General features: G+C 37.6%; 1 protein-coding gene across 1 annotated transcript; it reads left to right on the top strand.

The window, feature by feature from the left end:
* The first annotated feature begins 33,526 nt into the window (after positions 1 to 33,526).
* LOC131031100 (probable arabinosyltransferase ARAD1) lies at positions 33,527 to 66,088 on the top strand. Its single transcript, XM_057962131.2, has 3 exons — positions 33,527 to 34,410; positions 64,803 to 65,056; positions 65,133 to 66,088. Exons 1-3 carry the CDS (start codon positions 33,756 to 33,758, stop codon positions 65,682 to 65,684), a joined length of 1,461 nt encoding a protein of 486 aa, XP_057818114.2. The 5' UTR covers positions 33,527 to 33,755; the 3' UTR covers positions 65,685 to 66,088.
* The last annotated feature ends 6,001 nt before the right edge of the window (positions 66,089 to 72,089 follow it).

Here is a 72,089-nt window from a genome sequence, read left to right as displayed (position 1 = left end):
CTCGTCGGGCAAGAATGTTGGATTGATTTTTCCTCCGCGGTTTATGATTTGATTAAAAACAGACTTTTGATAGTAGGCTCTTGTCTTCAAGGGTTCTTTGTCAAATTCGTTGGATTTGTTTTGGATATAACGTTTGACGTGATGAAGGAATACCCGATGAGATTTGAAGAGTTGACGATTGATGTATAAAAATTTGTTTCTCTTGATGAACTTGGAAAAACTAGGTTGTTGTTTCTTCAACGTGATGTTACAATAAAGGTTCTTTCTTCTCAGAATATGGGGATTAGTCATACATGAGTGATCAATGGTTTCCTTTGATTTGTTTGGATTCAGTTGATCTTGTTTGGAAAATTTTAAATCTTACTCTATCAAAGTGAAGGTTTAGATGCCCCTTCACGACAAAGCGTGTCAAATGATATGGATAAAAGCCTCTCGATATGGAGACTGGATTTGACAACTTGAAAATTTTAAACAAGTGTTTTTGAGATAAAATCTGTAAGATGGTAAAAGATTATGTTGATACTGATGATGAGGTTTCCGGATTATGATAAGATAGACATGTTTTATTGCGCGATCAGTTTAGGATTTTTACAACGTTTGTTTTGACACAAATTTAGCTCAAGAAATAGTTGTTAACGATTTGTTTTTGTCACTTTGCTTTGATGAAAAATGATGTTTGATGGAAAAGGCTTCTGAAAAATGTTTTCGAAAATTTTAAAATTCCTCACTGTTTTGCCCTTTGTTTATATGTTTTTGATCACGTGCTAAAACAAAGACTACATGCGCTACCAAAATTACTCTACGCACTAAAATAATGACCACATTTCTCTAGGCTGCCCCCAGACACGCGCTAAAGTTTTGACTATTCAAAATTGTTTTCTATCTATTTTGAAAAGGCTATGCGCTACCCTAGGCCTGTAATGCGCTAACTTGTGAACCTGATGCGCTAATGTTTAGCTTCCACGCGCTAGACTGTTTCTCTGATGCGCTAAATGTTTTCACACTATTTTGCTTTGGAATAAAACGCTATTGTTTGGAACTGACGCGCTAAATTGATGGTTGGATGCGCTAACAGAAGTACCTCACGCGCTAAGAAGTTGCTCTTATGCACTAAACTGCTTTGATTTTTCCTTTGTTTTGTTTTTTTGTAAATTTTGAATTTTTGTTGTGAATTTTTCAAGTTTGATGGATGATTTTCTGAAGTAGTAAATGCAAGCATGGCACAAAAATTACAACCATTTTGCCTAATCTAACAAAAAGTGCATGTTCTGCGAGGATGTGTTCAAATCCCCAATGTTTTAACAGGTTTGGATACGAATAATACACTTCAGAAAGACTCTTTAGTCAAGGGTCATAAATAACATCATAGCTCACTAGTCTCGATACTCCATCAGCTCAAACAGCCGTGTCACCCCCTAGAGGAGGGCGTCCGTTTTTTTGCCTTTTGCCAGAAATTAACCCAAAGTGAATTGCTTCACAGTTGAGTAGTTATCTTGGGAGATATATGGTGAGTAATCTTGGGGGCGGATTCTTCCCCACCCTTGCACTATGATGTTATAAATGTTTGGTTACTGACTCGGTTCAAAGCTTCTATTTCTATGGTTCGTAATCAGGTTTCCCATTCGGTCGTCAGTGATAAACTCCCTCAGGAGGCTTCCCAACCTTTAGAACAAAGGCTTTACGTATCTCAAGGATACTAGGGGAAGGCTAATCGCTGCGCGCAACCATTGAAAAGGACTTTCGTCACTTTCCACATTTGATTATAGTGGGTTGGAATTCTTGGCATCAAAGTCGTTCCCCACTTAGGTCGTTCCCTTCACACCAGCCATAAACGGCTTTAAGAGTTGATTTCAACTCCTCAGGAAGGCAAGCCTGCTAAAGGTTTTATGCTTGAAATACAGAAAGCTTTAAGAGTGGTTTGGATTTTTGATCACCCAGTTAAGGGGAGAGCATATTCCTTCCACTTTCGAGACAAGGCAATCAAGTTGTTCTTTTTAGCCTTTAAGATAATTATTTGCTAACTTCTATTTGGAGATGTTGTTCCAATAAGCATGATGTTCTTTTTAACCTTTCATAGCAAAGTGTGTATTTCCAAAAACTTTTGAAAAATAAACATGGTCAACAAAGTAAATCGTGATTTTGGTCAACAAAATTAAAGTTGATAGGGGAAAGTTTTCCCTCTTTGCTTTGCACAAAATGAAGATGAGGTTCTTTTACTTTGCAAAATGAAGTGAATCCTTTTAAACACCAAAGGATGGTGAGGTTCGTTTTAACCTTGCTAAAAATAAATTTGTTTGTTCTTTTTAGAGCTTCCAAAATGAAGTGTTTTTCCTAACTTGCAGGAAGGAAAGGTTTGTTTTGTTGTTTTTGAAAGAAAGTAAAGAAAACTAGACTAATTCCTTTCGTTCTTGCATAAAAATGTTAGAACCTGCACACAGTTAGTTAGCAGAAAAAATCAAATCATCATGGTGGGCTTCACAAGCCTAATTTTGAATTTTCGGTTACAAATTATTTACTGTCTGTGATGTGCTCTAGAACAAACTGTACACGCTACAATATAACCTCGATGCGCTACAAGAAAGTTTCAAAGCGCTACACTGTTTTTTGGATGCGCTACTCTGTGCGTCGAAAGCGTTGTTCTGGTTTTCTCTCGCGTCGAGACCTATAAGAAAAATAGTGATCCGATGCGCTAATATATGGACTGCACGCGCTAGATGATGGAGTCCACGCGCTAAACAGTGAACTGGATGCGCTAGGCTGTTAACCGGATGCGCTAAACAGTCAACTTAACGCGCTAATTCATTTTTCCCGCGTGCCTACAAAAGTGGTTAAATTTAAAAACCGATTTGATATATGGGGTTGGGCCCCATGGTGGGCACCAGAAATGTATAAGGGAAAAGCGAGTCGATAGAACTCAATATGTGAAAAATGTTCCAAAATACTTGTCCACACACACACACAGGACTTCTTGGTGCAAGTTATGGAGTAATGAAGTATAACTCAGCTTCCCAAGGTGGGTCCCATGGTTCTCTATCTTACACGGTCCCTCAAACCAATGTTTTTGCTCTCAGATCACTGAGCAAAATGGTTTAGGGATGGAAAATGCAAGAACGAGGGATGTTTTTTGTTGGTTTTAATATGAGATGCATCCTAAGCTATGCATGATTCTAGAAATGCAATAAACTAACTATAAGATGACAAGGTTAGTATAAATACTATCCTAACATGATATATTAGTCTATGATTGAGCTAAATGATAAAGTATTCTAAACATGCATATTTAGACTAATTCCTAGTTAAAGAGAGGCTAAAATGATGAGCATAAAAATGATATATGAAAGCTTGAATGTATTTGAGCATAAGTGTGATACTACAAACTTGGATTGATCTCTAAAAATGGAGGAATGAGAGCTCTATTTATAGCAAAAACAGGGCAATGGATGGTCAGGATTGAAAGAGTTGATCAAGGGTTGAGTTTGAAAGTTGGGGATCCATGTTTGCAATTTGCACCAATTAAATGGTGACAAGTGTCAACATAGGGTTGGGTTGAGAGAAGGGGTTGGAGGCATTAAATGCCTGAGAAGACCTTATGGTTATCTAAAGGGTAAGGGTCAAGTCTAAGTTAAGATTACCCATTGGATTAAGAGTTAATCCAAGGATAAACCCTTGTGCAAATGATTAAGAGATAATCATGGTCAAAGCATTAAAGGCTTGAAGAGACCCTTGGGTTGGATGAAGGTTAAGTTAGGCAAAAATTCTCTAACCATGTAAGAGGGTTGAATTAACCATTAATGGTTATGAAGAGAATTAAGTGGTTGAAGACTTGAAGCCTTTAATGGTTATCAAAGACTTTAAGGGTTTGAGAAGTGACTTCCTTTTGCTTAGGGATGTGACAAAGTTTAGAAGATGGGTTAAGCTAATTAGAAGCGATTAGAAGAGTCTAGAAGGGATTAGAAATAGGTTTTAGGAAGGCAAGTGGGAGATGTAGGATTTTGCAAGTGGATGGAGGGATAATATGATTTAATTGAACTAAAGTTAATTTAATTCAATTTGGTTGCAATTTGGGGAAATTAAATAAATTAGATTTATTCAATTTAGGATAACTATTTAATTAAATTTGAATTTAATTAAAAGTGGATAGGGGGGATTTAATTGGATAAAATGATTTATTCATTAAATGGGTATAGTGAATTTAATTGAGTAATTTTCTTAATTAAATAGAGGAATGTGGATAATTTAATTAAATAGAGAAATGAACATAAAATATTCATTTAGGAATATGGTCATTTTTATACATCTACAGCTTGAATTATGATCAAAGAATCCCCTTCCAAATGTATATTTGTAGCACCTGCATTTCTTGCTATCCCGATTTCTATTAGCGTTGCATATGCCCCAGCCTGGTTATTGGTTCCAGACTTGATTCTCATGGCACCATATTGAACAATCTCACTCCTCTCATTTCTAATGACAAAACCCACTCCAGAGGGTCCACGATTAGATTTAACTGCCCCATGAAAATTGACCTTATGCCAACTGTAGACGTATAAAAATGACCATATTCCTAAATGAATATTTAATGTTCATTTTATTCTCATTCCTCTATTTAATTAAGTAAATTATTCAATTTATTTAGTTAAATTCACTTAAGCCCTTTTTGCATCATTTAATTGAATAAATCATTTTATTTAATTAAAACCCTTCTCTCTACTTTTAATTAAATTCACATTTAATTAAATAGTTTACCCCAATTAAATAAATCTAATTTATTTAAATCTCCAGCTTGCAACCTAATTGAAATAAAGCAATTTATTTTAATTAATTCTATTTTCCTTCACCCACTTGCCTCCTAACCCTGTTCCTAATTTCTTCTAGAATCCATCTAATCCTAATCAATTAACCTAAACCCATCCATTATCTCCTTTCCCTAAATTTGAGGAGGTCACTTCTCAAATTTGGAGTAAAGTCTTCAAAAGGCATTAAAGCCTTTATCCATTCAACAAACTTGTTGAATGCCCCCAAATTTGGAAGGACTCTTACAAATTTGTCCCCAAAGTCTTCAAACCATTAATGGCTAACTAACCCTTAGTGGCATGGTTAGAGACTTTTTGCCTAACTTAACCTCCATCTAACCCAAGGGTCTCATCAAGCATTTATTGCTTTGACCATGGTTATTCCTTTAACCTTTGCACAAGAGTTTACCCCTTGGGTGAAAGCTTTATCCAATGGATAACCCTAACCTAACATTAACCCTTACCTCCTAGGGTAACCATGAGGTCTTCTCAAGCATTTAATGCTTCTTACATCTCCTCTCAACGAGCCTTATGTTGACAATTGTCACTATTTCATTGGTGAAAATTGAAAACATGGATTGACAACTTTCAAACTTGACCCTTGATTAACTCTTTCAATCCTGACCATCCATTGCCCTATTTTCACTATAAATAGAGCTCTCATTCCTCCATTTTAAGGATCCATGTAAGCTTTAGTATCTCATTTATGCTCAATTTTATTAACACATCTAGCTTCTCTTTGTTATAGGAATAAATCTAATAAGCATTTTAGACTATTTCCTTTATCATTAGCTTAATTCATAAACTAGTATATCATGTTAGGATAGTATTGCTACTAATCTTGTCATCTTATAATCTAGTTTATTGCATTTGTAGAAGCATACATAGATAGGATGCATTTTCATAACTAAATCAATCATAAGCATCCCTCGTTCTTGCGTTTGTCATCCCTAAGCCACTTTGCTCAGTGATCTGAGAGCAAAGGCATTGGCTCGAGGGACCTTGTGAGACAGAGAACCATGGAACCATCCTTGGGAAGTTGAGTCATTCTTCATGACTCCATAACTTGCACCAAGAAGTCATGTGGGTGTGTGGATAGGCCTCTTTGAACTTCATTTTTCACATTTTAAGTTTCATCACCCCGCTTTTCCTGCATACATTTCTGGCGCCCACCGTGGGGCACTACCCCATTAATCAAATCGGTTTTAAAAAATAAACACTTTTGTAGGTACGCGGAAAACAAGAATTAGCGCGTAGGGAACATCCCTTAGCGCATTTGGTGGATCTTATAGCGCATCTAGTGCACTGTTTGGCATGTGGGGTCTATTCTCTAGCACGTGCGGTCTTTACCTTAGCGCATCATCCCCACTAATAATTTCCTGTAGGTCTCGGCGCGGGAGAAAAATAGAGTAGCACATCTGAAACACAGTTCAACGCGTCGGACCTTTTCGATAGCACATCCAGATTACTTTGTAGCGCGTACAGTTTGTTCTTTAGTGCATCACAAACTAAAGCAAAAACCAGAAACTAAAACCGAATGTGAAAAATTTAGACTTGTTGAAGTCCACAGATTGTCTAACACTTTCACTTGTTATTTTGCAGGGTTCTAACAAATTTCTTGCAGATAGGAGCTCAATTTAGGACCATTAAGATAGTTTAAAGTTTTTACTAACTTAGTTAAGTTAGTTAAAATTTGAACTTCTTTTAATTCTTCTTAAAACTGAACTCGCTTTTATTTTGGGCTTTAAAAAGAACCACAAAACAAATTTTTCCTTGCTTTTCTAGGAGAATTTTTTTTTACATTTGGTTGTAAAAGGAACAAATTAATTTTGTTTTTCAAAGTTTTGCAAACAAATGGATTAAAAAGAACTTCACCATCCTTTGGTGTATAAAAGGATTCATCTTAGGTTTTAACAAAGTAAAGAATCACACCAAGTCTCAAAAGTCTTTTATTTTGCAACTAAAGAGGGAAAATATTCCCCTTTCGCTCAATTTCTTTTGTTGATGAAACATCGTGTTCATTTTGTTGACCAAGTTCTTATTTTCAGATTCGAAAATCATTTCCTTGAAAATTTAAAAAGAACACCATGTTTTCGTGGAGCAACATCTCCATCTAGGATTAACAAATCATTGCTTTGAAGGGCTAAAAAGAACCTATGTGTTTTGTCTCAAAAGTGGAAGGTATATGCTCTCCCCTTAATTGGGTGATAAAAAAGTCAAACTACTCTTAAAAGCTTTCTTTAATTCAAGCAATAAATCCTTTAGCAGGCCTGTCTTCCCGAGGGGTTGAAAAACTCTTAAAGCCATTTTTGGTCGGTGTGAAGGGAACGACCTAAGTGGGAAACAACTTTGAAGCCAAGTGTTCCAACCCACTCTAATCAAAAGTGAGAAGTGACAAAAGTCCTTTTCAACGGTTGCGCGCAACGATTAGCCTTCCCCCAATATCCTTGAGATACGTAAAGCCTTTGTTCTAAAGGTTGGGAAGCCTCCTGAGGGAGTTTATCACTGACGGCCGAATAGGAAGCTTGATTATGAACCTTAGCATAGAAACTTTGAGTCGAGTCAGTAACCAGATATTTGCAATATCATAGTGCAAGGGTGGGGAAGAATCTACCCCCAAGATTGCTCACCATATATCTCCCAAGATAACTACTCAACTGTGAAGCAATTCACTTAATTTTTGGCAAAAGGCAAAAAAACGGGTGCTCCCTAGGGGGTGACATGGCTGTTTGAGCTGATGGAGTATCGAGACTAGTGGGCTATGATATTACTTATGACCCTTGAATAAAGAGTCGAATTGAAATGCATGTTGTATCTAAACCTGTTGAAACATTGGGGATTTGAACACATCCTCGCAGAACATACACTTATTGTTTAGATTAAGAAAAATGGTTGTCTCTTTGGTGTCATGTTTTCATTCGTTATTTCAGAAAATCATCTATCAGTACTAAAAACTCAAGGCAAAATTTCAAAATTGCAGAAAAATAACCAAGTCAATATATTTCAGGGCAGTTTAGTGCGTAAGAGCAACTTCTTAGCGCATAGGAATCATCTTTTAGTGCATTAAACCTTCTCTTTAGCGCGTAAAGTCTTAACAATAGCGCTTCACCCGGATCTAAAAAAACAAGCAGCAACAGTTAGTGCATCTTGAAAATAGTTTAGTACGTAGAAGCATCAGCTTAGCGCGTAGAAATCAAACTTTAGCGCGTAGGGTTTAACTGTTAGCGCATAGGAGGCTCATATTAGCGCATGGCCTTTTAAACCAAAGCTGAACCAAAGTTGAACAAAATTAGCCAGTTAGCGTGTATCAAGGGGCAGCGTAGCGCGTAGAGTCTTTTCTCTAGCGCATAGAGAAGTTTTTATAGCGCATTGCGTCTCTGTTTCAGCGCATAGTCAAAACCAAAAAAACAGGGGGCAAAACAAAGGTCAATTTGGAAAATTTTGAGAACGATTTCGAAAACTTCCCTTCATCAACCTGAAATTCATCAATTAGAAAACCAAAAATAGAGCATCAAAAGCTATTTCTAAAAGCAAGTTTTCATCAAGCAAAGTTGCCTAAAATCTGAAACTAGTCACAAGATAAACATATCTATCCTATCAAAATTGGGAAACATCATCACAAGTGGGTCCTTTAAATCAAACAGATTTTTTTATCCCAAAAACACACTTGTTTAAAAACTCTGAGTTGTCAAATCGAGTTTCCATATCGGGAAAGCTCGTATTCCATATCATTTGACGCACTTTGTCGTGAGGGGGCATCTAAACCTTCACTTTGATAAAGTAAAACTTAAGTTTCCAAAACAAGCTAAACTAAATCCAAAACAAATCAAAGGAAACCATTGATCACTTGTGCATGACTAATCCTCATATTCTGAGAAGAGGGAATATTTATCATAACACTAAGTTGAAGAAACGACAACCAAGTTCTTCGAAACTTGCCAAAAGAAATAAATTTTTATACATCAATCGTCAACTCTTCAAATCTCATCGCACATTCCTTCGTCATATACGATTGTATCTTCAAAACAAAACAAACGAATTTGACAAGGAACCCTTGAGGAGTAGGGCATTCTATAAAAAATTAGCATTCAGTCAACACATAAATCAAGGAGGGAAGATCAATCTGGCCTTCTTTCCCGAAGAGTGCATCACTTATAACATACCCCAATTCAAACCACCAACCCCTGAACAAAACATAGAAGAAGAGTTCATTCTCTTTATCACAGAGAGCTTCTACTAGATGCCCGTCATTACTCGCTCTCAACGAAACAAATAAAGCCAAATACAATCAGAAACTAGCATGAATCGAAGATTATCAAATCCTTTCGAACGTCCAAATCTAGAGGACACCGAAATTTCTGAAGAACTTCTTCAAGAATGTCAAGAGAGCGCTTTGTTTCAAAAACTTGTGGAACGAGTCATGGAAAATGACAAGGAAAAATACCTACTCATGCTCACAAGCAAAGGGGTTAAAATTCCTGAAGACTTTGACACAAACTTTTTTAAAACAAGATCTCAACATTACGAATATCAAGAATGACAACGAGAGGAAGAGACAAATGATCCTGAGCAGGATATTCCTGAACAAAATCTACAAGAACAAAATATACCTGAGCAAAACATCCCCGAGCAAAACATACCATTCCATACCCCATTTCAACCTAGAATTAATGCAAGGGAAGAATTCTTCCCTCGACAAAATAATGCACCTTTGATTGCTCTTACTCAACAAATGCAAATGTTGCAAAGACAAATGCAAGACATGCAACAAGGTACAACGGTACAATACTCCTTAACTGAAATCTGTCCTGATCCGTTTGACAGAAGATTGAACATAGTACCATTTCCTCCAAACTCAAATGTTCCCAAGTTTGACAAATATGATGACAAAAGTGATCCCCGTGATCTTGTTCGAGAATTTTGCACAATGAGTCTTGAATTTGCTCGTGATGATACCTATTTGATGAGGTTATTCCCAAGAAGCTTGGGAGGACAAACAATGGAATGGTTATCCAAAATCACACCTCCCGTCAGATCATTCGATGAACTAGTCAACAAATTCATAACTCAATATTCCTATAACATTCAACATGCTATCACCATGTTAGACGTTTGTAATACCAAACAGAAAAACAATGAAACATTCATGGTCTTCCTTCAACAATGGCGGCATATGGTTTCGAGATATCCTCGTGATGTACCCGAAAAAGAAAAGATGGAAATTTTAATCGACAACTTGAATAGTGAGATGAGTTACAGACTCAAACTCCAATGCATACCATCTCTTGCTAAATTGATTGAGAATGGCATCCAAGTAGAAGAAGCATGTGTCAAAAAGAGAATGTTGAAATTTTTCAAAGAAGGAACAAGTTCATCCAATTACAAAAACCAAAACAACAACAACTTGGACAAATCTAGATTCTGGACCAAAAACAAAAACAATGGAAATGAAGGAGGAACTGAATCAAATGATCCAAAATCAAAACATCCCATGCTCGCATTATTAGGTAACCCTCAAGCTACAAAGAATCCCAAAGGTTCTAACCCAGGCACTAACGCTTATGCACCAAATACCAATCAATATCAACTCAACACAAACAACACCAACAATACCCAAAACAATAACACCAATAAAGGACCTAATCCAAACTCATGAGGTAACACAAACAACTTTCTGAAACGCATTTATACACCACTAAGACAATCATTGGAGTCAACATTTAGAGAACTCCTGGCAAACAAAATTATCTCTTTACCCGTGATCAACAACTTTGAACCACAAATCAAACCACCCTGGTGGAATGACTCACACTTTTTTTATTTTCATCACAATAAAGGTCATCAAACAAAAGATTGCATGAGGCTGAAAAACATTCTTCAAGACATGATCGATAGAGGTGATTTGACAGTCGATGGTCTCAAAACAAATGGTGACCACGGAGCTTTCAAAAATCTTCTTCCAAACTACAAGGATGGAGCTTCAACCTAAAACGATACACGTGGAGCTTGTATCAATCACATATACAATACCACCATCAATCACATATCAGCTGAAGACAATCAAGTCAATGTTATCACAATCAAAGACAGACGTGAACATGAATCCGTTAATGTAACAACCAGAGCTCAAAAATATGTCTTGAACGGACATATGTCAACAACAAACACCGTACCTAAAATTCAATATGATCTAGTCAGTCAACTATGCAAAACTCCTGCTCAAATATCTATACTTGAGTTGCTGAAACTTTCGCCAAAACACAAAGACATATTGGAGCAAGCCTTATTGGAAACAAATGTACCGCAAGATCTGGATGCCGACAAATTCCGAGCCATGGTGGCTCATATGATAGGACCTCATAACCTCACTTTTTCTAAGCATGATAATATCTCGTTGAGACATCCACATAATACTCCACTCCATATTGAAGTCATGGTCTATAAACATCAAGTTAAACGAGTATTAATAGATGGAGGAGCTGGACTTAATATTTGTACTTTAAAAATTATCTATGCATTAGGCTTCTCTAAGGAGTCTATTGATCCACGCAAAAAGATCACTATAAAGGCATATGATGATGAAGAAAGATCATCTAAAGGAACAGTGGTGTTGCCAATTCAAGTAGGACCCATATGAAAGGATACTATGTGTCAGGTCTTAGACATAGACCTCACATACAATATCCTATTGGGTCGACCTTGGATACATGAAATGCAAGCGGTACCCTCCACATATCACTAGTGTGTCAAATTTCCCTACAATGGGCATGAGGTTTCTATATCGGCTGATCATAATCTATTTCAGCATTGTAATGCTATGGGGGCAGCCCAAGACAAATTGGTTCCACATAACAAAGAGAAACAAAATTCATCAGCACAAGATCTTCAACAAGAAAAGTCTAAATCATTACCTAGAGATTTCAAGCAGAAAATGAAGATCAAAGAACAAGGCATGGGAGAATACTCTTTGGAACCCATGTGTTTGGCCAACTTACCAACATCACCTATATCTCATGGATTACCTACAACATCAAGACATCAAGCAACTCAGCCCATCACCAAGTTTGATGGCACATTCATTCAACTCGGCACTCTAGCACACGAATCTGAGGAAAAGGATATCCTTAGTTGGCTATACAAAGATGAGGAAGAAGACAGAGCAACTACTATGGAAGTAGCTATACCCACACACCTGTATGGAAAAGGCTACTTAATCATGCAACAAATGGGATACAATGGCAAAGGACTTATTGGTAAGCGTCAGGAAGGCGTCACAAAACCATTGGATCTTCCTTCACAATTCAATAAAGACAAAAAAGGATTGGGCTTTGAACTCACTCTACCACCAAAGAGGGCACCACGCAAATATCAAAAACCCCAGTGGAAAGCAAAGAAGAAATACAAAGAAGACTCCTGGCAGGAGGCACTGTTTGAGTCAATTGAGACAATACGTAAAGAACGTGAACATCAAGAACGAGAGCAATGTCAAAAGCATCCTATCAATCAAAAGAAGGAAGCATCTACTGCAGAAGCACATCATATTCAAGGACAAATATTAAACAAAGAAGAATCACCTCTGGACTACATCATTCCTCCTCGAGGAGAGACAGTTTATGAACAAATACAAAGAGTGGAAGTAGGATCTGACATAGAATCAGAGAAAACTATCAAACTTGTCTCAATTATCAAAGACTTGTTCTCACCCTACAACATACCAGTTCACAACACTACTAGAGTTTGGGATAATACCTCTAAGACTGATTCCAATGAATATGAATGGGGTAGCTATTCTAATATTACTGAAGATATTTGTACAAATGACAGTAATACACCCATCTCTCAAGAAGAACGTGACACAGAATCTAGACCACTTGAATTTGGTCCACAAAATATCTATGATGCCAAGGAAAAAGAGCAGCAACATTATGCGCAAGTCTATACGGAAGATGATACCATCGAAGACCTCGACAAAATCCTTAACTTCTTTAACATCCTGGCCAATCACGATGATACTTCCATCCTAACACTTACAACAGTCGAACTTGATCCACCTAACGATTCCTTACCACTTGTCTTTCCTGACCTCATAGACTGGGATGAACCTGAAACTCATGATATACCAATTTTCCCAAATGACGAATCCATTATCCATTACTTATGTATCGTTAACCCAGAGACAAACTCTACCAGTGAACAAAGTAATGATGTTTGCAATCAGGGGAGTGCGAAGTCTCTCAGTCACAAAAATGAGCAAACTAAAAGATCTACTGCTGAAAACCAGTCAATGGCAGCAATAGATCACACAAAAGTAAAAATAAAGGATGCATCTAAGGGTGTGAAAACCTTTTTAAGGCACCTAAGGATGGGAGACTTGACACTCTTCCTAAATATTATCATGAGCGATCACCTATATTGATTGAGCCCACTCAATCAATCAACATTGGTACTACAGAAGCAACAAAAACTATACACCTTGCAGAATCTCTTACGGAAGCAGAAAGATCAGAATTTATCAATTTTTTTAAAGAAAAGCAAATCAACTTTGCTTGGTCATATGCAGATATGCCCGGGATTGATCCACAATTAATCATGCATCACTTGTCCATTGCTCCAGGAGCTAAGCCAGTCAAGCAAAAATTGCGAAAGATGAATCCACATGTGGAACTCATGGTTAAAGCTGAATTGAATAAACTATTAGATGTCGGATTTATTCGACCTATCGACTATGCTGAATGGATTTCCAACATTGTACCAGTATCAAAACTAGATGGCAGTATCAGAATCTGCACTGATTTCAGAGATGTCAACAAAGTCTGTCCAAAGGATGACTTTCCTTTGCCCAGTATCGACATAATTGTAGACCTCACAGCAGGCCATGCAATGCTATCACTAATGGATGGTTTTTCAGGTTATAATCAAATCAAGATAGCCCCAGAGGATCAAGATAGAACAATGTTTACCTGTCCATGGGAAACGTACTGTTGGAATGTCATGCCTTTTGGCTTAAAGAATGCAGGAGCAACTTATCAATGAGCAATGACACCAATCTTTCATGACATGATCCATACCTTCATGGAAGACTGTGTAGATGATTTACTAGCTAAATCCTTCACTAGCGTAGAACATCTAAGCATCTTAGAAAATATTTTTGATAGATTGGAAAAATTCCAAGTCAGGCTCAACCCTAAGAAGTGTGTCTTCGGGGTTACATCGGGCAAATTACTAGGCTACATAGTTTCAGCTAAAGGTATTGAAGTGGATCCATCAAAGGTACAAGCCATTATGGAGATGCCACCACCCAAGAACATCAGCTAGCTTAGATCTCTACAAGGATGACTCCAATCAATCAGGCGATTCATCGCTCAACTAGCAGATAAAAGTCTCCCATTCAATCGTTTGCTACATAAAAATGCATCGTTCAGATGGGAAGCCAAATGTGCAGAATCCTTCTATCAAATCAAGCAGTATCTAATGAACCCACCAGTTCTAGTACCACCAATAGTAGGGAAGCCACTCATTCTCTACATTTCAATAACAAACATCTCACTGGGGGCATTGTTAGCACAAGAAGATCAACAGGGCAAAGAGCAAGCTATCTATTATATCAGCAGGACATTAAACGGATATGAACTCAACTATACATTCATTGAGAAAGCTTGTCTAACAATGGTATTTGTCCATCAAAAATTCTGACACTACATGCTAGCTCACACAATTATGCTGGTTGCAAAAATTGATCCTCTCAAATATTTACTCAGTAAAGAAGCTCTTACAGGCAGATCGGCTAAGTGGGTCATGATCCTCAGTGAATTTGATATCCACTACACAGAACGACGAGCTATCAAAGGACAAGCAATTGCAGATCAACTGGCAGAAGCACCACTACCTGGAAAGCAAACTATGGAGATCGAATTTCTAGACAGAGACATTCTTTCTATCTCCACCAAAAAATGGACCTTATATTTTGATGGATCCTACATGCAACATGGCTCAGGTGCTGCCATTTTGTTCATCACTCCTGAAGGACACACTATACCAAGATCATATAGGCTTATGTTTCCATGCACCAATAACATTGTTGAATATGAGGCATTGGTTATAGGCATCAAAATGGCCGTAGAATGGAGGATCATAGAACTAAAAGTCTACGGAGATTTACAACTAGTCATCAATCAAATCAACAATGACTATTAGACAAAGGATGACAAGTTGCTACCCTACAAGCGAATGGTGGATGATTTCAAGCAATATTTTGTACACATCACCTTCGAGCAAATACCAAGGTTGGATGAGTAGCTGATGCCATGGCTACTATCGCTTCACTACTGGAAATTCCAGAGCAACAAAATTGTTACGAATTTCTGGTAGAGCAACTGTTCTCCCCTGCCTATGACCATTCGGAATCCCATGTTATCTATGCCTTGACTAGTTTCGACTCTCCATTATATGGGCCCATCTATGACTATCTTAAAAATAATATCCTACCCATTGACGTGTCCCGAAACCAGAAACGCAACTTTATCCGACAAGCCGCCTGTTATACTCTTACTACTGATACTTTGTACCGTCGAGGTCTAGATGGTACTATTCTTCGTTGTCTTGATCATAATAAATCTGACTCCGCTTTACATGAGCTTCACGAAGGTATCTATGGCACACATTCAAGTGGTACTACTCTTTCTAAAAAGCTTCTAAGAATGGGATATTATTGGCCAACAATGGAAAAAGACTCTTATCACTTTGCAAAGAAGTGTCCTAAATGCCAAATCCATGGTAATCTTATACATGCACTAGCGTAGGAACTGCAACCATTCACAACATCCTGGCCCTTCTGTCAGTGGGGACTAGACTTGGCCGGCAAAATTCATCCTTCATCTTCAAATGGACACAAGTTTATAATAACTGCAATGGAATACTTTACCAAATGGATAGAAGCAGTCCCCATGACCATAGTGACTGGGAAACAAATTGCTTCTTTTATCTTTAATTATCTAATCTGTAGATATGACATTCCAAGCTCCATCATCACAGATAATGGACGGCCTTTCAAAAACCAAGATGTACGAGAACTATGTGGAAAATTCAAAATCCAACATCATTTTTCTACACCTTACTACCCACAGGGGAATGGTTAGGCAGAAGCATCCAACAAAACAATATTGAAAATTCTAAAGAAAACAATGAATGATGTAGGCAAAGATTGGCATATACAACTCAATCCAACACTTTGGGCCTACAGAACTAGCATCCGCACACCTACAGGGGCTACACCCTATTCATTGGTATATGGATCAGAAGCAATTTTACCCTTGGAGGTAGAAATTCCATCTCTCAGAGTCTCTTTGAAAGGCTTAATCCTGGATGAAGAGTATTGAGTTAACCGACTGCAAGAGCTCGAGCTTCTAGATGAAAGACGTCAATGTGCCTACACTCATCTCAAAGCATATCAACAATGTATGTGCAGGAGCTACAACCACAAGGTCATTCCCATAATTTTTAAAATTGGTGACCTAGTACTCAAGGAAAATCCTAGGAATTAGCAGGATCGGGAAAAGAAAGGGAAATTTGAACCTAATTGGTTAGGTCCCGATGTCATCATATCAGCCTATGGATCAGGTGCCTATCAGCTAACAACTTCAGAAGGAGATGTGCTCGACGAACCAACTAACAACATTCATCTGAAGAAATACTACACTTGAGTAATCTAATGCACGAAAAAGTCAAAAAATCAAAAAAGTCAAAAAAAAATCAAGAAAAAGGTAAATAAAAAGGTACAATAAAAGCAAATGGTGAAAACCTGGCAACAGGCGCTATTGTGAGAGGACAACTCCTCTATCTATATCCATACCATTATCTCCATAGTAAAGTACTATCGGCCATCACCCGACATTTTTATCGCAATATCCATCCAGGCCATACTTAGCGTAGTCACTATCCTGGTTTATCCGCATATCCTTTCACCGCATCTCACCATGGTTTGGTAATCACTGTACATATCCACATAGAGAAGTACACTTGACTAGGGGCAGTAATCAAAACTTGCAACACGTTCGAAACGTCAAAACTTGTTGCAAACTCAAAACTTTATATCCAACAAACAACACTCGCACAATCGCAAAGCAAAACTTTGATCGCTTAACCAGATTCACAAATATGATGGATGATTTTCTGAAATATCAAATGTTGCATCTTGCATAAAGTTTTGACTATTTTTGCACTTGAACTTTTTAAATTGTTGGATCCTCTAAATTTTCTCAACAATGCTTCAAAGCTAGAGAACGTCATGGGAGACTCCAATATTTTCTTAGTTTTTTTGTTTATGAGGTGATGATTTGTACTGTGTCGATACTTGTCTTGCGACGTGATTCACAACATATCACTGAAGACATGACTCCACATCACGCATACAAATGATTTAATCTTGTATGTTTTTACGCAATCCACACTCAGGTCGTCCTGGTTAAATTATACCTTGACGCTTGTGCTATCTTGCAAAATCAAAAATCATGTAAATTTTTCTCAGGTCATTATGGTTCAATTATACCATTATGCTTGTATCAATTTTTAACATATCCCAAAATCAATGCTCAATGATGATACATACAAAGAAAGCAAACAACATATGGTTATACAGGGATGACGAATGCAGAATGAGGATGCTCAAAATCAATTAGCTGCATATCATTTTACAATTAGTTGCATATCATATCATACATCTCATTTTCAAGATACATCTCACAACATATGATATGATACATCTCATTTTCAAGATACATCTCACAACACATCATATCATACATCTCATTTTCAAGATACATCTCACAACATATCATATCATACATCTCATTTTCAAGATACATCTCACAGCATATCATATCATACATCTCATTTTCAAGATACATCCCACAACATATCATATCATACATCTCATTTTCAAGATACATCTCAAACATCCTACATTATCACATCATATTCATCACATATCACATCACATACATCTATCTAAGCATTGCATCATCATGGACTAAAGCATATAGAAAGCATAATCCATAACACATCACATGAGAATCAAAGAAAATGATGTCATATATATATCTCAAAGAATGATCAATATACAAAATATGTCATGTTTGTGCCAATACAACCAAATGATCAAAATACAATAGAGACAACGTCTCTCAGGTATGACTATCTCCTGAAGGCGACGGTCTCGCTGTAGATGTCCCAGCACCTGGATCTCCAGGTGGATCTTGTCTAGGAGGCCCTGTCACACCTCTGCTCTCCGTCCTCGACCCAGTCTCTCGAGATCGACTAGATCTCGACTGTGTAAAACTTTGCACTCGGCGTTCCCTGGGCACCGCATCCTCATAATGTTTCTTGTAGTACTCCGCCTCCTTGTCTCTCAAAGCCAGCTCTCTCAAGGTGTCTCTCATCAGACCACCTACTGCAGCTCTCTACAAACTTGCTGCGAGCTCCTCTGCTCGACCCCGCTGCTCTATCTCAGTATCACGCTCTATGGTCAGCTGAGTAATATGACGCTGATGCGCTAGCAACTATGTCTGCAAGTGCTGCACTAACAACTACAACGATCTAATATGCGCATCCTCCGCATACGTCGGAATCCGCATCTGCAAGGGTACCTGTGAAGGGGTACCCCCCTGTCCCTCTAACTGTCCTCGGTACAGGTGGAGGTAAAACATCTGACCTCCTCCTCTAGGCCAGTCGTCACACGTCATCATACCCTCTCACTGTCGCTATCACCTCCCCAACCCTCTCCTCACCCCCAACTCTGATAGCCAAACCTTCTCTCCCTCTATCCATCACAGCTCGCCGTGCAGCTCTCTCTGCCCGTATCCCCTATCACCGCCATCTCCTCCCCCGATCCAATCTCCCTCTATCTCCTCGCCGACCTCGGCCACCTCCTCTGCCATCTTCGCCATCATCTCCTCCTCCATCACCACCCCCCTCATCTACCTCGTCATCGTCATCAAAAGCCAGAATCATCTTAGTTGGATCCGATATCCTAGCCACCGCACGCGCTATAAAGAGTGCTGCAAACTCGTCAGTCATCCCTACATCTACTATCTTAGGGGCATAATCCCAAATCTGGTCAGCTGCATGAAAGAACTTCTCCACTACCGCCCCACTATCAATCGTCGGTCCCCAATCCGGAATATCCTGTCTCCATCGAGCATAAAAACATGCTCCTTGTGGAATCCCCTGTTGTCGACCATACTGCCGCAGCACCCGACTATGCAGAAACCTCTCAATAACAAAGGGTGTCTGTCCTATCAAATATCTAGTCATGTAGACATAGGGCATCTCCATTCCATCCTCGACCCGTACCTCACAACCTCTATATGGTCGCCAAACGACCGTATCAATATCATCCAGCACTCTCCTCCAGTGCTCTAGTTTGTCCAGCTTACGCTGGACAACTATCCCTTTGTATCCATATGCATAGGCACACCCAACAGGCCTATCTTTGTCTGCCAATGGCCTAGCTGCGGGAATATGCTCCTATGCCCATACCTATAGCAGTGTCACTCCAGCTGATAAATTGCCATAGCCTAGGTATACCACCTAGTGTAAATCCCTATATATGTGGGCCAGCATAGCCAACCCCCATGCAAATTGGCGACCTTGCGTCACCATATCCTCCAGAACCAATCCCCACCCCACTGCTAGTCCCTTCGACCTACGGTCGGGACATAAGAAACCACCTATGAAGCCTACCAAAACTCATGGTAGAGGCACGTAATCCAAATCCAAAAACTCCTGCCAGGGGATCTCATACCCGCACACAGTATCATCCTGAAAGATCCGCTAAAGTGCCTCAGTCCCACCCTCCTCGGTCTGCTCATAGGGAAGCAATGCACCTACCACAGGAATCCGTAGAATCCGGTAGCAATCCTCACGCGTCACTATAATCTCGCCTGTCGCTAAATGGAAGGTGTTCGTGTCACTGTGCCACCTCTCCGCCAATGCAGTCAATAAACCCCGGTTCACGATAAATCGAGGCATATCTAACAACGAGGTCAGGTCACACCTCTTAATAATATCTCTATATGCCTATGTCAATCATGGTATCCAGGACCATGGTCTTGGAAATCGCTCACGCGACTGCACCACTCCAAGACGCTCCTGTCAAAAAGCGAAACAAGTCCAATATCAGTTTCCTCCTCACAACATAGATACCAAAATCAAATTTATATCAAAACTTGAAACTTTGAAAATCTAATCAAGTTCCACATCATATCAATCCATTTTCATATCTATTCATATTAGCTTGTAACACAACTCAAGTTTCACATCCATATCAACTTGTAAAACAACTCAAGTTCCACAAACAAATCAACTTGTAACACAACTCAAGTTTCACATCCATATCAACTTGTAAAACAACTCAAGTTTCACAATCAATACAGCTTGTAAAACAACTCAAGCTCCACATTCATATAAAAAACCACATCATATCAAATTTGCATCAAATCTATATCAACTTGAAAAATCGCAAATCAAATCAAGTTATATCAGAACTCATATTGGACAAACTTATCAAAACAATGACAGCGGACATGCAGATTGACAATTTGCACCTATCCCGACAAAACTGGCAAAAACTTACCTATCTTTCTTCATCCAAAATTGTACTTTACCCAAATTTTTCTGCTTATACGCTAAACTATTTTATCTATGCGCTAAACTGTTTATCATGTGCTACCTTGTCCTTTCCAAGCGCTACCCAATCTACCCTATGCGCTAGCCGAAACCTATGCGCTACCCTTTTCTTTCAATGCACCACCTAACCTACCCCAAGTGCTAAAACTACCCTATGCGCTATTCTATCCTATTTTTGCACTGCGTGTTTATCCCTATGCGCTAGGTCATACCTACGCGCTATCTAGCCCTACCCATGCGACCCCCTAGAAACCCTATGCGCTACCTGTTTTACCCTCTGCACTACCCTGTGACCTCGGTGCACTAAGCTAATCCTACGCGCTATCCTAACCTAGTGATGTGCTACACAAAACCTTTCAGACGCTACCCTAATTCTTTAAAACCTATGCGCTATGAAATTTATCGTATGCACTACGCTTTGACCCCGACGCGCTAAAACGTAAAATCCGCATGACAATCAAAAACATGATAAAAAATGACAAATCAAAAATCCAAAAGGGGTCAAAAGGGTTGACTTATTGGTGCTCCATACGTGGCAGGCCTCTGATACCTCCGAACGCGATTGAATTGATGAGAAAAATACAAAACCGACATGTTGACTTCTCTCCAAAAATCACTTTCTCTAAAGTCAACAAGCACAAATGAGACAAAAGAAATCACTTTTTCCCTTTATATAGGGTAAATCAAAATTAGGGTTACATGGAGGGACGCGCAAAATTGCTCGCGGTATCTCCTACAACCCTACCAAATGGCAATATCGGGAGATGAATCAAATTACCACATTCAACATAGACAAAATTGTACAATGCAATGAAATTTATCAAATTTATCTAAATCAAATCAAATTTTCAAAATTATCAACATCGTTTATCAAATCTGGGACACGACTTGAAAATCTCAAAACAACATAAAAAATTGATCATAACTAAATCATGACGACACATCATTTTCTTTGAATCAACATGTGCACACACGTCACTTCAAAGAGGGGCAAAATGTAGACGTATAAAAATGACCATATTCCTAAATGAATATTTAATGTTCATTTTATTCTCATTCCTCTATTTAATTAAGTAAATTATTCAATTTATTTAGTTAAATTCACTTAAGCCCTTTTTGCATCATTTAATTGAATAAATCATTTTATTTAATTAAAACCCTTCTCTCTACTTTTAATTAAATTCACATTTAATTAAATAGTTTACCCCAATTAAATAAATCTAATTTATTTAAATCTCCAACTTGCAACCTAATTGAAATAAAGTAATTTATTTTAATTAATTCTATTTTCCCTCACCCACTTGCATTTTCCTACATCTCTCACTTGCCTCCTAACCCTATTCCTAATTTTTTCTAGAATTCATCTAATCCTAATCAATTAACCTAAACCCATCCATTATCTCCTTTCCCTAAATTTGAGGAGGTCACTTCTCAAATTTGGAGTAAAGTCTTCAAAAGGCATTAAAGCCTTTATCCATTTAACAAACTTGTTGAATGCCCCCAAATTTGGAAGGACTCTTACAAATTTGTCCCCAAAGTCTTCAAACCATTAATGGTTAACTAACCCTTAGTGGCATGGTTAGAGAATTTTTGTCTAACTTAACCTCCATCTAACCCAAGGGTCTCATCAAGCATTTGTTGCTTTTACCATGGTTATTCCTTTAACCTTTGCACAAGAGTTTACCCCTTGGGTAAAAGCTTTATCCAATGGATAACCCTAACCTAACCTTAACCCTTACCTCCTAGGGTAACCATGAGGTCTTCTCAAGCATTTAATGCTTCTTACATCTCCTCTCAACTAGCCTTATGTTGACAATTGTCACTATTTCATTGGTGAAAATTGAAAACATGGATTGACAACTTTCAAACTTGACCCTTGATTAACTCTTTCAATCCTGACCATCCATTGCCCTATTTTCACTATAAATAGAGCTCTCATTCCTCCATTTTAAGGATCCATGCAAGATTTAGTATCTCATTTATGCTCAATTTTATTAACACATCTAGCTTCTCTTTGTTATAGGAATAAATCTAATAAGCATTTTAGACTATTTCCTTTATCATTAGCTTAATTCATAAACTAGTATATCATGTTAGGATAGTATTACTACTAATCTTGTCATCTTATAATCTAGTTTATTGCATTTGTAGAAGCATGCATAGATAGGATGCATTTTCATAACTAAATCAATCATAAGCATCCCCCGTTCTTGCATTTGTCATCCCTAAGCCACTTTGCTCAGTGATCTGAGAGCAAAGGCATTGGCTTGAGGGACCTTGTGAGATAGAGAACCATGGAACCATCATTGGGAAGTTGAGTCATTCTTCATGACTCCATAACTTGCACCAAGAAGTCATGTGGGTGTGTGGACATGCCTCTTTGAACTTCACTTTTCATATTTTAAGTTTCATCGCCCAACTTTTCCCGCATACACCAACCTTCTGCAAGGGGTTTCCAATCCGAAAGTAATTGGTCCTACTTACTGTAGGTCTTCACATTCCATGGCCCATGTCTAATCTTAATCCGTGGCCACATCTTATGAATCCTTTCATCCTCCACTATGAAAGGCAAAGCAATTGAATGAGGCTTCAAGGCTGCAGCCCCAACCACTTCCTCAATTGCCAAATTTATTCTATCATTTAGCCTTCTATCCTCCTCCCATTTGTCCAAAAAAATTATGCGGTTTCTCTCTTTCCATATTTCCCATATTAATAATGAGGGACTCAAAATCCATATACTTGATAGTGTAGATTTACTTGTAGGAATTGGCCAACTTTCAAACACCCCTCCAACCAATTTGATTTTTCTTTCAGATTGGTCCAATGCCTTAAGGCAACTTCACATTGCAAGAGAAGGTGATCAACAAATTCTTCTTCACCCCACACATCATGCATTTGGATGGGCTAGAAAAACCAAGACATTTCCTCCTCTCCCTTATCAAAATCCTGCCTTTAACAGCTAGCCAGGCAAAAAACCCCGCTTTAGGCAAACAATCCTTGTTCTAAAACAATTCCTTAACCTTCTAAATCTCCAAGTCCCTACCTTCCAAAAACTGAAATCCTAATTTAATAGAATATTTCCCATCTCGAGCCCCACAACAAATGACTTTATCTTCATTACTTGTCAAAAGTAGTTTTCGCTGATCCAACACCTCTTTTAATAAACTTTGTTGTTGAACTGAGAGCCCTGTTGTATCAAAATCCTTCCAGATCCATTCAATCCCAAAAGCTCCTTCCCTAGTCGTCACATAATCTCTAACTCTTTCTCCCCAAAGGGGCACTAGATGATCTTTGATCTCCTGCAACCCATCAATCTCTTTCAAAGTTGTCAATCCCGACCAAGAGTCCTCCCAAAACTTAGCCTTTGTTCCATTTCCAATCTGCCAAGAGATATGATCATTTATAACCCTCCTACAACTGACAATGAAATTCCATATTGCTGACCCTTTAGGCAGGTTTCCAATTGTGAATATTCGATGGTCTTCCACAGAGTCAAGATACTTAGCTCTCATAACTCTTACCCAAAGTAGATTTGGATTGGAATAGAGATTCCAAACCAATTTGGCTCCAAGTGCCTCATTCATCAAGTGCCAATCTCTCAAACCATCTCCACCCTTGTTCCTTGACTTACAAATTGTATCTCAAGCTACTAATGTGATTTTGTCCTGCTCATTTGCTCCATTCCCCCAAAAAATCCTCATCCTATGATTAATAATCTTGATGACCTTGCTTGGAATCTTTAAACACGTCATAGAATAAGTCGGGATGGCAGAAATAACAGACCTTGGCATTAGAATTCTTCCAGCTAAAGAGAGCCACCTACTTTTCCAATCATCCATTTTATTTCAATAGCTGTCTATAAGACCCTTCCATAAATCTGATTTGCTGGCTCCACCAAAAAAAGGAATGCCAAGATATTTACCCGACGTATTACCAGTTCTCATACCAAGAACCCTACAAATCTCCCTCTGTTTTGCTGGATCAGTGTTGAAAAAGAATATTTTTGATTTATGCCAATTGACTTTCTGCCCCGAGGCATGTTCATAATCATCTAAGGTCTGCTTAATCACTCTTGTTTACCTACCAGAAGCCTCTCCAACAAGGAAAGTGTCATCTCCAAATTATAGATGGGTAAGGGGCTCTACATTTTTTGTGATTTTTACCCCCTTCCAAACACCTTCAACACCTTTCTTTGAAATTAGCCTTCCAAGCACTTCTGCCATTATAATAAACAAGAAAGGGGATAGTGGATCCCTTTGTCGAATCCCCTTATTGGATTCGAAAAAACCCTACGGACTGCCATTAACAAGGATTGAAAAGCAAGGGGAACTAATGCAACTTTTCACCCATGATACCCAGTCATTAGAGAAACCAAATCTAGACAACACTTGTAAAAGAAAGCCTCTACTAACCTCATCATAAGCTTTCTTAATATCAACTTTAATCATCATTTTCTCTATTTTTGCTAATCTAATTGAGTGGACAGCCTCATGTGCAAGAATTATGCCTTCTTATATTGATCTCCCTAGATCAAAGCCACTCTGTTTATTAGAAATCACCGAATCTAAAACCACTATAAGCCTATTAGAAATGACCTTCAAAATAATCTTATAAATAATATTACATAAGGAAATAGGCCCGAAATCATCAAAAGAATTAATTGTTGTCTTCTTCGGGATCAAAGCAATAAAAGTGTTGTTGAAATCCTCGAGAATAAACCCCCCTCTTCTTGATTCCTCCACCACATCCACAATATCCATTGCCAAGAGGTTCCAAAACTTTTGAAAGAAAAGAGCTGAAAAACCATCCGGTCTTGGAGATTTGTCCGCCCCAAGGCTGAAAACCGCCCGTCTCACTTCCTCATGTGAAATGGGCTCCATTAACATTTTATTGTGTTCTTCTTTAACACGTGAGGGGATGACTTCCAAAATTGGGTGTGGGTCATCATTATTTCCTTTCCCACCATTATATATGTTTGAAAAGAACCTCACAGCCTCCAAAATGATTTGATCCGCCTCTAAGAGTAAGTCTCCATTTTTATTCTTGATAGAGAAAAAATTATTGTGCATCCTTCTAACTTTTATTGAGGTGTGAAAAAAATTCGTATTTCTATCACCCTCTTTGAGCCAAGTCTCCCTTGATTTTTGACCCCAATACAGTTCCTCCCAAGATAGTGTTTCAGAGTATACCTTATTTAACTCCTTCTCTTTAGCATTGGCTTCTTCATCCATACCGTGAGAAATGATCCGCTTGTGCAACTTGTTTAGCTCACCTTCTATCCTAAACTTCTCACTAAAAATATTTCTAAAGGACTCTCTATTCCATCTTTTTATCTGTTCTTTAACAAATTGAATCTTTTTGAAAACAATGAAAGATTTATTACCTGTTACCTCAGGAGCTTGATGCCATCACGAATCCACACAATTTATGAAGTTGTTGACTCTCAACCACATAGCCTCAAACTTAAAAGGACATATGTTCAGAGCTAAATCAACTTGTAACCTGATACAAATCGGATAGTGATCTGAACCTATAATAGGAAGAATCTCTACCATACGAGTCCAATGTGAATCAGACCAATTGTCTGCAACGAAAAAATGGTCAATCCACTTGGTTATGTTTAAAAAACCACTCGTCTTATTGGTCTAGGTAAAATCACCAGATCTGAAAGGGATTTCAATCAAACTATTGTCCATCACAAAAGAACTGAAATCCTTATGGCTTTGTCCATTCTAGCCAATCCCCCCCATTAAATCTGACGAGAGAAGAAGAACATTAAAATCTCCACCAATGATAAACAAATGATTCTCATTCAGTTTCAACAAAATCAAAAGGTTGCTCCATAACTGTTTCTTTTCCTCAGGATTATTAGGGCCATACACATTTAAGACAAAGAAACTAGAGTGAATCAATTTTTTAAAAAAATTCACCAACTGCCACCACCTATCATGAATTGCCACTTCAACTTCTATAACCGAGGCTCTCCATAACACTTCCAGACCCCTCGAAGCTCCCTGGGCTTCAACTAACTTACAATTCCAACTCGAGAATCTCCTAACAAAAGAGTCAAAATCTTCCACTTTAATTTTGGTCTCTTCTCGCATAACTAAATTCAGCCTCACTTGATCAAGACATCTCTTGATCAAGTGAATATTGTTAGGGGCATTGCTGCCCCTGACATTCCACGATAAGGCTCTCATTTCTTCCGGGAAGAGGCATAACCTCTTCCCCATCTCAATTTGCTTTGACCGACAACATTGGCCGCCATTTGTAGCTTAGCCCTATTGGATTTAGCTCCCTGCTTCCCCTTCTCTCCAATTTTAACTTTGCCTTGGAGTGAGGGGGTCTGTTCAAAAGTTATCTTCTCTGATTCCCCTGCACATGCTAGCCAACCCAAATCATCTGCCTCTTCACGAGCAAACAAAGAAACATCCTCCATATCTGAATTTGAAGAATTACCTGCACTATCCCGTAGCCCCTCAAAGGAATTATCCAAATTTCTAATCGGGGAGATTTGTATATCCTTAAAAATTGGATCCTCTTCTACCATGTCGGAAGCATCTCGCTAAGAGTTTTATCTATATTGCTAAACATCTGAACCTGCAAATAATTTTGGGACATATCTGTTGAAACCATTCTTAAACCAAGAACTTGGATTGCTTCAACAATAGGTCTTTCAAAGAACTCCTTGTTTTCCTTATCATATTCCTTCCACTCTGAGTCCTCGTTGGTTGACTTATAAGTTTTGATCTCTTCTATCGAGTTCTCATTAACAACTGGCTCTCTCACCTCATTCCTTCCATCACCCAATATTTCTAATAAAAAATATTCTCCCCTCCTTGAGCGTGTGCCTCATAGTCTGAAGATCTCTTGTCCACATAAGAATTCACATATCTATAAAAGTCCTCCTTAGGTTCTGAGTAAGCAAAAAAGGTGTTACATTCAAATATTTAATCTATAATGCTATTTTGAAGACCATTCCCCAAGCAAAAAAGATTTGAACTGACTCCATCAACCTTCCTTTTAGAAGAATGAAGCATCTCCCAATCCCTCTCGTTCCACTGTTTCTCCCATTGAAGCCCTTTTGAGAGAGATATAATCTCTTCAACTAAATGGTTTTGAACAATTTGCTTCCCCTTATCCCCTTCTCTACACATCCCACTGGGATGAGCTAGAGTCTTACACTTTGAACACGATTCCATTTCCTCATCAATCATGATTTTCTGTTTCCAAACTCCTGAACCCAATTTAATCTCTATAACATCAGGAAGAATGTGTATCATTTGCCAATTAATACATATTATTATGAATATACTTAGGGTGTTCTTGTCAACGACTTCCTTCGCCACAATAAAGTCCCCGAGTCTATTACCTGTCCTCTTTAGAGTTTTCATATCCTTATATTCCTGGGGTAAATCTGGAAGCTTCAACCAGATTGGGACTTGGTTTGAAAATTCTTCATGAGGATCAAACTTTGGTTTCCATGGTTTGAATAAAAAACCTTTTCCCTCCATGAAATAGGGTCAACTATTCAAAATCCAGTCTCTATCATGCATCAAAGGGCAAATAACCAAGAAAACACCATTTTTTGTTGTTTTTAACTCTATGTTCTCTCCCCACTATTCATTGCACCATGAACGAACTTTGGGAAAGGCTTATAAAAGCCCCCCCCATTTCATGAACAGAGCCTTATGTTGGAGAAACCGGACTGACTCACTCCATTCTACATTATCAATCTCCAAAGAAACCACTCTATTGTAAACAAAGCTAGGGTTTACCAATAAAACCTTAGCCGCTTCCGCTGAGGGTTTTGGGCGCCAAAATTTCTCTTGCACTGATTTGAAATCCACTCTTGGGTTGTTTTGAATAACCCGAAAACCATCAAACCTCTTTCCTTGATGAGGCCAAGAAGACCAAAAATCCGATTCGCCCTTCCATTTCCAGCGATTTTGGTTCACCGGAGCCTTCCATGACCAAGTCGATTGCTTGAAGCCGTTTCTGGAGTCACCCAAATGGGATCCATTGATTCTTTTGTTCAAAGGCCACCTATGATCTGCTCTTCCATTGTAACAAAAACCTCCATGTCGCCTAAAACCAGGCCACGACCGTTTCTCCGCCATATCCTCTAATCGATGCACAAAAGCTGGTTCAAATAAGATTTGTTAATAACTATTTAAGAATAAAAAATGAACCTCATTGCAATAGTATTGCTCAATGACAAGTACTAATAATAATAACTTTATGCACAGTTGTCATTATTTTTCTATTGTTTTGTTTGGAACGGTAAAATATTTATGTTCATATTAATTTATCAAAAATTATATTAAGAATTTTAGATTGTTTCCTTCTTGCACCCACAAATAAAAAAAATGTAGTTTGTAGGATCCTATCCCACTTCTACTCTCTTACTTACAGATATACATTGATACAGATTCGACTACCCTATTACATACATATGTACAAGAAGGTTATATCAAAATAGAAAATTCTACCAACTACTAAGTCCTAACCGGAGTCATACATCATAAAATATACACAAAGAGTACCCATTCGAATACAAAAATTCTACAATGGCTCACTAATAATTCTTCTTCTTTCTTTGGTTGCCATAAGAGCTCATCTTCTCAATCTTCTGATGACCCCTCCCAGTTTGCTATTTCTCTCCACCACGATGTGGTTCATTCGCCTCCCTTTCCCTTGCTTCTGTTGCCTCCCTTTCTCTAGAAAATCCTTGATGTAGTTCCATGTAGCATGCACCCTAAGATGCCAATCTGGTCCCAAGTCTAAAATTGTTTCTCGTTGAAGTCCCTTTTTTAAATTTTCACTGTTTTTTTGTTTGAGGGTTTTTCACTTAAAAAAAAGTGAAATGCTTTGTGACTGATAACTGCTTGCAACAATGAATTGAAATACTAAAGACCACAATAAACTTCTTGATAAAATATTATTAACAAATATAAACTTCAAACCCCTAATTTTTATTCAATAAATCAGAATTATACAATCCAGTGGACTTATGGTCCATGCTAGGCAAAAATGTAGCTGATGTAGGTGTTGTACGGTCTGATATTGGGGTGGATTTCGCCCAGCAAGCCTGGAATCTTCAGAACCCCTTTTCCAACGCCTAGATCTGCATTATATTAGTGTCGTTGCTAAGTTTCACCACCCAACACTCAGATTAGACCCTATACGGCTGCTGGGATGATGTGTGCAGGTGCGACCAGGCTGAGAACAATCACCAAATGCTGCTACAGGTTCCAAACTGAATTCTGATCCAAAGATTGTATCCTTTCCAACACAACAATGGACTTCTCTATCAGATTGAACCCTGGAAATGTTGAATTTGCTAATGGAATTGATGAATTTCCTTCAAAATGTGAGGCTAGGGCTACGTCCAACCTTCCCAACTCCCAAGAATGGGCGTTCTTGAGGGTTTCTACTGCTGCAACACTCTTGAACAAAGCTCACAATCTCAAATATCAAAAATTATCTCCAACCATCAATGAATCGATATAACCCTCTTCTCTCTTTTTTAATCATTCTTCTTTTCCCTCTCAAAAGGGTCAACCTTTTTCCTTCCAAAAGCCTTTTTTGAAATAATAATAAAATATACTTTTATTTTAATGTTTTAATAACATTATCCCCTGTAGAAGTCGATTCACAATGAGGGGTCTATTATTCATTAAAAATGGGGGCCAAAGTTATTAATAACAATTTATTACTTTATTGGCCTAAGGAGGTGTGACCTCTAGACAACTTATTTCCTATTATAAAGTCAAGTGATTAAATTAATCACTTTAACTAATTATTTAATTAAATCCAATTAAATCCAAAACTTAGGAAATAAGTAATATTTCTCATTTTATTCATGAAAAATGCCTCAAGACTTCAAATTGTGATCTGACTGAAGCCACTTGTTCTTTGATGATGCCATGTCACTAGGAGCTAACTAGCAGTGGCTCTTAAGATTTAGGACCCCTTCTTAAAAAATAGGAAATGTGGACAAAAGTTGCCAGAATGGTTCCAGGGATCTCCTGATGCCTCCCAAGTAACTCACAATCTGCCCCTAAAAAATAGGGATTCCTCCAAAAATTTAGGAGATCACCCAAAACTGCTCCAACAGGCTCATAAAGCCCTGATGTGTTTGTCTCCGCCCCTGAATGGGCTCCCTGCTCACTCTGCCGACCTACGGGAGCTAGGTATAGGCCAACCTCCATTGTTGACTGCTCTATCTAAGGAGGGGACATTACATTCCACCCAGTTTGTGTTGCACCTTGACAAACCTCCTTATCACATGAAGCACTCCAAATGAGAAAAGGACGCAAAGGTAGGGTGTATTCCCCCACATGTAAACAGTTGCCACCCGGAGCCATGAACCCTTCACTCGACATTGCAATATCAATGAACGAACCCACACCCTAGTACTATTCCTCTCAAATACACTATTCATAAGCCAATGTGCATCCTCCTTGGTTCCTAACTCTAAGCACCATGCCAAGAACAAGGATGCAATGTTTATGTTTATACGATACTTGTATTTTGCTCGAAGAGATTCATTGCCCAACGTGATTTTTGAGAAACATGGAGTTGTCGATTTTGAAAACGTGCTTCAATCTATTCTCCATGATTTATCCCCAAAATGCCATGGGTTTCATTGTTTGCAGGGAGAAATTCACCTATATTTTACCGTTATTTCTTTTCCTTTATGCAATTCTTACCAACACTGTAAGAAAGAATGATGGCCGCCAACTTCAAAGATCCTTAAATCTTGCACCATACTCCTTTGGCATCTTGGGAAGGACATAATTAATCACCTCGCCATGAATTCTTTGCCCTCACATAAGGAAATCTTGTTGTTTGTATTGCCACCTCCTTAAAAACAATACCTCCCAGATCCTCACAAATCTCCCTCTTATGATCTTTAATTAAATGTGTCACCCACTTGTAAAAACGGTTTACCACTTCATTCCCCTCACGTCTGACGTGAGAAATTTTGAAATTGCTTTAAATTATTTTTAATAACTTTGATTAATTTTTCTAGCTTCCATCCATACATTTCACGTTTGATTAGGCCATTAGTAATTAGTTGCGAGTCACCCTCCAAATGTAGATTGGAGACCGAGAGTTTATTTGCCAATCTCATCGCTAAGAGCATTGTCTTAGCTTCCACCTCATTATTCGTTTCATCATCAAACCTTTGCAAACTCCAAGGCAGGATGTTACCCTACCAATATCTTGCTACAAAAGTTGCCCCTGACGAGCTTGAGTTCCCTTTTGATTCTCCATCGAAGTTGATCTTAATCTATCCTTCCTCTAGTGCCATCTATTTGGCTTTGCCCTCATTATATCTAGATGGAGTAACCCATATTGGCCTATTAATAGACCATTATTTTTCTACTTTTTTTAGAATGCAGGAATTGGGTATAGCACCCCCTATAAATTGTAGTGTGTTGGGTAAAATTTTTAACATGACTGGTGACACTGGCATGACACGTCCTTCAGAACCACGTGGGTTGGGGGGAGACTAGACCTCAAGATCTCGTGCTTCACCACTAGAAGCTCTCGCTAATCAAGCTAGGCCCTTAGCCCTGACAATTATTTTTCTATTATTTTTTATTAGGTAAACATGTTTTGAAGGGGCCCTGAAACCCTTTACATCAAAAAGCTGCCAACAACAAAGATACAGAGAAACCAATTGTAGATCAACAACATCAACAAAAAAGTTAACACACAAACAATAACAAAACAAGGATAAACCCTCCTAAACATATTGTAGTTCCTTGAGAATCCTGATTGCACCTTTTCCCTTGTGGATAATTTGGTCATGCATGACCATCATATCGTTGAGCACTTGACATGATCCCCACCTTTGAGTTGGCTTTGGGTCCTTGTGCAGGGTCCCTTAAGACAAGCAACCTCCTGTTTACCTGAATCATCCATAATTCCCTTGGTCTTTAGATACCCATCGGTAGTATCAGCATCACTGTCAACACCTTTAACCTTCTTCTTCTTCTTGACACCTCTTTTGCAATCATATAAGTCTTCTTATTCTTCCCCATCCCCAAACTCTGGGCTTTCTCATTTAGCAATTGAAGACCCTTGCCATTTCTTTGGAGAGCTTCCTTACTAACAGTCACCACGGTTTTGAGTTTATTGTCTAAATTGTTGACAAAGGCCTCAAGCTTGTTGAGTCTGTCCTCCAAGTTAGTCTCCATGTGCTTAATGTCAGCAACCACAGTATCCATCTATGCCATCATATTCTTTCCTTCATTGTTCTCAAAACCCCTTCAACTGCACTTCCAAAGATCTTCAACCTTGTCAGAGAGGACAAAAAGATTGCATCTAATATCATTAATGGTAGAGATAAACCAATTTGGCCAAATTGGCTTGACCATCAATGACTTTCATGAGAAGATTCGTCACAATCTCATCAACATTGGCTTATAAATTCTGCGAATCACCCCTCACATCACCATCTTGAAAATCATCCTCATTCACCAGGCCACCAATCTCATGCTTAGCTTCCACTTCCTCACTCCTAGGCACATATATTCACCACTGGCCTCTTCAATGACAACTCTTTCTTTTTTCTGATGACCAACCTTCACTCTAGTAACAGGCTTGGAGGGCTCCCTAACAACACTATACCTAACTTTACCCACTTTCCCTTATTAGTCCTCTGGTGAGGTAGACCTCATTAGGAAAGCATACTCAAACTCATCCCCTTCAGTTTCAAAGCCTTTAGATCGGGAATGAGGTGGACTTCTCCTGGGCTTCTCCTGGGCTTCTTAAGGGAGGCAACTTTTTTCCTACTCCCTATATGAGAGCATTCCTCCTCATATGAAGGTTTATCCTCATAATTAGTATAGTTCTCCGAATCATAGATAACAAACATTTTGAACATATTCAATGCTGGTTTTCTATTGTTAAAATTATTTTGAACAAGTTAATGTAAAAAAAAGTTTAAATAACAAATTAACTCCCAATCTTTCCAATGATACTAAAAAAAACCCAAATACACACAAAAGTTTCATTTTAAAAGGGGAAAAAAGCTCAGGGCAACCAATTATCATCATCACATTAGTTTCTTTTTCTCAGTTGACGTGCAATACTGCCGTAGAGCGCCCAGATCGTAACAACGCCTATCTGCAGAAGTCATTGGGTGTTTAAGACGTCAGACTAATTTGTTCGAAGCTCTGAGCAGACCTTGAAGTAGAATCCGAGAGTGTTTTAAAGGATCGTTGGTGACTCAAAGATAAATGACCAATGGTGACTCAAAGATAAATGACCATTTGTGACTCAAAGATAAGATTGCTGGATGAGAGTATTCAGGGGGCAAACCAAATGGCACCGAGGGTTCCCTTCCTCTTTGTCCCGTGTTCAATAGGGACCCTCGCTTTTGTTGCCTACGTTGTATATCTCTCCTCATCATCTTTGTATGTTGTCCCAGAGTCACAATTAAAATTACAATGTGGGCCAGTGGAGGGCTTCCCCAAGAGGCTGAGAGTATACATCTCAGATCTGGAGAGAGAAATGAACTACGGGCTGCTGGAGGATTACTGGTCGAAACAGGATTCGAGGAATGCTGATCACGAAGATGAGCCAAGAAATAGGTATGCAAAGATGGAATACCCGCCATACCCAAGCAACCCTTTGATAAAACAATATAGCGCAGAATATTGGCTTCTGGCAGACTTGTTGAGCCCTTCCAATGGGTTGGCGCAACGGGTGGGGAGGCCTGAGGACGCGGATGTCATCTTTGTTCCATTCTTTGCTACACTCAGTGCGGAGATGCAGCTGGACAGGGGTAAGGCCAAGTTTCGACATAAGACCCAACAAAATGCAGATTATTTAAGACAGCGAAAAGTTTTGGATCTCATCAAGTCCTCGCCTGCCTGGAAAGCATCCCATGGCCGGGATCATGTGTTTGTTCTCACTGGTACGCATCTTTACAATCTTCTTTTTTGTTTGGAAACACTTCCTAGAAATATAGTAATGAAAAAATGAAGAGATCAATTATATCAGGGTTTACAATTAAACATAGTCGGGTTTAATGCCCGACTCACCAAAACACAATCAAAAACCATAAAATGCTATAAGCACAAGCTTCTCCTTTGTTTCTTAGAATCTTGACGACTTTTAATATGTTTATAGATCCTTTAGCTTTTAATTTTTTAATCTTACCTAGTCTATGCAAAATCTTTTTCAGCTTACTCAATTTGTATTTCACCCAAATTTCAAAACCTTACGTTTACGTCTTGGGTGACAATTTGTATTGGAAAGATTTTGTCACATGAACATGCTTGGGTCACAATATGCATTCCAAAGATTTTGTCATTGAGCATCCTTTTAAATCTAGCTTGCCAGTTTGGGTTTGGGCACCGGTTCGGGTTCAAAGAACTGGTACGTCGGTACGGCAAAATTTTGAAAAGGGGTTTGGGTTCGTTTGGGTTCCTTAGTACAAAAACATGTAAATTTTTTTAATATATATATTTTAATATTTGTGCAGCCTATAAGCATGAATTAAGATTAGCATGTCACATAGCATCATATAAACAACAAAACAAACATAAACTTGTAATCATAGCATCATGATCATACCATAATAGCATCATATACATCAAGTTTAATAACAAAATGACAAAATATTCAAGTATCATTGTTTCAATTTTCAACAATATAAAGTTTAATCATCAAATGGATCATCTAATTCATCCTCCTCCTCCTCCTCATACTCTTCATAATTGACATTGACATTAGATGAGCCAATGCCACTTGCACTTGCACTATAAGTTGGCTCGGCATCCGAGTCATCAAGTGTCAATGCAAGAAGCTGAGAAGCGGGAGCATCCAAATCAATATGCTCTAGCTCTATATCCCACATCTTCGTTTCCCCTTGTGTGTAGTCATGTTGTTTGTGTGAAAGAAGACGTAGGTTGGAATGCACATATACTGAATTCTCCGCTCTTTTTGATAGTAGCCTATTGTGCTTTACTGAGTGGATGAAAGAGTATGTGCTTCAATTTCTTTTTGAAGCAAATGAACTAGCAACCTATGAAGACAAAGTAAACAATTAAAGTTATACATTAATAAAATTAAAATTAAAAATTACTAGCAACCTATGAAGACAAAGTAAACTATAAATAAACTTGTGATAAATTTTAATTAATTAAACTTACTTGTGATAAAACTTTTACAGCGAGGGGTTGTAGGTGTTGGAAGTACCACCAGCTATGAGCATCCTTCTCGGATCTATGACGAAGTGCATCAACACTTAGACCATTCCCATTTGCAAATTCTATGAACTCATTTGTAACAATATCTCGCAAATCATCATCAGGATATAGTCTAAGAAATGCTGCCTTGTACCCATCAGATGCTTCTAGATCTCTCCATGGTGGAATCCTTCCTGGTTTATCAAGAAAGTTAGAAACTGATTGCTATAGTACTTTGGTGTCAAGGCATAGGCAAGAAGATGCAAAGGAATGGTCATCTTATTCCACCTTTCTACAATAATTGCTTCCACTTCTTTGAAGAATTTCTTCTCGGGGTCATTCTCTTTTGCATTTATAGTGAACTTTATTTTTTCAAGCATTGAGTCAATGCCATCATAAATCTCATCAATGCAAGGCCTATCCATGTCGGTATAGCGAATCATGCTCATAATGGGCTTAGTGATACTTAGGAGATATGTAACAAGATCCCACCATTTCTCATTCAATATTCTCTCCCTAATTTTTGTTGAAATATAGCTAGGTCGCATCCCTTGATTGGGCTGACCTAGCCTTTGAATTTCTAATTGGCCATTGGCCTTAGAAATTCGGCATATAAGCTAGGCCTAGTTGTAATCATATGAGACTAGCCCTATTTGGGCGTATGAGCTATGTGTAACGTGTTATAGGGCAAGACTCAAAGCAAATGTAACTTGTAACTTATAAAACATTTTTTGTATTTTGGCGCCAAATTCATTGTAGCCGACCAAGGGAAATAAGTCACATGTATCTCCTATATAAGCAAGGCGATCTAAGCAATCCAATACACCATTCATGTATTCATTCAATCCAGTGATCTGATCTGCAAGCGAATACATTCAAGACTCAACGAATTTCTCCTAAGACTCAACGAATATACATTGAAGGCCTGCAATCATGCTCTGAGATCAGCGAACTTACCTTGGAGATCAGCGAATTTATTCTGAGCCATAGCGCATCTCTCTAGCTGAGCGAATCCAGTCAAGGGTGGCGATTATCATCAGATTGTTGTGCTTTTGATCTGCACCAGGTCTGCCCTATTTGTGACAAGTCAAATTTTGATCAAAATTCGAGATTCAGATAAGTCAGTTTGTTCATGCCCTAGGTGGGCGAATTTGTACTTGGCTATCTTTTGACATTAATATAATCTGATCTGAATCTTGTTGCTGGGTTTTTCCTCCAAGAGGGAGGTTTTCCTAGGGTATATGTGTGTTATGTGTCTATTTTGCTTTGCATACTGATTTTCTGCTCTTTACTATTAATCTGGTTGCTAAAATTAACAATTATTGCTGCCCTCTCACTGCTACTCTGCTTCCATACAATCCAATTGGTGCTGATCACCATATTGCATAGTGCCACTGTAACTTTCACAAGTTGTTTTAAGATGATTGTGTTTGATGCAAAACGGGTCTCAGCAACCTATAACACAAATTAGTGCCAAAATGTTTAAAAAATAAAGCCAAACGTTAAAGAAGAATACACAATATAACTTGCACAATGACATTATGAACATTGAAAATTAAAAAAATCAGAAAATGTAAAATTAAATTACTATTTCACTTACCTTCAATAGCTCCAAATTCGAAAAGGATCTAAAAATCCCTTGAGACATGTGGTGGTTTGTGATGAACATCTGGATGTCCTCAACCTCTGCATGCACATCTCTGATCTATTTTATTTTAGTCCCAATTCTTTGTAGCATAAGATTGAGTGAATGGACCGCACACGTTGTCCAAAAGATGTAATCATAGCGTTCCTCAACCAACAAACCAGCAGCTCTACAATTTTTTGCATTGTCCGTTATGACTTGGACAACATTGCGGGGTCCCACTGAATCAATGGCGGAGATGAGAATTTCTGCAATAAATTGGCCATCTTTTACTTGGCCCTCACAATCCACAGCTTTCAAAAATATTTCCCCTTTAGGGGACATCGCTATGACATTGATCAAGGGACGATTTTTAGCATCTTTCCACTCATCTGAAACAATTGTTACACCTGTCTCAGCCCATGAATCCCTTATGGGTTTCAATGCATCTTCAACCCTCTTCACCTCTTTCTCCAATAATGTTCCACGTACCTTCTCATAACCTGGGCCCTTATACCCTCTTGGAGCTTCATTAACACTTTTCATCATTTGCTTCCAATATGGGGAGCGAACAACATTGAAAGCTAACCCATTTTCATAAATGCATCTTAGTACATCTTGGTCAGCAATGTCTCTACTCTCATTTTGAAATGCGGTTTCTAAAGGCCCCTTTGTTCTTTTGCGTGTCAAGGGTGGTTCACTTTCAGGTTCATTTATGGAAAAGAAGGGGTGGTCTTCTACTACAACATTGGGATTAGATGGGGCTTGCATTCCCCTTGTTTTCTTTGGTGTGGTTTGATTCAATCTACGGGCTTCTCTCTCTTCTACCTCCTCATGCTCCCTAATATATTTCATCACTGTCTCATTTGGTATAGGTTTACCATCTTTTCCAGGGCATTTTTTGATGCCTCTTCCTTTTATTCCACACAAATGGCCAACCACCCGATGATATGAACTATTACGTTCAATACCACATCCTTGGCATCTCCAACAGAATCCCCCACCTCTTGGAAGTGGTTTTCTAATGTCAACATACTTCCATAAGGGAGAATTTGGATCATTTCTTTGTTTTGTAATTGTTTGTTCATTGCCAATGGAGGAAGAGGTAGATGCCATTCTAGTTCCTATGGCAAGAAATAACATAAACATATTCAAAAACAAAAACAAAATAATGAAAAACAATTAATGTTTCATGTTTGACAATTTGTGAAACAAAAATAGTTGGAAAAAATGTCAAAAAACCTACCTCTTGTAGCCAATGGGAGCTTGCAAATGTATGGAAATGATGTTGCAACATTTGTTGAAGCTTCAAAAATTAGTCTTCAACTCCTCCTATTTGATCTTGGAAGACAAACTTTGTTCATCCTTTCTTCAACCTGCTGTCAAAAAACTTTTGTTTGCAACACAAATGAGGAGAAATGAGCCAAGATTATGTTTTAGAAGTCACTTTTAGGGTATAAAATTCACTTTTTATCTGGTGGATTCCAAAAAAAAATTAAATTTTGCATAATATATTGCTTTTTGGGCCGCCCAGCCGCCCGGGTTTGACCAGGTTTGATCTTGGTCCGCTCGGGTTCGACCAGGTTTGATCTTGGTCCGCCCGGGTTCGAGCCAGGGCAAACCCCCTCTGAGAAATTCGAACCCTGGTCGAACCAAGGCCGGTCCGGACCCGAACCAAGGACCCGGACTGGACCGGACCAGTACCAGGGGTGTCTAGGGGCGAACCTGGTAAGCTAGTTTTAAATGATAGGGCATTGCTAGTAAGGTTAAGTTAGAAACTTAGACCCTTTACTTATTAACAGGTAATCTATTAGTTAAAGGTTTATTTTTAGGCCATACACAGCTAGACACCAGTTAGTGAAGGATTGGCCCCCCTTATGAAAGCTGTAAAGGACATTTGTATCCATATATCTTACAGAGTTTGAACTTTGTACCATTGGGTTTCAACTTGATGGCCAGGCTTGGAATTAAATTGATCATTGAACTTTGTTAATTAACCTACATCCTGAGTAATAAATGGTTTAGTTCTAGAACCATTCTAATCTGTTTCCACTAAGGTGCTTTGCATTCAATGCACGAGTACTAACCATAGCTACGCACAAAACTACATTCATCACAAGCTGAAGCTATTTAGCAAGAGCTTAAGGTTTAACTTAACTGGCATTGAAAAGGCAACATGATGCAAAATAGTCAGATTGCCCTTGGAAATAACTGCACGAAATGAGTCAACACCTGGAGAAGTTTGCAAGAGTTGTCTTGTTTAGTGATCTTGTTCTATCTCAAGACTAGGCCAGGCCACCAGAGCCTTTTATTTTTTAAATGTGCATGAGAGGTTGCACATAATTCCTAAATATAGATTCTGAAAGTCAGATTCCTGTTGCATGTCATGCCCTGCCACTGTATGCTACTCTTTTGATCTTGATATGCAGACTTTATGCTTAAGCTCCTTTTGGTCTGTCATCTCCATCCAGATCTTTTTCATGTAATTATTGACCCGCACAGCAATATATACTGTGGGAATCATGGTGGAGACCTTGTTAGGGAGCTTAACGTCTTCTCCATCACAAGCTATTTTGCATCAATGTATAACATATTGCTAAGAGTTCAATTTTGACGTGTTAAGTTCTGCCATCCCATGTTATTAGGAATGTGAAATGTGGAATAATATTTTCAGAAGGAACAGAGTTTTGACAGTTATAGGCATACGAATCAATAACTAATAGAACCTTATGTCAAAACTCTCTAAAGGACTAAGACATATGCAAGAATAAGTACATGAAGATAACTAAGCTACATAAACTTCCATTACTTGCAAGTACATGAACAACTGAACACTAACAAATAACTAATTAAAAATTGCTGTAGTCATGGTGCCAAGCTTTGAAACTTTACAAAATGATAATAAAAATATTTATAACTTGTTTCTTTACATGTCACATTTTCAGTCTAAGAACCCAAACACCAGAAACTATTGTAAAAGCTCAAAGTCCAAGTTATAGAGTTAGACAGAATATATAATCTACAAGCGCATCAAATTAAATTCAAATAGACCAGGACTAGTGATCTGAATTAGGATATTAATTTGCCCCATCTCTTGATTTATATGATGTTTGTAGAGTGAGAGCAGAGCTGAAGCTGCTACTTTGACCATGGCCAATAAGCCTATGACCAAAAACTTCTGGCATTTCCTTTGCATTCTCTTGCAGCACCTCAAATGGGAACTTATGTGCATGTTATCTTGTGAGCCACCTTAACTCCAAGTACATTATGAACTTTCTATTAGAATATTGACAAGTTCTTCTATCTATTGGTAACAGTCTGAAAATATAACAAAAATAGAAGAAATGCATATGACAGATCCATAGTTGATCAGATATGCTTTGATAAGAACTTCTGGGTAACGAAGGGATAATCCTTAAATTAATCTTTGAGGACTAACTCCATAGCTCCTTCAGCAGAACAATACAAACAAAAGGCATGATGCAAAACTTTAGGTTATGAGATAATTATAGCCCTTATAAATGATCTTTGTCTACAATGTTATTGAATGTGAGTTATTTTTCACTAGGCTCAACATATATAAAGGGCCTATTATATAATATAAAGGGCCTATTATATAATTTATAACATATAAATTACATTACAAGTACAAGAATGCTAGAGATTTGGGACCATAACATTGCCCTAGCGAATTTGGCTAGATAGAGACAGAGAAGGAAAACATAATTTTTTGAGTGAGCATGCACTAAGTCTTGTGCCTTTTGTGAGGTTAGGAAATTTTACATTGCAAAGTAGACAAAAAAGTACTGATTCCAATTTCTTTCATGTGCTCATTAATTCTTTTTAAATTTTTTTTTTCTTAAATATAATTGTGGGGGTTCTATAGCACTCCCACCCTTGATATAAAAACAATTACAGAAATACTTTTTCACTTCACAGCTATCAAAATCTACTCTGAAAAGTAGCCATCGGCTAATAAAAGATAATGCATTAGATTGTTAAAAACTGCCATAGCAGCAGACCTCTTGAAACCCCAGACAACACACTTATGTAGACATCAAAACTAAAATACAGTTGCCATATACACAGAACAGTACAAAACGCAGTATCAAACCTGATATCTTGAAACATTACACCAAACCCTATTGCGCCTTGCCACTTGGTGAGGCATGTCTTGTGTCGACCACCTCCTCTACCCAAGCCTCATCTTCATTGATTGACCTTCCCCTTTAACTCTTGGTAGAGAGGGGAAGCACACACCATAGCAAATCTTTTGTTGGCGTCTTGATTTGTATACGGAAGGACCACAAAAAATCAACATGGTCTAATCACTACCAATTTTTAGATGTCCTCAAAAGTGATGGACATGCAAACCACCTAAAACCTTACCATTATCTCCACAATAAGAATAGGGGACCCTTATCTTGCTCCTTAGGTCCTCATTCCCATTTATTGCATCTTATTGTGAAGATGAGATAAAGTCGAGCCTACACCCCTCAAGTTTCTTATCCTACCTCCATACTTATATGTTGAACCTTCATACTAGAGAATCGATCTAGTAGAAAGCATTGAAAAAGTCATAGTCGAACAACATTCTGGAGATAAAATCCCCTTTAATTGCATTTTGGGGTGGCAATGTTCCATTAGTGCTTGGTCTCTCGAAACTACTAAAAAAAACCCTAGAGTAGTTGGTTATGTTGGATTAATTGCTAGCATCCCCCATCAGATTCAGGACATGGACTAACTACCTCCCATGGATCCGTTTACCTTTGACGTCTGTATTGGGTGTTAATAGATTGATCTTTTGGAGCAACGACAAATGTGTTCCAATAATTGGTATCGGAGCCGGGTCACGGGTTCGAATCCCCTCGGGTGATGTTGAGGGGGGGATTGTTGGACTAATCACTAGCATCCCCCTTCGAATTAAGGACATGGACTAACCGCCTCTCGCGGATCCGTTTATCTTGGATGTTTGTATCGAGTGTTAAAAGGTCGATCTTTTGGCGCAACGGAAAATGTGTTCCAATAGGTTATTAACAAGCAAAATACACTGCAAACATCTATCCAAGATATGACCCCAAGCTAATTGCACCCCATCTTGAAGCTTTAGTGGTTGGCTCTCCATAACAAACCGGGAACCTAACCCTAAGGCTAAGGACAAATGTACACTGCAAGAGGCTTATCACCATTTCCTTTTTCATGAAATGGAATTACATCCTTTTCTATCTTTTATAACAACATAAAAAATGTGGCATCTCCTTACACAATGGCACTAAAGTGCCATGCAAAGCCCAATCAACACTATAATGCTCCAATCCTTCGCCCAAGACATTAGCTGTCAGAAATTGGACAATTTTTTTGTGATGTAAATGCAACATCAACAAGCGACATTACATTACTATGCACTCGAGATATCATGGCAGAACACAAAGACAATCAAGGTATGCAACATCAATGCGCAAAGTATGGTAACACATGCAGAAGAATTTATTATTAAAATATTCGATGTTGTATTAAACAATGGAGACGAAGTCTCCTTATATAGATTTACAAAGATGATGTCTCTAAAAGAAACAATTGTGAACTAAAAACAGAAATAGAAACTGCCTAAGAAAACTAGACAACTAGATGACCATTAAAGAAACAATACATTTTGCTAACACCCTCCCTTAATGGTCATCGGTCTACCAACCGAGAGAAAAACAGAGAAGGCTACCCCCTTCTTCTCATAACGCTCTGCGACAAGAGACTGCCACTGACCCTCCTAGAATCTGCAGAACTTTTGGATATCTCCACAAATAAAAAATCATCACAAGTCATCCAACTTGATGTTGGGTAACAAAGGTATTACTCCCTGTAACTAGAGACACTGAGATGAAGATGAAACTGAAACCACGATTTTGAGGAAAAATCGGCAAACCCTCAGACAAACTTTTGCAGATAAGCACGACACCCCAAAACAAACTGCAAAAAGCCACGACTTTTGAGGAAAAAATCGCCAAACCTAGAAACTGAAGATTACAAAGCATCGTTTTTTCGAAAAAAAACGGTAAAAACCCTAAGGTAGGAACACCTGTGCCCATGATTTTTGAGGATAAAATCAAGCAAAACCTAGAATCCCACTGGAATATCACGAATTACAAATGACCAGACACGGTTTTTGAGGAGAAAAATTGATCAAAACCCAAGACACAAAATCCAAGACACGGATCAAAATACAAAACTTTGTTTTTGAGGAAAAACGGTAAAACCCTTTTACAAAATGATTTTTAAGGCAAAACATCGCACAAAACCCTCGATAATTTTTTAAAGAACAAAAATTAATAAAAAAACCCCACCAAATAATTTTTTAAGGGGCAAAATTATAAACCCAACAATATGCTTCATCGTAGAAGGCAGGAACTCCACCAAACCCTAGCTGTTGCCAAAAATAGTTGCAGGAGAGCATAAACCTGCTGAAAATCGCACAACCCTAGTCGAAAAAAAAATTGCGGGCTGTCGTAGAAACAAACTCATGAAAATCACGAGCTCAAAAATATGAAAAAAATATGTAGAAAATTGCCATGACGCGATCGAAAAATCGTGTAGGTTGTAGAGAATGTGGTAGTGAAATCGTGAACAAAAATCGAGGCGTGAAATACAAATCCAACCTCAAGAAAAAATCGCAATTGGCGTAGAAAATGATGCCGAAGAAGGTCATGTCGCCAAAAATCGTGCTATGGACATAGAATCCGCCCAGAATGCGAACATAGGAACAAAAAATCGCGAAATATATCACCGAAATGCACAAAAAAGGCCTCAGACGTAGAGTGCGAAAAACAAACGCGCGAAAAGCACAAAAAAATGCCTGAAGTTGAATGCGACTTCAGAAAACCCCTTGGGGATTAATCGCATGTAGCAACCAAACATAGATCCGCCACCAAGAACCACCCAACAGACAAGTAAAAACCCTTCATGGGTTTGAACACATAAACCCGTCCTCTTTTTTTTTTCCACACAGATCGCACTGAAACTCTAGAAAAATGGTTTTCCCAAAATCTTGAGCCCTCTCGTGAGGGAGAGGGGATTAGACCTGCTCTGGTACCATATTATTAAAATATTCGATGTTTTTGTATTAAACAATGGAGATGAAGTCTCCTTATATAGATTTACAAAGACGATGTTTTTAAAAGAAACAATCGTGAACTAAAAACAGAAATAGAAACTACCTAAGCAAACTAGATAACTAGATGACCATTAAAGAAACAATACATTATGTTAATAGAATTAACCATATTATGTAATAGAGTCACTATGATGATCATACAAAGATAGAGTTTCCTCATTGATGGAAATTGGACACTAATCCACAATCATGTTCTCTTGTGAACGCAAGGGTTGGAGTGAGAGTGACACATTGCAGCATAGCATTCCACAACCCAAGATGACTCAACCAACATCCAAGAGGACGTGGAATCAACATTTAAACACTAAGATCACTCCCTTAGGCTGTCATGCCCCCGCCTAAGAAGCAATATAAACCTTAAATAACAGCCAAACCTGGGCCGATTACATCTGCAAATATTGGTGCCCAAATTAAAAGTCAGAATGCATTAAATAAATAAATCTATATTTGCTTATGTTAGTTGACCCTCTCTCCATCTTGACATCCATTTTCATATGACAAAAATTAAATAAAACATGATTTATACTATGGGCCAACCTTCCCAAGTGTGGTGTCCACTCTTGTAGCATTTAAAATCAAAATAAAAATATTCAAAAGAGGGCCGACTAGAGATGAGCAGTGTTGACATGTTTTTCATACGCGATCGAACACAAAATAAAGTATTGAATACTCTATCCTCTCTTGAACAAAGACTTCTCAAATGCTGAACATGAAAAGGATCACTTGAGACGACTCCAAGGTTTACAATGTGAAGTTTTGACATGTTGGATAACTTCAATGGTGTGATGTGTTTGCTGTACCTCCAAAGGGACTTACGTAATTCTTCTTAAAGATGAAACTTCTCAAGTTCAAAGAATGCCGTTTCACGAATGATGTCGCAATATCACTCTTTCCTACTACTACTAATGATCTTTGATAAAAAAAAGTGAAAAAAGGAGTAAGGTTTAGTGATGCTAAACTAACACGAAGAATGCAATATAATGGACAGTTTCAAGTGAGCTCAACTAAGCTTTGCTTCGACATGCCATGAACATCTTCACAAGGCTAGTGCAATCTTCTAAGGATAGCTTTAAGATTTTCAAATCACTACTACAAACATAGATACCATCAAGATGAAGCATATCAATGAAGGAGTAATAATTGAAGTTGAGCTTGGCTAAAATGAGTTCAGTCGACTATGCAAGATACTTCACCATCGATGAAATACTAGTAGTATGAACAATGAGAGCTTCACTATCAATCATGCACATGCATCTTTCATTCATCTAAATATTTAAAGCAAATTCAATTCTATCTTTTTTTGTCTTTTAAATTTTAAGTTCTCTCATAAAAAGATGAAGAAACAAGCAAATGCTGCAAAACACAATAAGTCACCAACACTTCAATGATTTAACTAGTTCTGGTATCATTGAGCATCAAATCTTCAAAACTCTTCAAATTGATTCTTTACAAATGAAATGAGTGGGATTTATATAGTGCTCCCAAATACAATGAATGGCAAAGCTTAAATCAGAATCAAGGGCCAAGATCTTGCCACCCAAACCCTAATTAGGTTTTTTTACATCAAAGTCTAATCTTATTGCAAATTATTAAATATCAGCCAATGGGAATGTGACATCCATTTGGCACAAACTTCGAGGAAAAATCCTCCAATGAGAAAAAATGATGCTACATGGGATCATAACAAACTATTTTCTAGAAGTTTGTTTCCCTTATTTTCTTCTTTTGTTGCAAATTCAACGGATTTTGAATTCAATTTCAGTTATTGGGGCAGCAGGCACACTCTTCAACTGTTCTTCCATGAAGCTCTATTCGTCTAAGGTAGAGGCAAAGGTTTTCTCTATTAGAATAATATCTTTCTCTTTGTGTTATTAATGGTCATTTAAGTTGTTTCTAATTTCGCCTCTAGTTAACAATTGTTTCTTTTAGAAACATCGTCTTTGTAACTCTATTTAAAGGAGCTTTGTCTCCTTGATTAATTGAACAACATCGATTCTTTGAAATCCATATGCTTTTGCATCTGTATTATGGTATCAGAGCCTTGGTTATTTTCGAAATAATTTTTCAATTAAAAATTTGTCATGAATTTTTAATAGTTTTTTTGAAAAATTTATTTGTTTATTCGAAATTGCTACTAGGGTTTTCTCGCTATTTTCTGCCCTCTCCCTCGACCCGTCTCTCCTGCATTTCGCGCAACCACCCGACGCATTTTTTTCCTGCCTGCAGATTTTTTTCTGCCATTTTTGTACGAAAATCTGCATTTTCGGCTAGGGTTTTGACTCTCCAGATTCGGTCGAAAAAAATTTCCGACTACAGATTCGTGGTGGGTTTTTCGAGACCTCAACTGGGTCGTCGTCAGAATTTTCTGGGTGCCTCGATTTTCGTGCCTCAATTTTCGAGCCAGCGGATCTAGATTCCGACAGCAGATTCGTTTTGGGTTTTTCGCAAGGATTTTTGGGTTGTCTTCGGATTTTTCTGGGTCAGCCAGAATTTTTTTCTTGAAATTCGTGCCCGTCGTACTTCATTTTTTGAAGTCTGTACCTGCATCTGCCTCTGTTTCTGCATTGGGATTCGAATTTATTGAATTCTGTGCCAACGCCTCTTCTCAGTTTTTTTGTTTTCCGTGCATTGGGAAACGTGCAAGATGGCATCATTGACCAATTTGATGTTGGAAGGCAATCACGTTTTGTGCGCTTAGCATCTTCTCAGTACCTCGTTTTTCGTGCCTCGAAAAATGTGAAGATGGCTTATGGGCATCGATGTTTGTTTCAGTTTTTAATACTTTTTTACCTAAAAAAAAATTCTGATGGGTTTCAATATTTTTTCCCTTAAAAAAATCTGTGGGTTTTAATAATTTTGTCCTAAAAATTATCTGTGGGTTTTTAAATATTTTTTGTCCCTGTAAAAAAAAAATCATGAGGGTTTATGATTTTTTCCTCAAAAATTGTACTTTGCTGCAGTCTGTTTTTAGTCGCACTTGGAGTTGTTGTGCGAACATCTGTACTAGTCTCTTGTTTGCAGTCTATTTTTTGGGCATCTTGCTCATCTGCAATAGTTTGGAGGGTTTGCCAATTTTTTCCTCAAAATCGTGACAACTGTTCTTAGTGTGTCTCTAGTTACAGGGAGGAACAGTTCTCCAACATCAAGTTGGACGGTCGGTGTTGTTTTGGGTATCTCTAGAAGTTCTGCAATTTCTGGGAGGGTTGGTGGCAGACTCATCTCAAGTGGCAGAGTTAGTGGCAGGCTCTTGTCTTCTGTTGCAGCATGTTCTGAGAAGAAGGGGGCAACCTTCTCTATTATTTCTCTTGGTAATTAGAATGATGACCATTAAGGGAGGGTATTAGAATAATATCTTTCTCTTTGTGTTATTAATGGTCATTTAAGTTGTTTCTAATTTCGCCTCTAGTTAACAATTGTTTCTTTTAGAAACATCGTCTTTGTAACTCTATTTAAAGGAGCTTTGTCTCCTTGATTAATTGAACAACATCGATTCTTTGAAATCCATATGCTTTTGCATCTGTATTATTCTCCCATCCTGGCCCAAAATCTTTGGTCTTGTTGGCAAGTACCATGGATGAGTGTATGTCTTCCAATTGCTTCTCTAACGGTGATCCGGCTGTTCCGAAGAATATGGTCTTCACTCTCTCGATCAGCTGATTGGCATCTATGTGGATTCCTTCATTCATCTCCTTCTCAAGTATGGTTTCGGCCGCTTTGACAATCTTATCATGTATTAATTTTATTGCCTTGTCCACTTGGGCGCATCCACTGTTGATATCTTCAAAGATAATCCTCCTCATTCGGAGCAAGTTATACCACTGCTGGAGATCAAGCGACTATCCATCTTCAACACTCCTCCATTCACCAAAGTCTGCTTAGGTAAATTTTTCATTGCTTGTAGTCTCGAAATAGTGTAATCTCTGGTGAAAACGAAAGTATCATAAGCTGTCATTAGGATTTGAGTTCTTTCAAGAACGCTGAGACTTTATCAAATATCCTTACTAGCTTCTTCACAAATGCATTTGCCTTCTTGAAATTCTTATTTTTCCAACTGTCCATCAAGTGAGCTAAAGTTCTCATCTTCTCTAGATTGTCCACCGAATCTGGAGGAAGCAGCAGTGGTGGCATACTTGAAGTATCATGTTGCCTTAGCGGTTCCTTGAATTGCTGCAAGTAGCTTCTCAACGCACTTACTTCTTTCTCTAGTTTCTTGTTCTTCTCTATTTCTAGCTTCAACATATCATGGGCTGTCTTTATAGTATCATTCAAGTCTTCCATCACTTGTTTGGTGGTGGGAGGACTTAAGTCAATAGTCTCCAAGTCATAATCTTCTACTGTGATCTCATTTTTCAGGCTTATCTACTCTTGGAGTGGAAATCTGTGTCACTCGAGATCCTATATTAGCCCTTGTTATCTTCGACATCTTCCTCCTTCTTTTTAGTTGTCTCTTGAGTTCTATTCAGGAAGCTGCCCAAATCATCAATAGGATCTTCCTCTACTACTATTACTTCTTTTGCCAATCTTTCCCTAAGCCATGCTGGGATAGCGGGTCGTTCTTCTCCCACTTGCAGCTCCTTGAGCTATTGATCTTCTTGGGGTGGAGAGGTTACCTCTTCATCCTTATTCTCTATATCCACGTATTTATTTGCACCTGCCTTGCTATTAGCTTGTGCATGTGGCACTGGATTATCTTGGACTTGTGGTTGCTTTCCTTTGTTTGTTCTGTCGCCTCTACTATTCTGGACTATAGACTCCATGGATTCATTCACCCCATGAATCTATGCTTTCTCTAGGTGGTTTACTTTCTTTATCGGTTGCTTGATTCATCTCTACATCATGTATGGAAGAAGTGCTAGTGGAAGGGTGGCTTGAATTTGACTTATGTTTCTTGTGGGATGATCCTTCTTTGTGACTTTCCTTTCTCTTTGATTCTCTGGAGTGAACTGATTGGGTGGCACTTCCACTCACGCTTGTGCTTTCTATATCTTCGTCGGAGGATTCTGTCTCTCCCATCAATTTGAAAGTCAGCTATGCATTTTGGCCCTTTAACTTTTGAATTTGGATCTCTACCCATCGTTGTATGTATGCTAAGACTGGCTTCATTAAATCTTTCAAATCAGTGACCTCCACATCAATCCAATTGACTTCCACCTTCCTGTCTTTCTCTTGCTCATATACTGGCTGCATGCATTTTCCACTATCTTATGCTTGATGTGGGATGTCAAAAACTTTGCACATCCTGATGATGTCAATTGGTAGCCTTGAGCACATCTTTCTTCTTATGCCTAGATCATCTTGGGTGTTCATCTAGTAGTTTTCCAATTGTAGCTTGTGCTTGTGTCTTCTTTCGTTAGCTCTTCTCATGTTGCCGCAAGGATCAAATTTCTCTCTAGAGAAGTATGGAATAAGGAAGTGAGATCTCAATTCTTCTTTTGATTTCTTCACTGCTTGTAGGGATGGACACACTTCCAATGAGTTGTCTTATGTCTATTCTTTTGCACTGTCATATGTGGTCAATTGTCTCACCAACTCAAGCAATATTATTTTGCCGGTAGGATAGCATGGTAGCATGTAGGGCGGACAAGAGCATCCATGGATTCTTATGTAGGTGAACTTGGGAAACTGAATATACCAAGCACCAAAATTCTTTACTAATTCTTTTGCTTACGTGGATAGCCTTTGATGAATTCCGCCTTGCAGTGTTCTTGTTATATGCATAGTGAAAGCGTCGCTCACCCTTTTGTAATGTGCTTTGCTAGGGTAGTGCAACTGTGTGTATGATTCACATGCTCTCATCTCTCCAACTCCCATTCCGACTGGACCTCTATACATTAATGTTGTGTACTCATGAGCTCTGGCAAGTGAGTATATGATATAGGAACTCATGTAAAATGTCTTTGTACGTGCAAGCCTCTTCAACTATAGATCAAGGTTGTTGCTTATGATTCTTGCTCAATTGATCTTCTCTCTTCTTGGTGATATTGTCTCCATGAAATAGAACATCTAATTCTCAAACTGAGACACCTGAGAGATTCCCATAACTCGGTTGAGTAAAGTGATCAAATCACCAAACTCTTCCGTAAAATCAATCTTGTGAAGCTTGCTGGGTACCTTGGATATGTCGGTCTACTCTTCAATAAGCAATGCTTGTTGATTATGCCGAGGCATTTGTCGGGATGATCTTCATAAACTGCCTATGCTCCTTTGCTTTTGTAAACCATGTCTTTGGGATCGGGTATGTGGAAAGCCTCATTGATGGCCGTCTCGGATAGGTACGCAAGTACTTTGCCATCAGATGCCACTATCGTTCTTGTGCTGGCATCATAATGTTTGGCACTCTCAACAATCAACTCATTGCATTGTATAGCCAAAGGGAAGCCCGCTGCTCTTACTATCTCGTTCTCGATCATCATCTTTGAAAATCCAGAAGGCTTGGTTGTATATAAGGGGCCCTGGAAATTCTTCATGTCCATTCGTCCTAGGTTGGTGTCTCCTACATTATTCCAAAATGATGTTATCTTGGATTCCAGTGCTTCTCCCTTTGAGTCTTCCTTAATGAGGGTTTGTCGCACACCTGCTGCGGTCTTTGGGGTTGCCATGCTCTACATGGAAGAGTTGTCTAATTTAGTTTGTTATATGACCTCAATGTCTACATCATCTGATGATGCATCTAGGTTAGCAATTCCAGCAAAATGTTTACAACATCCAATCTCAATGAAATTGCTAAAACCCTAGGTGTGAACATAAACCCTAGACTGTCAAAATCTGAAAATAATCATCTAGTTATAATGAATTTTGCATTGAAGCATGTTAGATGATCAACTTAAGGGTATCAAAGCATGATGCAATAAGTATCATATGACTGAAACTTCACAAAATCATAGTTCTGTAGCTATATAAATATCATCCTTAGGTCTGATTTAAATAAAAATGAACAAAAACAACTTGTTTCAGACTTGGAACTGAATTCTAAACTGACTGGTAATTCTGATGTTGCCCTCAATCTGGCAAAATTGCCTTTGCCTTGATGTGCTATCTCTGTGATTGATGCTGGTAATGCTGATATTGAGGGTTGAATTTGCTGGTTTTTGATGTTGATTGCCTCCTTTTGACAAAGTAGGTTCGCTGGTCTGCAAGTAATGAATTCACCTATCCTTTTGAGGTGAATTGACAATGTCTTAAGTTTAACCCTCAATCTTGATATTGAATTTGCCTTCTATTGAATATGCTGATGAAGATTGCTGTTTGCAATGGTGAATTCGCTTTGCCTTGAAAGAAACAAGTTCGCTGGTTGAAGATTCAAATTCACTGCCTTAGGATAACAATTCACTTGGCAAATGGGGAGTTCACTGAATCTTTGAATAGAATCACTATCTCTTGATCAAAATTGCTTCTCACAGAAGGTAATTCACTTTGGAAATCGTATGTTGATCAAATGAAATGATCAACCTATCTTTATAGAGATTGGGAGGGATGCATTCATTCAATCCAAGGCCGACTTGTCTTTTCATTTAATGTTTTGCAACTTCACATTTTATTTTCCAATGAGAAGGCCGACTTGTATTTCCTTTCAAATTTAAATTAAAACGTTCACTTATAGGCGGGACCCTCTTCATGTGTTGGCGCAAACATTCACCCTCCTCCCTTGTCATGCCTTAGGAATGGTCGGGTTTTTGCCCATGCAAAGGAAATGCTAGGTTGTGGTTTGGACGGGGCAAAGGAAATGCTAGGTGGAAGGTCACGATTTTGGGGGGTCAAAGGAAGTTCGTGGTTCTGATGCCCCTAAGGAAGTTTGTGGTTTTGACACTCCAAAGGAAGTGCCATCATGCAAGTTGGGGATTTTGGGGGTCAATGACAATGACCCAAAGATATCAACCTTGTTCGCTTAAGCCCAAGATCTTCCAAATCGCTGCAAAAAACTTTCCCCTGATCAAAATTTTAAAGGTCACCTACCTTGATCCGGTTTTTAGGAGGTCAAAGGAAATGTTTATAAGCTGATCGGACTTTTGACTAGGCAAAGGAAATGCCCGAGCTTGATTGTGGATTTGATCAAGCAAAGGAAGTGCTAGGTCGGGGTTTCACGGGGTCAAAGGCAAAGACCTCAAGCTGGATCGGGGTTTCAAGGGGGCAAAGGAAATGACATCAAATTTTCTATTTCACTCATTCAATTACCTTGCCCTAAGCCATTTCATGATTGTTTAGGCCTTAACTTATCCTCCTTCCAAGCACTCACTCTCCGTTAACAATTCTCCTTAATCAAACTCAGCACTTCATCTCTGATTTTGCAAGCCAATGATGATGATCAAATGGAATGATCATCATGAATCGTTCACTTCAAAACTGTTGAGGACTAAATCAACTCAGCCTCATCAAACCTAAAGGATCAGACCGCTGCCAAACCTATCTGAAGCCTAAAACTAAAAGCAAAAGAGGGGTTCCCCATTTGTGATGGAGCGATGTGTGAAATGGTCACAACAAGCACCCATTGTGTGCAAGCAAATAAATTAAATAAAAAATAAATTGTTACTGTTTTGGGCTGACCTCCTTGAAGAGTCACCCCTCTTGGGTGAAAGGGTGTATTTGGCATGTATATGAGAAGATAAGTTAGAGATGAGAGGAGGAAGATTATAAAAATATCATTCCTATTTAGAGCAGATATAAAGGAGTAAAAGTTGGAATCGTGGAGCAGGTATATGGCAGATTTATGAGCAAACTATTGAAGATCATATTGCAGATTTGTGAGTAGAAGATCAGTAAATCATTGTTTATTGCAGGCTGTAGCATCGCTATTCAATTGTGTTATGCATAAATATGGGTGTGTTATGTATGCTTGATGTATGGGCTATAATATATGTGTAATAATGTATTTAATGCATAATTCTTAAAAAATTGATTTGCTGCAACCAACCATGAGGAGGTTAGAAAAGGAGTACAAGGAGGTAGAAACTGTTATGAGGTTTTCTTCTAGGCACACCACGTCATGGTGGTGACTGAAAGTCCCATGAGGCGAAGGGGGTGCAAGGAGTGCCCTGCCCTTGGGCTTAAAAGGGAAGGACGCTCCGAACACCCTATTGTGACTTACCCACCAACCTCAACAAGGGCTGATTATTGGAAAAAGAATTCAAAGGGATATCAATCATAGGTGGCAAATAAGGAGGCATGAGCATAAAGAATAAATACAAGTGTCCTCACTAGGTACACCACCTCATGAAGGATGGATGGGGGAAGGCCACATGAGGCCAAGAGGGATGGTATATCGGCTCTTGGGCCTAGGATAGAGAGTCACTTCAGGCGCCCTATCATGTCCCCTTATCCGGGTCATTATGGTTGAACCCCAAATAATAAATATTAGAGATTATATGATTAAAATGGTTGTGAATATGTGCTCTAACCCTAGTAGTAATAATTGATATCGTGTATTGTATTTTTCATTGATTATCTAACATGATTTTAGGATCTGAATCAGGATCTATCTAGTTCAGCAATTTAAGTTGGTAAATGATATCCCCAGCTCCACTCCATTTCTTGTTTTACTTGGAATTGTGATTTTAGGGAAAAAACTAGGGCATTTACAAAAGGGGACATTGCACAAGTAGTAGGTCAAGTGGGAGATATTAAGCCTCAACCAATTGAATTGTCAACTAGTCAATTGCATGCAAAGATACACAAGCCAACACAGAGGAGTGGATAACTTGTAAGGAACCTCAAAAGGTAGAAATGAGGTCACACAAACCAAACAAGGGCAGAGCTAGGTGGAACAAGCCTATAGCAAGCTAGACATGAATCTAGGCATGACAACCTCAAACCAATTGTTGTCTAGAAATGGTTTGAACTAGAAATTTGCTTGCACGTTAGATTAATCATCATGTATAAAATTCACATAAATCAAAGGATTCATTTTAACCCAAAGTTATATTATTCACTAGCATACCCATTTGCCTCATGCATGACACAAGCATACATGGCAAGACCTAATTTTTACCAAGAGTCAAATGCACAACATTAACTAATAATTCTACTTCATAATCATAGCAATGTTTAAAGCATAACATATAATTCATAAGCATTGACATTCTGGATCAATTGCTACAAGCATAGATGAGCAATTCAACTCCTAGCATAATGTTGACTATACGACATCATGTAATTGATTCTCTTTGGTGGTAGCATTCAAATGATTAACGAAACATAGCTTCAAGATCATAACAAATTTCTAAGCAAATTAAGTCTATATATCTCATTACCAAGATTGCTTCAAACATGCCAAATCCTTCATAAAACAGTAAGCAAAAATAACTCAAATAATGACATATTAATGACATACACGTATTACCATGGAATGGATCTCATCTCAAATATGGATGATTCTAAGTCCAAATAATAGGATCTAATAATATTGAATTCAAAAAGTGAAGGTTCATCATTACAAAGATTAATTACAAATTGCTTTTCTCTACATGGATAACAATCTAGCTCCATTATTTCATTTGAACACAATTTAGGGCCTAACATTCCATGCATCATAATTGAACAAGGACATGATACAATAATGAATCTCATTTCATTTTGATAGCACAACTCAATGCGTGATTTACCTTAATTTATTCTTTCCAAAGAAGATCAAATTCAACTATTCAGTACATGAGAACAAGCCTATAAATCACGCCACAATGACATGGCAAAATATGAAATGGTAATTGCTTGATATTAACAATGAGACGAGAGACTTCTTAAATAATAAATTACATGATGATGTTTCTAAAAGAAACAATCGTGAACAAACAAGCAGAAATAGAAACTAACTAAATAAACATAAAACAACTATATGACCATTAAATAATACTTTAAATATTTTAATACCCTCCTTTAATGGTCATCCTATCAACTACACCAAGTTGCCCCCTAAATTTTACAAACTTGTCCGGGCTCAGAGGCTTGGTGAGAATGTTTGCAGTCTGGTCCAGAATTGAAACATGCTGCAAAACCACAGTTCCATTTTCAACAAGCTGTTGAATGAAATGAGAATGAAGTTCTACATGTTTGGTTCGCTTGTGGAAGACTAGATTCTCAACACCCATTGATTGTCATATAACAGGTGTGAAGGCCCTGCTTGAGACATTTTCATGTCAAAAAGCATCCTTCGTAGCCATATTGCCTCACATGCTGCCTTAATAGTTCCCTGATACACTGCTTTTGTCGAGGAAAGAGCTACCGCTTGTTGCTTCTTACTGGTCCATGTGACTGCAACCGTACCAAGACTGAAGACATACTTGGAAGTAGACTTGTCATCAACAAAACCTGCCTGATCTGAGTTTGTGAAACCAATCAGTTGAGGATCTTTGCTTCCGTTATATAGAATGCCAAAGTCTGGTGTCCCTTTAACATATCTCAGTACATGCTTCGCTGCAACCCATTGTTCTACTTTAGGGGCTATCATGAAACTAGATATGTAGCTCACAACATAACTAAGATTAGGTCTTGTGGCTGTAAGATAGATGAGACTGCCAACTAGTTTCCTGAAAGCTAATTCATTCACCACAGGTTAATCTAATTTGGCTGATAGTTTTAGCCCTTTCATCATAGGTGTAGATGAAGGTTTGCAATCTTGCATCCTGAACTTATCTAGCAAACTCCTGGCATACTTCGACTAAGAAATGAGAATGCTACCACCTGTCTGCCAAACCTCTACGTCGAGACAATAATGCCGAAGTTGCACATCTGTCATATCAAATGCCTGACACAAGTTTTGTTTGATGTGTTCAAGCAACTATGCTCCACTACCAATAATGTTGATATCATCCACATAGATGACAAGAAAAATGATGTCATTACCCGCACTCTTGACATACAAGTTGGGATTCGAAGGACTTCTCTAAAAGCGCTGTGCAATCAAATATTGATCAATCTTGATGTACCATGCCTTGGGGGCTTGTTTTAGACCATAAAGAGCCTTCACTAATCTGCATACTTGGTGCTCTTTGCCTGCAACCTTGAAACCTTGAGGTTGCGTCATGTAGACCTCTTCCTCAAAATTACCATTGAGGAAGGCACTCTTCACGTCCATTTGATGGACTTTCTAGCCAGATTGTGCTGCAATGGCTAGAACTAGTTGAATGGTGCTCATCTTTTCCGTGGGAGCAAAGGTTTCCTCATAGTCAACACCATTCTGTGAGAAGCCTTTAGCTACTAATTGAGCTTTATATTTATCAAGTGCTCCATTAGCTTTGTACTTGACTTTATGGACCCATTTGCAGCCAATGGGTTTCTTCCTTGGTGGAAGATCTGACAGAACCCAAGTGCTATTCTTCAGAAGACTATGATGTTCAACTTCCATAGCCATTTCCCATTCATGTTTACCTTTTGCCTTTGAATAAGTTTGGGCTTCATAAACACTCTGAATGTTCGCCATAAGAGCAAAATTGATTGTGTTCTTTTTCTTGCTCTTGCCTCTAGAAGATCTACCCTCAACAAGGTCATTATCTCGAACATCACCGATAAGCTTTTCCCACCACTTAGGACAAAGAGCAAAACCACCTACTTCTAAGTCAGGTTTATTAACATGACTTGGGCTGCCTGGAATAAAATCATCTGGATGCTGATCTAGGTTTTCTTGAGGGAACTTTGGTGGTACAATATCATGCCTAGGAGATTCCACAACTTCAGGTTTAGAATCATTAGAATTCCTCCCTACAGGTGAAGCTAATGGAAGCCTGACACCTATATCTTTTGTCTGCAGAGGTTGATCTTCAGGACATTGGATGGGAGAAGTGAGCTGAAAGGGCTCACCTTCTTCATCAAAAACCACATTTCTACTGAATGTGAGACGATCAGTGTCCACATCAATCAACCGATAGGCCTTATGATTGTCACTATAACTAGTAAGCATAAACTTCTGACTTTTGGAATCTAGTTTTGTTCTCTTGGCATTTGGAATCCAAACATATGTTGTTGAACCAAAAACCTTGAGGTGGCTGATTTTTGGTTTCCTCCTAGAACAAACTTCTTTAGAAGTCATCTTCTTAACGACTTGTGTGGGAGACCGATTCAGAAGCTATATTGTAGTATACACCGCCTCAACCCAAAACTTCTTAAGTGCATTCTTGTTTTCGAGCATACATGGAGCCATCTTTGTTATGGTTCAGTTTCTCCGCTCAACAACACCATTTTGTTGAGGGAGCCATCTTTGTTATGGTTCAGTTTCTCTGCTCAACAACACCATTCTGTTGAGGGGTATAAGGTGTGGTAAGTTGACACTTGATATCGTGTTTAGAACAAAAGTTCATGAATTCAGCGGAACAAAATTTACCCCCATTATCTGACCTAAGAGTTATGATTTGATGTCCTGACTCTTTTTCAACTAATGCTTTAAACTTCTCAAAATTCATTACATATTTGATTTTGCTTTGAGAAAAAAACCCCACATTTTTCTACTAAAATCATCAACAAATAGAAGAAAATACTTGGCACCAGTATTCGGTGCCGTATTCATTGGTCCACAAGATCTGCATGAACCAGCTGTAATACCTTAGATGCTCTCCAAGCTTGTCCATCGGAGAATAGAGTTCAATGCTCCGCACACACAATCTGTTTGCTGCTGAATCTCAGGTAAGCCTTCTACCAGATTCTCCCAAGCCAACTGAGAGAGATATGATAGGTTGAGATGCCCATACTGTTGATGCCAAAGAGTGCTCATGGAAGAACTCTTTGCAGCCATTGCAATCTCTTGGGTCTCTCTAGTATCAACCAGCCTGTATAAGCAAATGTCATTGAAACAACAACAAAAGGATAACAATCTTGCACCCAAGTATTACGGCCTTGATACAATGTTGTAGAGGGTTGACAATGTAACATACAAATTGGAGTTAGCTATGTCAACAAAATACATCCAATCTTCCATGTTTCATGCATGAAGAGGATTATTGGACAAAGAGTTGCACTAGAGAGATTGAGGGAATTCTTCAAACATGCACTAGGATGCTATGGACGAGGGCAATCATAAAGTATTTGATAAAATAGAACTTTCTAGTCGAAGAAGCTACATGAGAAAATGAGGATTTTGTGCAAAACAATTCGCTGTTGATCAATGTTGAGGGCAATGCTTCTCTGGAGAAGGAGTCATGCTATGTCCTTTATTGTATAGTGTGCATAAAGTTACGAGTAGTTGGCTTGTGGCTACCTTAACTCTTTAGTTATTTGTTAATTACTATAGTCTTATATAAATAGTTAAGTCAGCTTGGGTGGCATCCAAGGCATAAGTATGGTATCTATAAGAGCTAGTAGTTAGTTTATGATCTTGATATCGCAAATTTTGTTCTTGGAGACTTTTGGAGGTTTGCCCCCTTGAAGTGGCTTATCATTCTCAAGCACTTGTCAAGTATTTGCAACATATTTCCAATGTTACTCAAGAATGCGTTTCCACCCTAAAGGCACACGTTTCGGAAACATTTCCAAGCCGTCCCCGATCAGGCAAAATTTTCGGAGATTGTCCCGAAAACTCAGAAACGGTCAATGATGTGGTCGGAGACCATTGATCGTCCCCCTAGACGGCTAGGGACGACCAACCCATCCCTTGATCGTCTCTGGGACAGACGACGACCATTTTTGGCGGCAGGAGGGATTAAAAAGCAATTTTTTTTATAAAATCTGTTTTTTAGATCAAAACGCTAACTAAAGCAATGAGTGATATTTTTAATACCAAAGTGAAGCGATATTAATCAATGGAATTAATATCGATATTAATTATTAATCAATGGAAGCGATATAAAATATGATATCGAATTAGTTAATTACACTATCTTTGTTTTCATTTTGACTTTGAAGTTTGAGACTTTGAGTCTTTTGACATAATATGATACATTGATACAATGATAATTGAATCTTGATATATGATATGATACTTTAAATCTTTAACTTTTCATTTTGTTGAAACTTGCAGCCTTTGCTTATTTAAATATTTTGAAATCTTTAACTTTTCATTTTGTTGAAACTTGCAGCCTTTGCTTATTTAAATATTTTGATATATGATATGATACTTGATAGTGATACTTTTCATTGTTTCAATGAATTATATCTATGAATGTATGAAATTGAAATTTGAACTCTCATTTGATTCATTTGATCATGATGCTATCCTATGTTTTTATTCTATGATGATTCGATGAATGATCATTGATTCAATGATTTTAGATTTAGAGTCTAGATCCTGATTTATAAATGTTATTGTGTTGCTATGATGAATGTTACTGTGTTAGAATGTTATATATATACTCAAGCCATCATCTTGATAACAATTTTCCATTAGTATCGTTATCTTAATGGCTTTTTATTCATAGATATTGCCAATAATCACAAGATAAGGGTCCCACAAAGCACACAAGCACTTCAAAGTGTTTCTTGGTGGGGGGAGTAACAAGTAATGCAAACTTCTGCTTTGGGATTTTAAACCTCTAACCTCTTACCCTATCAGCACTGGTAAATATAGAGAATAGTTTCAGAGTGTCCTCTAGCAATTTGAATGCTCTTGCAAAAGATATAAGAGATTGTATAGGGAAAGAGAACAAGTGTGGACAGTTAATGCATAAAATGTTGCCAAGGTGACTTAAAGAAAGAATGACCAAGTTTGGCTAGAATTGTGGTGTGTGCCTAGGCTGGTATCTTAAAATCACTCAACAGTTGTGCAGACCCACATGATGGGAATAAGATAACATATATAGAGTATGGGAGTCATCAAACATTCACTAAGATATGGGCTACTAAATGGATCTCAAAATAGGAAAAGACAGTGTTTCTCTTTCTGTACACTCAAAGGAACCAAGGAAGCTACTAAGTAGGCAATGTTTAGACAATGTATATAGATTCTAAGTCATGCAATGAAGTAATTGAAAGACTTTGCAAGAAGGCAGTAAGACAGACAATATGTACAACAATTGCTAAGGCAACAAGCAAGGGACTCATCTATGCAATCTATGTAAACGAGGCAATATGTTGACCAATGTGACTGACAAACATGCAAGAGGTGGAGAGAAGATATTTACTAAGCTGTGGGGAACTTGATGGTGCAAGGATTTCACCCTTTATGTAGAGCTTTGTTCCAAGGTTTGATGAATTTGGTTGAAACTTTGGAAGCAAAGAGGTAGCCAAGCAAGTCCAATAGGTCCATTTTCCCATGGTTTTCATCTTGATCTGCATCAAATTCTCAATTCCAATTCTTTACGTCTTCCTGCCTTGAGTTCCTTTGGGTGAAGTTCTCTTTGTTCTTAGCAGGATGTCATGGCCCTACCATGACTTCTCTCACAACCTACCTTAAGGAAAAATAAATAAGGAATATATCTATACCTTCAGAAAATTATCTTATTATATGGGACTTCACAATTTTCTAATCAGCAGCCTGCAAGCATTCGCTCCCTTAATCAACAAACCAACAACTAAGACGTTTTCCAAGGAGGAGGTAGGAACAGTCAAGGAATAGCAATTATCTCTTCATGCGATCAGTGATTTGTCTAAGCGAAACCCCTCCATGTAATCAGCGATTTGCCTAAGCGAGTTAAGGGTTTGCTTAAACAATTAACAAAGAATAAACCATATGCAGCACCCAGGATTAAGGCGTAGATGATTAATCATTAAGTTAATAGGGGCCGAGTTAGTAAGTTAATAAGCATAATGAAAAAGCAAGACACACAAAGGAAGAGTTACCATTTCTGGAAGGATATAACCGGTCAAGAGGCACAATCTTTCACACCCTCTTGAGGGATATATAGGCTGGGTCAATATGTCAAGGAAGCCATCAAGTGATCAGCATCGAAAGCAGAAGAAGAGCAATTGATCTATTATAAGCAAGTAGCTTCATATTTGACAGATTCATATACATTTACCAATATTGGGTATGATGCATGAGGCATATAGTATGATCTTACTAACTTGTTATCTTGTCTTCCATGTAGAAATGAATGTAATGAATATTTTATTGTTAATATATATTTATATACTTCTATCCTTGCTACTTTGATATTAGGCATAACAAATTATTGTGTAGATTCCTAATACTTCATCCGACAAATCATCTCATCATGGAAGGTAGAATAGAATACATATAAGGGATGCAAGTAGCACAAGGTTCCATTCAAGTAGAGCAACCCTGAGTGGGGCCAGGAGGCCAAATGGTAGGTGTCATTCCATGCTCTTGGGCTTGATGGAAAAGAATAAGCTCGAGGCACCTTATATGATGTTCCAAGGGACTCCATAATGAGCATAGGTTGTAGGGAAAGTGCTAGTGAATCCCTCATGCATGTTATGTAAGGATGATTAGGTCTTTCTTTAAAATATTGTTGGTTATATGTTATTTTCATCTTTCATAATGATAACTAAACTGCTAGCAGGGTCTAAATAGAGGCATAAAGAAGCAAGTTGTACTTCCTTAATATAATTCAGACCTCAATTGGTATTCTAGGACAAAATATAGGAATATCCCAATAGGGGACATTACACGAGGGAATTTAGAAGGCCTAACCAAACCTAACCAGAAGATAAGTTTCTTGAGACCTAACTAAACCTAAAACCAAACCTAACCAGAAGATAAGTTTCTTGAGACCTAACTAAACCTAAAACCAAACCTAGACTAAAACTGTAGACAAAATTTTATAAGTTTCTTGAGAATTTAAAGGGAGTTTTACATTAAATGCAATTTGCTGAAAGACTATGATTTTGCTCTGAATGCAAGTGTTGCATTGTCAACAGTTAAGCCTTGTAGTGAGATTTTGATTTTCAGATATTGAGGATAAACAATCAAAGCAGAAACGATAGAATTGAATATCCTATATGCTACAGCAGAGACCAGTATTAGTTTCAAGTTTGCAACAAGATTTGAATGAAACACAAAGACATGCTCATCGTTCACTAAAGTTCAACCCAGCATATTGGCATTAATAGGAGAGATTAAACAAACTAAACATCACAAAATTTCATAAAACAAACAACTAAACTGCATTCAAAGCTACAATTTAGAAAAACTGATTTCACCAATACAAAGTTAGACTAAATGCAATTCCCTTTATTTACTTGATGAAATTACAAGCATGCAATCATTGAATAACTTCAACTGAATAACAGTTTCTGCTGTACATGTTTAGCATCAACTACTCTTGTTTATAATCTTTCAAGGGTCACTTTAAGGGATTAAAATGGTAATAAAATACTCCCAATAAGTACATCTTTAAAGCTTTATTATCCCTATATACCATGTTACCGGGTCCTCCTATTTTGACCCTGGTCCATGTGTTGTTTCTATCCTGGTATTGGTCCTATACTGGTTCGTCCCCAGGTAGGCCCAGGGTGCTGCCTGGGCACCCGGGTTCCCTGTGGGCCCTTCTGTGGAGAATTTGTTAAGAGATTTTTAATACTGCTATTTATATGGTTTCCATAGGCAAACCTTGTCATATACATGAGCATTAGAATGGTATCTGTAGGCAAAAATCTTGCTGATAACTTTTGGACAGAAGCAGATACCTTTCAAAAGAAGTCCTACAAAGGCAGTGAGGAAGATGCACCTGAGGTGGAACATTCTAGAGCATGAAGTAGTTATGATTATATATAGTTACTAAAGCAACGGCAACATAACCTGGAAGACGAGTTGGAAAAGTATCTTCATTGGATATACTGAAGTTGCTTATCAATGTAGAGATTTCTTGATCTGGAAAATAGTGACATACTTTAATCAAGATAGATTAATTTTGATAGAGATAGTGAGGCTAAAGAACCAGATTGGCTTGCTATGCAACGATTCATCTAAGACTAGGCAAGGAGATTGTAGAAGACAGAGATAGGGCTATCCTAAAGGAAGAAATGTTGGGAATAGCGGTGATGAATTCAAAGGACAATAGGAATTCATCACACTGTTTAAGTATGCCATTAATGCCATGTACTAAATATGGCTTGTTCTTATAACATCTAATACAAAAAAGAACATTTGATTATTGTCTCTACAATTATACTTTAATTATTCTCTGGGGGAAATATAACACGTGAGAATGTTGTAAAATACTAAAATTCATTGGGAGTTGAAACAAAATGAGAAGTCTAAGTTTGTTTGGTTGAGAGTAAGTCTATTGTGTGTGTAGTATCTTGGTGTACGGTGAGAATTTATGCTTACTCCATCTCATGATGATAATAAGTGTATTGATATATAACAGTTTGGTTCTGTTACACCAAAATATACGATGATAAAAAAGGAGAGGATTACTAATTTTGCAGAAATAAATCAGACAAAGAGGTGAATGTCTGTTGAAGATGATAGAGTACATGTAATTCAAGGTTCAGAAAATGTTTCTATGAAGTTGCTGAATGGTAAGCACACAGAGAATTCAGAAGGTAATAAATAGAACTCTTCAAGTTCAATTGGCTTTGGTTCACTTGTGTTATTTTTGGTTTTTCCATCTCCAGTTGAGCCTTGAGGACTGTTTCAAACGGCTCTTTCTTTTCTGGAATGAATTGGCTATAGTTACTGTCCTAGAATAATCTGGATATACTAGTGGCCTGTCCAAATAATTTCACGGAATAACAAGGCATGTGTTTGTCTGTATACTTGCTTTTTGTTTATGTAGAAAGTGCCTGGAAGCTCACTCTGCCTAATTGATTTCATATCACAATGTCCCCTCCCTACCTGTGATAGGGTGAGGAAATGATACCTGTGATAACTCTAGTAAAGCTAGAGAATTTCTATGAAGAGATAAGATGATGGATCTGAAGCCACTTCTGGATTAAATTAGAGTTCCTCTCACAAAGAAGATTGTTTTTGACAGCACGTCATATGTTACAGTTCTGAAAATCCTATGATTGTGGATTTTTGGTAGCTGACTTTGTTTTAACTTAAGACTGTTTGCCATAAGATGACTTATCTTGTTGTACTCTTTCATACTTCTTAGTTTCAATGGAAATGTAAAACTTATGGAACTATAGACTGCTTTGATGCAGCCATTCCTATTATATGTATTTATTTACTCCCAGATCATGTTTGTCACGTGTGAATTTATTTTGCTGTTTTGAAATGATGTTGGGTACTGTAGCAGCCTATAATTTGAATAAAATTCTTAATGTCTTCCCAAGGCCTGTGGTGTTAATCTATAAATAAAAGGATTTCTATAAGCTATACTACCATTATCACAATACCTTTATTTTGTTTTTTGTGACGTGCAACTAGAATCTGCCAATGTCCATATAGTGTTGCTTGACATGTTTTGTGGGGAAAGTTAACGAGTCTGCAAGATTTGGTAGCTTATTTGGCACATTTTGCTTTCTCAGGCACTTAATTAAAATGATCAAGCACTGTTTGGCAGACCCAGTTGCAATGTGGCATGTACGTGAAGAGATATCTTCAGCATTGCTGCTTGTTGTTGACTTTGGAGGATGGTACATGGAAGATTCAAAAGCTTCAAGTGACGATGCAACAGGAATGATTCAACACACTCAAGTGTCCTTACTGAAAGATGTCATTATACCATACACACATCTGCTTCCCACGCTAAACATCTCGGAGGATCACCCACGAGAAACTCTGCTCTACTTCAAAGGAGCAAGACACAGGCATAGGGTACTTACAATTTTTTTCTGTGAAGTTTTGAATTTTGGAATTTGTCAAAAGATAATGTAGATTGTTTGATTGGCAGGGTGGCCTGGTAAGGGATAAGTTATGGAGCCTACTGGATAAGGAACCACATTTTGTCATCGAGGAAGGATTTCCTAATAGTATGGGCCGTGAGCAATCTATACAAGGTATGCGAAATGCAGGATTTTGCCTGCATCCAGCTGGAGATACCCCCACTTCTTGTCGCCTTTTTGATGCAATTGCTAGCTTGTGCATTCCAGTTATTATCAGTGACAACATTGAGCTTCCATTTGAGGGCATGATCGACTATACAAAATTTTCTGTTTTTGTTTCGGTGCATGATGCATTGCAACCAAAATGGCTTGTTAATCATCTTAAAGCTATTAGTGCAACACAGCGAAGGAAAATGCGTGAGAATATGGCTCAAGTTCAGCACATTTTTGAATACGAGAATAATTATCCTGGGGGCATTGGTCCTGCTGTCAGAGATGGTGCAGTCAGTCACATCTGGAAAAAGATTTTGTTTAAGGTACCTTCAATCAAGGAAATGATTGTTCGAGAGTGGAGAAAGCCAAATGGATCTCATATTCCTGTTCGATGTCATTGCACGTGATTTGAAAATTATTGCATAGGAACCACAGTGACATGCACGGTAGAACACCTTGAATGATTATTAATGATAATTTGCCTTAATCAGTCCCCCCATGCCAAAAATGTGAAATGTTAATTTACAGCTACATGCTGGGATCGCTGGTTATTTTGTCTCATAATAGTATATAAAAGTTGAAGTACTATGTTGCAATTTTAGATCAAAAAGTTTTAACATATATATTGGCAATACATTTTTTAGCATGGAACATATGTTATTACATCAGATGAGTACTTTTTTAAGGTGCTCTTGGTTGGCTTATTTTTGGCATGGCTTTTGTGCCATTTTTTTAATCACCCGTGTGTAGATTCTTATGGAAAATGACATTTTTGGAATGTTGAAACATTTGAAAGTTTTGCATTGAAGCAGTTCATGGTTGCCACATCCATTTTTTTAGTCTTGTTAAATTTGGAGCCCTGAAAATCTAATTCCAAGACATGTGAATCACCTTTCCCCAATCACCTTTCCTTGTGGGGAAAGGAGATGCATTTTGCATGGATATCTATTAGATGGTGGGTCCATTTGTATTTTGATTTTCACACCTTTTTGCTCTGTTGTGTAGATTATGTCCATTGCTTCGCTACAAAAAATGAGATATTTGAAAATATAAAGCTGCTTTAGCAGATGACGTGCTTAAGTTGAAATTATTGAATCAAGGAACATGTTACAATAGTTAAAAAACTTACAACCAAGTGTCTACGCCTCTGATTAATTTCTCATTTGCCATAGTTATCCGGAGACTTGTACCATGTCTTCAGTATCAGATACAGGTCCCTATTTCGGAGACATGTGGATGTCTTAAGATGAAGTTTCTTAACATCTTTATATAACTCCGAGAAGCATCTCTTTCAAATTGGGAAACATCATATAGAAATTAATGATATGTATCGTATACATCACATTGGTTTTTTGTTGATGATATCTGGCTCATAAGAGCTAAAAGAAATATACAAATAGAATAATAGTTTTTTAATATTTCATTTTTTTTGCAATAAAATAAATGGGTTGTTTTTATAGATATTTTTCAGAGCCCCAGGTGAGATATGAAGAAAAGAAACAATATAAAGGCTTAGGGTTTCAATGTGCACTAAAGTTTTATCAATTGGTTGAAATGGGAAAGAGAGGCACTCCATGATAGGGATAAGTATTTGGAGAGCATTGTGTTACGGAACCAAGAGATTTGATCACTAGCTGATGATGTTGGAGTTGGTCCTGTTCCATGAGATGATATATGATTCACATTTCTGAATTTTGTCTTTTGCGTGCCTATTTGTGAGGGGTGATTATCCCCTAGATAAATTACAATTTTTTTAAGCCAAGATAATCCTTTCAGACGATTTTATGAGATATCTTACGCGCCTTCACATGTTCGAAACTTATTTAATGAAGGTTAATATCCCATTCCACCCTATTTCAAAACTATCATTTTTATAGAGACTGATTGAAAGTAAGTGATAGAAGATGGATCTGATTTCCATCTACACCTACACCTACACTTACATCTACACCTACACCTACACCTACTTAGTTTTTTTTAACTGCCTTAAATGTATAAAAACATTTTTCAAAATATGTAAATAAAAATGAAATAACATATATAAAATTATAAATCTAAATCTAGAAACAATTTTTTTAAACAAACACACACATATGGAGTCCAAAGGTTGTGGTTCTAATCATAAGATAGGGGTATATGTTGCAAAAAGTTCACAACTTCATGAGGGGGTGGTCTCTTTGCATTTTAATGATTTAAATTTTTTTTTTTTTCTGCAATAAAAAATTAAAATAAAATAAAATCTTTTAGCTCTCCAATAATGTTATGCAAAAAGTTCACAACTTCATGAGGGGGTGGTCTCTTTGCATTTTAATGGTTTTTTAATTTTTTTTTGTTATGCAATAAAAAATTAAAATAAAATAAAATCTTTTAGCTCTCCAATAATGTTACATATATGACTGTACAACCAAATGTAATTTTTTTTCAGTACTCTTTCGTTTTATATTCTAGTTTTCTTTTCAAAATAAAAAATAAAAATAAAAATAGAAAGGTGTATTAATGAAGAGTTATAATCTTAAAATAGAAATGGAGCTAAGAAAGATTAAATTGACATTTTTTTAATAAATTTAATTACTATTAATATGTCTGAAAATCATAAAAAATAGAGTAAACTACGATTTAATTGTCTAATTTATTGTGTATATATTATTATTAAGCTATTTTATTCATATTGTGTTTGATTAAAGGGTAAAAATAAGTTTTGAAGGAGTTCTAAAACAAATTAAAGGTATTGTGATAATGGTAGTATAGCTCATAAAAACTAAAAATAAATGAAATCTTTTGCTCTACAATTACACGTGGCTTTCCATTTGAAATCATTTTTTTTCTTGCATGATATAGATTTCTTTCTTAAAAAGGGAAGCACTCTTTCATTGTATACCGTAGTTTTTTCTTGAAGTGTAAAAGAAATATAAAAATAGAAAAGTCTATTAATGGGAGTGTAAAATGTTAATGGGAGTGTAAAATGTTAAAATAGAAATGAAGCTAAGAAAGATTAAAGTGACATTTTCTCAATAACTTCAATCATTATGTATGAGCTATTAATGTGTCTAAAAATCATAAAAAATGAAAATAAACTATGATTTAATTGTGTAGTACCCCTGCCCTAATTAGATTCTAATCTCGGTTTGACCTTGGTTAGTTTATCATGTTCTAATGTTATAGTTAGATGTTTTGATTATTGTGCGTACCTGTTAATGTGGTTTTTGCATCAATTCGTATGTAAGTTTATTAGTTCTCCTGATTCGTGTTATTAATCTCGGGCTAACATTTTCATTATATATATGCATGTATGACTCTTGGTTGTTGGAGATTGCAGGTACAGTACCGCATAGGTATGAGGTTCGTCTCCACCTGGGTTCGTAGGTTTGAGTGTTCTTCTTTGGTCCTTAGAGATTGGATTAGGTGGTCGTAAGACCCTCGTTTGACCATAGTCGTGCTCAAGTGAGCGTCATCAGTCGTCTGTTAGTATCCTCGTTGGTGGGGTATGCAGGTCGTCTGTTTGTTTGTCTTTCTTGGGTTGCGTGTTTTGTGTGTGGTTAAATTGAGTATTTAATCCTTAGTATTTAATTTGATTTAATGTGTGTTTATGCATTAGTGTTTTAGAGACTAAATTAAATAGGTTCCCTTTTATGCAATTAATCGTTAATTAGAATTGCTCAATTCAAATTGGTAGCAAGTTCGATTAAATGGTTAATTTTAAATGATAAATTTATTCAGTTTATGCTTATGGAAAGGAAATATTTAAATTTATTTAAAATAAAAATAATTTAATCTCTTTAGCATTTCGGAATAGAAAGGTTAATTTCAATTATTTGAAAATATCAATTTATTATATAAGCAAGTTTGATTAATGGTCTCCACACAGTCGTGGCTGTGGGGAGACCATGTCACGGTCCCCACAACCCCTTCCCAAAGGGAAAGGGAACCACGTGGTGGGGCCCGTGGGTTTCCCAGGGGTTACTCTTTAAAAATAATATTAAGTTTTTTTTTTGTTAATAAATTTTATTTTATTAAAAAAAAAAGTTTTTAACATAGTTATTTTTTTATTAATTATTATTTAATATATATTTTATCAATCTAGGATATATATATATATATATTCAATTTGTACTTTTCTCTATGTATGCAAGGAAGTATCGGTTTAGTTAGGAAATGACTATCGATTTTAATTTTCCTTTGTAATGTATATTTCCATTTTTGGAAAGTATGAAATTGTGTCGCATGAGATAAGACTAGATTGTTGATTTCGAACAAGTCTGAGAATGATGTTTTATTTGGAAAAATGAAAATCATATTTTAGTTGATTAATGAATATTTTTGATTTTATACCATTGTGTATACTGCATACATTATAATTATTATCATGTGATTTTGGTTTGAAAACGCACGATGAAGTATTTAAATTATTGTATAATGCAAATGAACTTTAGTGAGTTAGTAAACCATGAACGACCTGTTCCTAGACAATGTAGACAAATTGCAATCAAGTTTAGATCCATTAGAAAACTAGATCGATTTAAATGTTTAATCAATATGGATAAAGATTGTCTTTTCCGATCTATGCCTTTGCATGCTTAATTTTCTGTATTCGCATTTGCTTAAGAAAAGGCAAGTCCTTGATTGTGATTGTTGGATATTGTCCCATGTTGATTTGGGTACCTGTTTATGTCCTTGATCTCGAGTTTTGACTATTTTCTTGTGATGATTTTGTATCCAGACATGTCCTTTATGCGAGTGTTGAATGTTGGTTCGTGGTTGACCATAGCTGGTTAGGTCTCTAGTTAGAGTACCGTCAGTCAGTGCACCTCGTATGAAGTCATGCTTGACCAAGTGGGTATCCTACCGTTTTGAACTTCGTAAGCTTGTCCTAGTGTTACTTAGGTTTTAAGAATTCGTTGGTTTATGGTCTAGTGTCATATGGGAAAGTGGCTTTCGATTGGGGACTGCGCCCAAAGTGGTTGCTGGGTAACCCATCGAAAGTGTGTCTAAATAAGTGATAAACTAATAGCATATTAGAGAGTTTAGTTATTGAAAACACTAAGTTAATTATGTCTCGCGTATGGGATGAGTGCTAGTATAGACTCGACATGCAGTGAGAAGGCCTGAAATGGAAAACCATCAACCTTGTCTTCACGAAAGGATGTGTGGGTCCGCATGAGGCTTGGATGGGCTGGAGGTTCAGAATAGGTTGCCAGGGTAACCCAGGGGATGGGGCCGAAACCTATGAAGACCTGCCATGGTAACCATACCAGGTTATGTGATGACACTTGTCCCTTATGTTCGCTAGTGTGTTGTTGTGTTGTCTTTGATAGGAGCACTATTGTGGAGTCATCCTGATGTTTATGCCCTCTTGAGAACCTGATATCATGTTAGATCATGGTTTTCTTATGATGGGTTGTGAAGATTTAGCTTCGCGGATGCTCCAGTGATCTTTGTATTTGCTTCTTACTGTGTTCAGTTGGATCCTTTCCTATTCAGGGATCATTCATGTATTTATTTGACCAATGTGGTCGTATGTATTATTGGTTTATGTATGCCTTGATGACATGATTGTAAATGATGTGACCTTATGTATCCTTCACTAATTTTAATTATTAGAGGGGTCTTGCAGTTGAGCAGACTCGGAGATGTAGCCCACTAGGGGTGAACTCCGATATCATTTCGGTGTTATGTGATGTTTATGTTCTTATGTTTCCTTTTTAATTTAGCATGTATGGATGACATTGTGTTAGAATGTATAATGTGGATTACATGAAGTTAATCTTAAATGCATGTATGTAGTCATCTTATTAAATGCAGTAATTTGGATCATGAAAGAATGTAGATTTGAATAATGGAATGTATTCAGCTATTGATAATGCAATTAAGTATGTTTGGAAAGTATTCATTAGTTTATAATAAAATTGAAGTATGTAATGAAATTAGATGCATAGCTTATGTTTTAATGAAAGTTTGAACGTAATGTATGGTTGATTTTATAGGTGAACCTTATCATGTTATCTATATTTTTATCTTACCAAACGAATTTTATCCTTGTTTAAATTAATATCTTGTCATTAAGTCAATCAACTTAATTGAATTAATTAGAGTGAGTTGATTTAAATGTTGAATTAAGTAATCATGTTGGGAAACTCTTTAGGTGTTATTTAAGTCTTCCGCTGTGGTATCTGAGCTTATGATATCTCATTATATCATTGTGTTGTGTTTAATTTAATTTTTTTTTTAATTTGCACTCTATTCTTGTGTTTTAGCTTAATCCCTTCAGGGTTTCCTGGCGGGGCATCACAAATTGTCTAACTTATTGTGTATATTTTTAGGCCCTTCCCAAGTACTTGCATATTATACTTAGAACACTTCAAGTTGGAATCTATAAAGCCAATCATTTTTTTCCGTTAACATCTTTTGATTTTCAATGAATTCGATGAACTACAATTGGTTTATTTTGTCTCGCGAACTTAAGAATCAACACAATTAACCATTACTGTAGGGGGATCATGCTTGGAGCTTTCTTGCATTCTTTAACAACATTCTCCAAAGAAGACAACAAATAGAAGGAAACGAAACTAATATCTTGTGCCTAAAATAATTCAACAAGATAATTTGATATGAATGTATGGACTTGAATTTTCCTTCCAACATCACATACCTCTTGATGCCTAGGACAACCTCATCCCACAAGGCCTTTCATGGGCCCTTTGCATGACCAAAATGCAATTTTATTAGCTCTTCTACCAACTTAAATAAAATTGATATAACATCATCACTCATATATTTATTTTGAAAATCTTAGATCCTATCTTAGACAAACCTAT

This window comes from Cryptomeria japonica, chromosome 4, assembly GCF_030272615.1.
Source record: "Cryptomeria japonica chromosome 4, Sugi_1.0, whole genome shotgun sequence".
NCBI classification, from domain to species: Eukaryota; Viridiplantae; Streptophyta; class Pinopsida; order Cupressales; family Cupressaceae; genus Cryptomeria; species Cryptomeria japonica.
Note: the sequence above shows the minus strand (reverse complement) of the source record. Positions and strands in the feature narration are given on the sequence as shown.

Coding starts and splice junctions, on each gene's coding strand:
- LOC131031100 (XM_057962131.2), top strand. CDS start 33,756: ATGACCATTTGTGACTCAAAGATAAGATTGCTGGATGAGAGTATTCAG. Junction 34,411..64,802: donor TCATGTGTTTGTTCTCACTG/GTACGCATCTTT, acceptor ACTGTTTGGCAG/ACCCAGTTGCAATGTGGCAT. Junction 65,057..65,132: donor GAGCAAGACACAGGCATAGG/GTACTTACAATT, acceptor TTTGATTGGCAG/GGTGGCCTGGTAAGGGATAA.